Genomic DNA, 60,948 nt, shown 5'->3' with positions numbered 1-60,948 from the left:
AATGATTGCTGTCCTGCAGAGTTTTGGACTCGCATTGGGCCTGTGTCCCAGTTGTGTTATTATTCTGGGAAAATCTTCTCTTTGGGTTGAGAAACCTCACCCAGTGCCTGTACCATCACTGTAACTTGAAAGAAAAGAACTCCCTTTTACATTCAGAGACTCATAGGCAGAAGGGATTGCAGCCTTGTCTTGGATGAGACTTGAACTTATTACAGGGATTACAGGCAGGTGCTAGCATGCCCGGCTAATTTTTGTAATCCCAGCTTCCTCTGAGGCTGAGGGAGGAGAATTGTTTGGACCTGGGAGACACAGGTTGCAGTGAGCCAAGACTGTGCCACTGGACACCAGCCTGGGCAAAGAAGCGAGACTCTGAACCAAGAAAAAAAAGAAAATATATAAAATGAAGTCCCTATAAAATTAAAACATACTTTTCATCTGAATATATGTATATACATATGTATAATATAGTTAATATTTTTCAAGTAAACTCTCTTTTGTTTTGTTAATTTTTTTCCTGAAATACAGGCAGTTTTAATTTTTAGTTGGCTAAATCAACCTTCAGGATGTCTGCTTATGAGGTCATTCTTAGGAAAAGCTTTGTCAACATAAAATGTACCTGTAAACTAAGCATTTGTGTTTTTGCTATCTAGAAAAGCAAATGTTTTTCCACTCCATTATGAGATTCCTAAAACTGTCATCGCAATAGTGAAAGACAGCAGGTGTCATACAAAAATGTTAAAACTTTGGTATTTTCATTCGGTCTATGTAAAATTGATAAACACAGAAAGAGATCACATTTTGAGAAAAATGTGCCTTTCCATTCAAGAACACAGAACCCACCTCCCACTTCCAAGTAAAGAACCTACCTACACAGGTGGAAACAGATAGGCTGAGATGGTGCAGCAGTTGTTTTTTAAAGTAAAAACCTGTGTATTCTAGAGTTGTAACAGTCAAGTCAGAAGTATTAATAAGATGCACGTAATTATTGGCATATAGTGAAAAATATCACCACGAACAATCAGGTAGACCAGCAACTATTTGGACTGAGTAACATAAAGAAGAGCATATAGTAGGATTCATCTTTTCGTGTAATGTACAGTGTTGGTGACTTATAATCTGATGTTTTTGGTAATGTAAGCTTTTATTAGCTAAAGGGTTTTGTATGAGTTTTATCCATTTTTTGTTTTTCCTTTCTTGAGACGGAGTCTCACTCCGTTGGCAGCCTGGAGTGCGGTGGTGTGATCTTGGCTCACTGCAACCTCCACCTCCCAGGTTCAAGCGATTCTCCTGCCTCAGTCTCCCACGTAGCTGGGACTACAGATGTGTACCACCGCGGCAAGCTGATTTGTCTATTTTTAGTAGAGATGGGGTTTCACCGTGTTGGCCAGGGTGGTCTCAATCTCTTGATCTCTTGTTCTGGTCTCCCTGCCTTCCCAAGGTGCTGGGATTACAGGTATATGCCACTGCACTTGGCCAGTTGTATTAATTTTTAAAGTGTTAACTTTTAGTTTATGACTACTAATATTGTCATTATGACTGTTGTTGTTATTTTCAGCCTGCAGATAACTCTTATCTGACCCTCAGGTGATGTGAATATATCAGACTAGGAAAGCAACGGTGAAATCTTTGCAACTCTCCCATCTTAAACATCAGGTGAGAGTTCATAGTTTGGTTCCGGTAGTTTGAAATAGCAATGAGTTAGTCTACCTATTAGTCAGAAAGCTGGTGATCTCTGAAATAAGAGCAGAGCTGAGTAACAAGGGGATGTTACATGTTGTTGGTCCACGTCTTGGAAATGGGAAAACGTCCACTTGCCTTGCCTTCATGGAACTGAAAAACAATAAAAGCATGGTTTCGTCTTGTCTGTTAGTTGGAGAGGACCAAGGAGATCCAGCATCCTAGCCCGGATCTGATGGCCCAGAGTGTGAGGAGGTAGAGAAAGATTCGTAGTTGTTCCAGCCAGGTTTTGATACCTGGTAGTGTTCTGCCCTTGGTGTGACTGATGGGCTCAGTTATAGGAGACAATTTGGTAATCTATTTTAATGAGATTTTATACATATATATTCAATATAAAAATATATACAAACATGTATATTATATTAATATATATCACATATTTATGTATTAATATAACATTTACATATGAATTAATGAATATTAATATAGTAATACATATTTATATATAATAGATAATATGTAATACATGATGTAATATATATAATATACAATGTAATATATAACAAGCAATATATAACATATATTTCCATATGAATATATATTTACATATAATATGTAATGTTATATATATATTATATAAAATATATATTATATTGTATATATTATATATTATGTTATATATTACGTTAATATTGTATATGTTAATAATATATATTTTGTCTTGTCTGTTAGTTGGAGTTGATATATATTATATATAGTATACAGTATAGAATATATAATATATATATTATATTATATATTTAAAATATTAATATTTAATATTGATGTATATTCATATTTAATATCTAATTAATCTTTTTTATATATATATATTCAAAGCACCTGAGATGAGATTTTCTGTTCAGTTGAGAAATATGTAATTTTGTGAATTATTAATTTTTTTCTCCTGTTTAATGGATAATACCACCCCACTTTTATTCGCTGAGGTTTTCAAGACAGAGAAAATGGTGGAATTTTTATTGAAAAAGCCCAGACACATGCCGTTGATAGGCTGAGATGGTACAGCAGTTCTTTTTTAAAGTAAAAACCTGTGCATTCTAGAGTTGTAACAGTCAAGTCAGATGTATTAATAAGATGTACGTAATTATTGGCATAGAGTGAAAAATATCACCACGAACAATCAGGTAGACCAGCAAGTATTTGGACTGAGTAACATAAAGAAGAGCATAGAGTAGGATATATTTTTTCGTGTAATATAGAGTGTTTGTTGTTGTAATCTGATGTTTTTGGTACTGTAAGCTTTTATTAGCTAAAGGGTTTTGTATGAGTTTTATCAATTTTTTGTTTTTCCTTTCTTGAGACAGTCTCACTCCGTTGGCAGCCTGGAGTGCGGTGGTGTGATCTCGGCTCACTGCAACCTCCACCTCCCAGGTTCAAGCGATTCTCCTGCCTCAGTCTCTCATGTAGCTGGGACTACAGGTGTGTATCACCGCGGCCAGCTAATTTGTCTATTTTTAGTAGAGATGGGATTTCACCGTGTTGGCCAGGGTGGTCTCAATCTCTTGATCTCTTGTTCTGGTCTCCCTGCCTTCCCAAGGTGCTGGGATTACAGGTAAAAGCCACTGCACTTGGCCAGTTGTATTAATTTTTAAAGCGTTAACTTTTAGTTTATGACTACTAATATTGTCATTATGACTGTTGTTGTTGTTGTTTTCAGCCTGCAGATAACTCTTATCTGACCCCCAGGTGATTTGAATATATCAGACTAGGAAAGCAAAGGTGAAATCTTCCTCTAAATCATTGTCTACTTTAGATAAGCGACCTCAGCACAGTTTCTGGGCCATCAAAGAACTCTCAGTTAGCATCTTGTATTATGTCATACCCCAGTGGGGCAAGAGGATTCCTTGTGGTCCCTTCCTTTTAGCCTTGGTGATCATTTACAAAGATGAACACTTGAGCACCCTAGATGCTTTTCGACCCAAACTAGCCAGTCCATGCAAATGGCTATTCCGCCTACACTGACAGGCATATGTTAAAACAGTCAAGTGTGTCAAACTAGCTGTTTAAAAAAGTCTTTATTAAAGTTCTTGAGTGGAGTGATTTGTTATTTTGGAAGAGCCCTCAAGCTTGCTGTGCGCTATGACTCGCCACGTGTTGTCAACTTCCTTCTTAAGCAAAATGTTAACAACTCTACTCAAGACATGTCTGGATGAGAGGCCGAAGATTACACTCCTGTGCGTTGACAAAGTAAGTGTTTATGTTAAAAGACCAGTTAATACTAAATTGAAGTTGAAAATAATTGCAACTATTCCATCTTAAACATCAGGTGAGATATCATAGTTTGGTTCAGGTACTTTGAAATAGCAATGAGTTAGTCTACCTGTTAGCCAGAAAGCTGGTGATCTCTGACATGAGAGCAGAACTGAGTAACAAGGGGACGTTACATGTTGTTGGTCCATGTCTTGGAAATGGGAAAATGTGAACTTGCCTTGCCTTCATGGAACTGAAAAACAATTAAAGTAGGGTGCATACCATCACATGCCGGGCTAATGTCTTGATGGTTACTTTTATAGAGACAGAGTCTCATTCAGTTGCCCGGGCTGGTCTCAAACTCCTAGGGTGAAGGAATAAAATTGGGGGGTATGGCCCATTAAAACGAAGAAAAAAATTAATAATTCACAAAATTACATATTTCTCAACTGAATCGAAAATTTTATCTAAGGAACTTTGAATCCATATATAACAATATATATTATAGATTATGTATTAAATATTAATATTTGTCTGTTAGTCTTGTCTGTTAGTTGGAGAGGACCAAGCAGATCCAGCATCCTAGCCCGGATCTGATGGCCCAGAGTGTGAGGAGGTAGAGAAGAAGTCGTAGATGTTCGAGCCAGGTTTTGATACCTGTTAGTGTTCTGCCCTTGGTGTGATTGATGGGCTCAGTGATAGGAGACAACTTGGTAATGTATTTTAATGAGATTTTATACATATATATTTCATATGTAAATTAATATATACAAATATGTACATTATGTTAATATATATAATATGTATTAATATATTATTTACATATTAATTAATAAATAATATAGTAATACATATAATAGATAATATGTAATACTATATAATGTATGAAGTAAACAGTAATGTAATATAAAAAATATATTCATATTTTAATATATATTAGCATATTATATGTAATATATTGTAATTATATCTAATTATAGATTGTATAAAGTATATGTAATGTTATATATTATATATCATTGTTATATAATATATATTAATATTGTATACGTTAATATACATTATTTTGTCAGTTGGAGTTGTTATATATTATATAGTGTACAGCACATAATATATAATATGTAATTGTGTATTATATTTAAAATATATTATTTAATGTTAATATATTTATATTTTATAATCTTTAATATATATATTCAAAGAACTTCAGATGAGATTTTCTGTTCAGTTGAGAAATATGTAATTTTGTGAATTATTAATTTTTATCTACTGTTTAATGGACAATACCACCCCACTTTTATTCGCTGTGATTTGCAAGACAGAGAAAATGGTGGAATTTTTACTGAAAAAGCCAACACAAACGCCGTTGATAGGCTGAGATGGTAGAGCAGTTTTTTTCAAATAAAAACCTGTGTATTCTAGAGTTCTAACAGTCAAGTCAGAGGTACTAATAAGACGCACGTAATTATTGCCATATAGTGAAAAATATCACCACGAACAGTCAGGTAGAGCAGCAACTATTTGGACTGAGTAACGTAAAGCACAGCACACAGTAAAGTTCACATTTTCGTGTATTATAGAGTGTTTGTTCTTATAATCTGATGTTTTGGTACTGTAAGCTTTTCTTAGCTAAAAGGTTTTGTATGAGTTTTATCAATTTTTTTTTTCCCTTTCTTGAGTCGGAGTCTCACTGGGTTGCCAGTCTGGAGTGCAGTGGTGTGATCTCGGCTCACTGCAACCTCCACCTCCCAGGTTCAAGTGATTCTCCTGCCTCAGTCTCCCACATAGCTGGGACTACAGATGTGTACCACCGCGGCAAGCTGATTTGTCTACTTTTAGTAGAGATGGGATTTCACCGTGTTGGCCAGGGTGGTCTCTAACTCTTGATCTCGCGATCTGGTCTCCTTGATTTCTTAATGTCTATTGTTAACATATAATGACATATAATTATTATATTTTAATCATATATAAATATTATATATTATATATTAATATATTACATAATATATACTAATATTAAAATATTGTATATATTAATACTACACATTATATTGTCTTGTCAGTTGGAGTTATATAATATGAAAGTATAGAGAATAAAATATAAAAAATATATTTACATATTATATATTTAATATCAATTAGTATGTAATATTAATATTAATATTTAATACATAATTAATCTATAATAGTTATATATGGATTCAAAGTTTCTTAGATAAGATTTTCGGTTCAGATGAGAAATATGTAATTTTGTGAATTATTAATTTTTTTCTTCGTTTTAATGGGCCATACCTCCCCAATTTTATTCCTTCACCTTAGGAGTTTGAGACCAGCCCGGGCAATTGAATGAGACTCTGTCTCTACAAAAGTAACCATCAAGACATTAGCCCAGCATGTGATGGTATGCACCTTGTAGTTCCAGCTGTTCAGGAAGTTGAGGTGGGAATATTGCTTGAGGTCAGGATCTTGAGGCGGTAGTGAGCCATAACCATGCCACTGCATTCTAGCTCTGGGTTGACAGAGTGAGACCCAGTTTCATAAAAAGAGATTCATAAGACACTTTTGATGCGACTCATTATAATTTGTAAAGTGGAAACTCATTCTTGATATTACCTTAGCAGCGTGTCCCCGAGAAAGTGTCGGAGCCTTTACCTCGACCTTCCCGTGAAAAAGGTAATAGGGTAGTCAACGGAAAAGGAGAAGGTGAGAACCGTATTTTATTGAAAAAGTCATTGGACAGAATACCTCTTTTTAAATAGGAGTACCAAGATAGTCTAATAGCTAAATAAAATGTCCTGTTAACTGTATAATAAGTAAAGGAGAAGTCAAATGGTGATAAGTTGTGTCTCTAACTAAGGGTCCGCAGTTGATGCTATTGCGAGTACCACTAAAGGAGCTGAGTTATGAGTTCCATTTTAAGATACTCTAAGACCTGAGGCAAGTCAATAAAGAGGGGAGAGGAAATGAATAAAACAGAAAGAAGGCATGAGGAGGGCGGAGGAGTGTACATGGAATCAATAAAAAAAAAAAAATGTGGGTGTATGTAATGGAGGATAGTAAAGTCAAACTGTTCGGTAGAAGAAGGAAGAACAGGGTGTTAGAAATAGGAAGGGAGATAAAGGGAGCTTCCAATAGGAAAACGTGTCAGAGAATGAGAGTGACATGTTCCTCCTCTTGCTGTCATCCTCACTCCTGGGGAGGCATTAAGGATTGAGGTACTTTACCACATTTACCACAGATGAGTATCACCAAAAATGGTCAGCCACGTGTGGCTAGAACTTAGTTTTGTAGAAAACGTTGTAACCTCACAGGATAGTATCATATAGGTCGAATTAACATAATTGAAAGGAATAGTGTTGGGTGATGGATGGAGAAGAAATCAATTAGAAAAGGTCCTGCCTGATGACAAGTTCATGAGGAACACTATGGCTTATAATGTACTATTAAATTCAGGGATACAATAGGGAAGAAACTGAGGCTAAACCAAAAAGGGCAACTAGGGTAAAAAAATACGGAAGCACATCGGTAGAGAACAGGCCATTCAAATTTTCATGAATCAGTTGAACTTCTGGAAAATACACACTCTGATCGATTCTGCATTTCTCATGAGTACTCAGGTGCTGTTGGTGGTGCTGGTCCTTAGACACAGCTCTGAAGAGCAAGGGAATAGCCTTCCTTTAGAGAAATGTGGAAAAACAACCATTGGACCGCAATTTACAAAACAACAGAATCAAGGGCAAGCATGAATTTCCTTTTATTTCTGAGCATAATTCAAGCCACAGGGAAAGAGTATGAGATGAAAAAACAGAAATTATGGGTAGACACCACTGCTGAATACAGACGAAAAAAGTGGTTACAATTATCCATAGAAAAAGCAGTTCGGAAGGGAAGCATCGGGACAACAGATCTGAAGATTCCTTTTTCAAAGGAAGAGCGATTGTAGAAGGAGAATGAGGGAGGAAAGAAAGACATTCGCTGCAGTCTTGGGAGTTAAAGCGAAGTCAACCTGAGACAACTGATTTCCAGTTGCTTCAGCATATGCCCAGTCTCACAAAAGAGGTTACTGCTGTGGAGAGTACTGGAGGCAGGAGGGATGCTAGAATTGGGGTAAACCACTGCAGCCCATTTCACTTCATAAGTGTCAGGCCTCAGACAGAGAAGTCTCATTGACATGAGTGAAAAAGATGTGATTAAGTTGCGTAAAGATGCTTCGGCCAATGTGTTTGAGACAGCCAGCTCTTTGATATGATAGGTGTTTTATAAAAATCCTGTGCAGTGTCAGATGATATACCAACCTTAGCTAAATTTAGAAGCGACCACATTATAAAATTCATTCTGATTTATTATGCTTTGCATTTAGTAAATACACTGGGAAGTAACATTTCTTGTTGCATTAATTAAATACCACTAATTATGATTAATGTTTATTCTAATAAGGTCCCAGGTGAGCTCCCAAAGGAATGCCTTGTAACAAAGCGTCAGTCTTATGCTTTAAAAGACAAAACAAAACAAGAACAAAAACAGGATCTAAAGCATACACACAGGTGTGCACAAGTTTTTTTCTTACTAAGGTAGAGTCTGGCTTTGTTTCCCAAGCTGCTCTCAAACTTCTGGGATCCTCGAGTGATCCTCCTGCCTCAGCCTCCTGAGTAGTTTGGATTACAGGCATGCATCACTGGGCCTTCTTATGCTTTTAATATTCTGTACCTTTATTATTGATTTAAAATGCATTTTGCCTGTTTCTTTAATAGATGTTGGAAGTTCTGATGAATCTGCAGTCAGGTAGGATTGTACAGATTTAAAAAATTATGTTAACCAAGGAAATATAGGTGGAAGGAACTAACATCTGTTGAGTGTTGTATTCGGGGTAGACATCCTATTGCACTTATCGTCTCATAAAGCCATCACGACATCTGTCTTCCTATCAACTACTGTTTGTTTAAAAAACGAGTATGGGTTGGACCAGTGGATTAATTGGCTCATGATCCTCTAGTTAACAAAGTAGCTGACCCACTTTGATTGTCAGCCTGCCTGCCTTCCAAATCCCTTCTCTTGTTCCTCAGCATAGGTTGATAGACATCCATGCAGCACTTGGAACATGGTATACATCTGAAGCAGCTTAATTAAATTCATTAATTTAATTAACATCTAAATTAACGAGAGTTTAAATACCTTCAACACCCATTTAAGGTTATCGTTAGAAGGTGGTCAGTCCAGAGTCTGTCATCATAAATTTGACAATTTCAGTGGGAACCGGGATCTTCTTTTTGCCATCAGAAGTTTTAGGGCTGATCTTACTTAGCTTTGGCCACGAGACTGTAAGTTTTACAAAAGCAAGTTTAGGCAAGTCTTAGAAAGTATTTGATTTCTCAGTTTTGCTTTCATTTAGGCTAGTATTTCTGCTTACTTCCATCATACTTTTGGGAGTCTTGTTTATTTTTCCATGAATTTTCTATAATCGTGTCTTGAGGTTTTTAAAACGTTCTTCTCTGTTTTTTTGTTTTTTTTTTTGTCTTTGTTATTTCTTTAATTCTATTCGTTTTTCAAATTCTGCTGGCTATGTATTCCCAGAATCAGAAGCACATAGAATTACAGAAATTTAAGGAATCTTAGAATGAATTAAAACACGTTCTAGTATTGTCACGTCTGTTGAACATTCTGGTCAAGGGATCGTTTAGATAGAAAACTTGAGTCGGCCGGGCGCGGTGGCTCAAGCCTGTAATCCCAGCACTTTGGGAGGCCGAGGCGGGTGGATCACGAGGTCAGGAGATCAAGACCATCCTGGCTAACATGGTGAAACCCCGTCTCTACTAAAAATACAAAAAACTAGCCGGGCGTGGTGGCGGGCGCCTGTAGTCCCAGCTACTCGGAGGCTGAGGCAGGAGAATGGCGTGAACCTGGGAGGCGGAGCTTGCAGTGAGCCGAGATCGTGCCACTGCACTCCAGCCTGGGTGTCACAGCGCGAGACTCCGTCTCAAAAAAAAAAAAAAAAAAAAAAAAAAGAAAACTTGAGTCTCAGAAAGATTAGGATTCAAGAAGACATAGGAATTGGAAGAAATGAGATTTGTACTCATGTTAAATCCCAGTATTCTTCCTACTTTTTATATCCTATTGGCCTGAGTTTTGGTAATACAAACGGGAGTGAGTCTCGTGCACCCAGTGTCTAGAATGAGTGTGGAATTGACTAGTGAAGCCAATGAAAGCGGGTAAGAATGGAATGGGCAGGGCAAGGCCAAGTTTGAAGAGAAACAATGATCGATCGATAAATTCCAAAGATGACCGACACACAGAATGTTGGGAATTATCTACAAAGGCGCCTTAAAATAGAAGGTTCAAGGGAGCTCTAAAAACTTTGCTGCCTTTTTTTTTTTAATTTATCAAGGACTGACAGATTTTTACTGAAAGATGTTAAAACATTTTGAGACACTGAAGGAGTGGCTACAGCAGAGAGAAATCTTCGTGGCACCATCTACTTCCATCCTGACTTACAGAAGGTGGTTTAGAGCCCCTGGAATACTAAGGGGCTGGAGATTGATGAACTCTACATAGCTCTGTGGCCCAGGACAGGTGGTCTCCTCACCTCTGCCTCTTTTCCTAATTCGCTGATGTTCCTTCCCTTGTTCATGTAGGCTGGGTCAGGGGCATGATTGGATGGCAAGTCAGTCATGGAGTTCAGCTGGGTAGCTGGTAGTGCGTCTGTGCTGGGGGCAGGTGATGGAGAGTCCAGTTAGCTTGTTTTTCAGGAGCAGGGATATAGACGGCTCGTATACTTGGTCATTTGAGGCCATCCTTTCAGGAATCGGTGCTTTCGGAGACTGAAGATTTGAAGGTTGGAGACTTCTGTGGAGCCTTGCAGAAGTGGAATCTGGAAGTTGGAGCCCATAGGAAGAAAGATATTGAGATGGTACTTAGGGAAATAGAGGCACAACTACCAGGACTCTATTTTTCCAGCATTCTCTTTCCTTGGGTATATGAGTGCCTACGAACATTTTTGAGGGCTTGCTAGTTTATGTGGACCTGAATAAAGTAAGGGCTTATAGAGTGAAGATAATGGGATTTTATAATTGTTAACGTTTTAATCTTTCTGGCAGGAGTATTCTCAATAAGAACGTACACCTCTGCTCTTTGACTTTTGGACATTTAGCTTTCCTACATTTCAGCTATTGCAGGGGTTTCCCTGTACTGATTTAGGGAAAAGGAAACCAACAGGACCTTTCAGAGTGGTTTCCCTGCTGAGGAATCAAGACTGCCATTTTGAGGCGAAGCAGATTCGTCTTTTAACCATAGATAGATCATGGGCAAGGGACAGTGGATCTCTCTACCTTGTTTTAGGTCATCAGTTTTTTTCCAGATTAGGTAACACAATTGATGTCATCCGTTAAGTGAATTTTAAGCTCAGCTTCAGGTCGGATAATTTGTGAGGGTCAATTATTGTCAGGCTCTGCCAGTATATTGACCGTCACTACTGGCGATAGAGCTCAAGGTCAGTTTTCATTGAATATGTTACAGATTTAGACAGGTGGAGGCAGCGATAGGTAACCAGAATCTTTTACAGCAGGGGACATATTTTAATTATATCAAGAATCATTATTTAATACCTAGATCACTGGCCTTTCCCCAGATTGTTTTCCTTTTCTGAGGGGGAAGCTGGATAGAAACCAGCAGATAAAAACTGTAGAGAAATCAACTTGTTCATTTTCATTGTACATGTTTGCTTTCAAGCCTGTTCCACGAACTGTGTGTGGATTCATTGCCTACATCACATCGGATGAAAAAGACTTGAGTGTAGCTACGAAGTTAAAGTGATCTCTTGTAAAATTAATTTTCTCACTCTGCATCTAGTTTTGCATAGTATTTACTTTTAAAAGGGAGCAGTGGTGTACTGTTTATCATAGTTTGACGGTGGTAATGGAAACTCAGTCAGAGAAAAACACACATATGGCTAGTTGATTCAAATAATTATTTGTTTACCATTGGTAACGAAGAAAGACTCAAAAGTACCGTGACAGGATGTGAGCTGAGAAAAATGAACTGGAAAGTTAAGTCGTGACAGGAAAATCCCATTAGGAAATGCTTTCTCCAATGGAGGAACATGAAATTTGGTTAAGGTTTATTTGGATAAATACTAACACTTTGACTTTTCAATCATTTGAGGGTAACTATCATATTTATGCTCGTATAAATCTTCAGGGGATCAAATTATTTGCGCTAATCATGGAATCCCCCGGTACCTTTTAGTTGCAAAAACGTTTAACACATTGCCTATGACCTTTTTTTTTTTTTTTTTTCCTTCCTGGAAACTTATAATTTTGGTATCATACAGTTTTTAGGAGAGATTGTTTCTCTAGTTATGTTATTGGTTCTGTTGTGAGACGAATATTACAAGTTGTAGAACAATGGCTGAGTGTGGTGGTGTAGATCTGTGTGATCCCTGCTACTTGGGAGTTTGAGGCAAGAAGATTGCTTGGGCCCAGGAGTTTGAGAGAAGCCTGGGCAACATAACAAGACTGTACCTGACTTAAAAATATAAATCATAGAAATGTGGAAATTTAAATTTTTGCTCTCAAAATTTGTACCGCAAAGGGATTTTTTTTGGTGTGTTTTGTAAGTTGTCCATGAAGAGTTTCCATGAAACACTTCATCTGTTGCTGCAAATAAACAGTTCTCGAAGCAGAGACTCTTAATACCAATATGGTAATACTTCAACGTCATAATTTTGTCATTGTAGTTTATCTAAACTATTGACTTGGCCGGGCCCCGTGGCTCAAGCCTATAATCCCAGCGCCGTGGGAGGCAGAGGTGGGGGATGACCTGAGGTCAGGAGTTTGAGATCAGCCTGGCCAGCATGGTGAAACCTTGCCTCTAAAAGAAGATACAAAAATTAGCCGGGCAGGCTGGTGCATGCTTGTATTCCCAGCTGCTCAGGAGGCCAAGGCGGGAGAATCGCTTCAACTCGGGACGCAGAAGCTGCAGTGAGCCAAGATCACACCGTTGCACTCCAGCCAGGGTGACAGTGCAAGACTACATCTTAAAACATAAAATGACCACTCAAAGTCCATCTATCACATTCTGCAATTTTGGGTTTTGGAAGTTTTTAGGTTTCCTTGTTTAAAAAATCATTGAAAGCGCCTGCATACCATGGGCCACTGGAGGTCAGCAAACATATTTGTGTGTATCCTGGAGTACCTAGAACACAGTCTTCCGCGTAAGCAGGATTTTAACGGCTGTTTTTTGAGAGGGGGATTCACTCTGTAACGCAGGCTGGAGTGCGGTGGCGAGACCTTGGCTCACTTCTATCTCCATTTCCTGGGCTCAGGTGATCCTCACACTTCAAGCCATCAAAGTCGTTTTGACCGTTGACCTGTGTCACCATGCTGGGCTGGTTTCTGTAGTTTCTGCAGAGACGGGGTTTTGCCTTGTTGCCCTTGCTTGTTGCCCAGGCTGGTCTTGAACTTGGCTCAAGTGTTCTGTCGGCCTCAGCCTCTCAAAGTGCTGGGGTTTACAGGCGTGAGACATTCAGCCTTCATCGTTGCTTCATCTGAATAAATAGACAAATGAATTTTTCTCTCATGGAATGTGTCAAGTCATATACCTCATGTATCTAACGATTCAATATTTAAAATATTGCTTACATTTGTATTACATTTTAAAATTTAAGGATGTGTAAGTTTTGAGGTGTTATGTTGAGAAATTATGCCATCCATAAAAAGGAAATAAATTAGAAATAGGTCATCAGCAGCAAAGAGGATTGCAACGTATTCCCTAGTATCATTCAGCTAGAATCATAACGTTATGATTGCAGATGAACATTTCTTATACTTTTTATTAGCTCCAACACACGACACGTTCTATGAAATATACCTTTTCAAGCCATACATTACTCTTTAGAATTCTGGTGACCAATTATTTTTCTAGGTGGAAAGTTGAAAGTTCCAGGTTTCTCTCTCTCTTATAATAGTGTTCTTTCAGGTAGTGGTAGAGTACCATGTTTAAGTAACTGAATGTCTTATAGTAATAAACTCTGTCACAGCACTACTTACAACATCTAATTGTAGCATAAATATTAAGTAGCATCATTAGGGACAGGAAAGACCAAAATGCTCTGTTAGGGATCTATTTCTCCACGTCCTTGATTGTACTTCATGGGGTTTCCTTTCTTTCTTCGCTTAACCTCGCATTTCGTTCAATGGTTCTTTTTCCACATTTCTCTAAAGGAAGGCTATTCCCTTGCTCTTCAGAGCTGTGTCTAAGGACCAGCACCACCACCATCACCTGAGTACTCATGAGAAATGCAGAATCGATCAGAGTGTGCATTTTCCAGAAGCTCCTCAACTCATTCAGGAAAATTTGAATGCCCTGTTCTACACCGATGTGCTTCCGTATTTGATTACCCTAGTTGCCCTTTTTGGTTTAGCCTCAGTTTCTTCCCTATTGTATCCCTGAATTTAATAGTACATTATAAGCCATGGTGTTCCTCATGAACTTGTCATCAGGCAGGACCTTCTCTAATTTGTTTCTTCTCCATCAGTCACCCAACACTATTCCTTTCAATTATGTTAATTTGACCTATATGATACTATCCCGTGAGGTTACAACGTTTTCTACAAAACCAAGTTCTAGCCATACGTGGCTGACCGTTTTTGGTGATACTCATCTACGGTAGATAAAACACAGGTCTGTGTGGTAAAGTACCTCAATCCTTAATGCCTCCCCAGGAGTGAGGATGACAGCAAGAGGAGGAACATGTCACTCTCGTTCTCTGACACATTTTGCTATTGGAAGCTCCCTTTATCTTCCTTCCTATTTCTGACACCCTGTTCTTCCTTCTTCTACAGAACAGTTTGACTTTACTACCCTCCATTACATACACCCACATTTTTTTTTTTATTATTCCATGTACACTCCGCCCTCCTCATGCCTTCTTTCTGTTTTATTCATTTCCTCTCCCCTCTTTATTGACTTGCCTCAGGTCTTAGAGTATCTTAAAATGGAACTCATAACTCAGCTCCTTTAGTGGTACTCGCAATAGCATCAACTGCAGACCGTTAGTTAGAAACACAACTTATCACCATTTGACTTCTCCTTTACTTATTATACAGTTAACAGGACATTTTATTTAGCTATTAGACTATCTTGGTACTCCTATTTGAAAAGAGGTGTTCCGTCCAATGACTTTTTCAATAAAATACGGTTCTCACCTTCTCCTTTTCCGTTGACTATTCTGTTCCCTTTTTCACGGGAAGGTCGAGGTAAAGGCTCCGACACTTTCTCGGGGACACGCTGCTAAGGTAATATCAAGAATGAGTTTCCACTTTACAAATTATAATGAGTCGCATCAAGAGTGTCTTATGAATCTCTTTTTATGAAACTGGTCTCACTCTGTCAACCCAGAGCTAGAATGCAGTGGCATGGTTATGGCTCACTACCGCCTCAAGATCCTGACCTCAAGCAATATTCTCACCTCAACTTCCTGAACAGCCGGAACTACAAGGTGCATACCATCAACATGCCGGGCTAACGTCTTGATGGTTACTTTTGTAGAGACAGAGTCTCATTCAATTGCCCGGGCTGGTCTCAACCTCCTGGGCTGAAGGAAACCTTCCCCTTCTGCCTCCCAAAGTGTTGAGATAACCCGTGTGAAACACCACAGCCAGCACTCATCAATTCCTTTCAATAAACCTCAATGTTGCCCAGGCATGGTGGCTCACACCTGTAATCACAGCCCTTTGCCAGGCCAAGGTGGGTGGATTGCTTGACTTCGGGAATTTGAGACCAGCCTGGGCAGCATAATGAGAACATGTCTCTGCACAGAAATACAGGAAGGAGTCAGGCACGCTGGTGTGTGCCTGTATCCCAGCTGCTCGGGAGGCTGATGGGGGAGGATCACTTGAGCTTTGGAGGTGGAGACTGTAGTGAGCCGAGATCATGCCATTGTACTCCAGCATGGGCAACAGAGCAAGACCCTGACTCCACAAAACTTTCCATTTACAACGTGAGAACGGAGGGAAATACAAAAAACAAGCCTAATCGGTCAACGAAATGCGAGCTTAAGCCAAGAAAGAAAGGAAACCCCATGAAGTACAATCAAGGATGTGGAGAAATAGATCCCTAACAGAGCATTTTGGTCTTTCCTGTCCCTAATGATACCACTTAATATTTACGCTACAATTAGATGTTGTAAGTAGTGCTGTGATAGAGTTTATTACTCTAAGACATTCCATTACTTAAACATGGTCATCTACCACTACCTGAAAGAACACTATTATAAGAGAGAGAGAAAAACCTGGAACTTTCAACTTTCCACCTAGAAAAACATTAGTTTATTTATTGGTCACCAGAATTCTAAAGAGTAATGTATGGCTTGAAAAGGTATATTTCATAGAACGTGAGTTGGAGCTAATAAAAAGTATAAGAAACGTTCACCTGCAATCACAACGTCATGATTCCAGCTGAATGATACTAGGGAATATGTTGCAATCCTCTTTGCTGCTGATGACCTATTTCTAATTTATTTCCTTTTTATGGATGGCATAATTTCTCAACATAACACCTCAAAACTTACACATCCTTAAATATTAAAATGTAATACAAAGGTAAGCAATATTTTAAATATTGAATCGTTAAGATACATGAGGCATATGACTTGGCACATTCCATGAGATAAAACTTCATTTGTCTATTTATTCAGATGAAACAACGATGAAGGCTGAGTGTCTCACGCCTGTAACCCCAGCACTTTGAGAGGCTGAGGCAGACAGAACACTTGCACCCAACAGTTCAAGACCAGCCTGGGCAACAAGGCAAAACCCCGTCTCTGCAGAAACTACAAAAATCAGCCCAGCATGGTGACACAGGTCTACGGTGGTCCCAACGACTTGGATGGCTGAGGTGTGAGGATCACCTGAGCCCAGGAAATGGAGATGGGAGTGAGCCAAGGTCTCGCCACCGCACTCCAGCCTGCGTTACAGAGTGAATCCCCCTCTCAAAAAACAGCCGTTAAAATGCTGCTTACGCGGAAGACTGTGTTCTAGGTACTCCAGGATACGCACAAATATGTTCGCTGACCTCCAGTGGCCCATGGTATGCAGGAGCTTCCAATGATTTTTTAAACAAGGAAACCTAAAAACTTCCAAAACCCAAAATTGCAGAATGTGATAGATGGACTTTGAGTGGTCATTTTATTTTTTAAGATGTGGTCTTGCACTGTCACCCTGGCTGGAGTGCAACGGTGTGATCTTGGCTCACTGCAACTTCTGCGTCCCGGGTTCAAGCGATTCTCCGGCCTCGGCCTCCTGAGCAGCTGGGAATACAAGCATGCGCCATCATGCCTGGCTAATTTTTCTGTTTCTTCTTCTTTTAGAGGCAAGGTTTCACCATGCTGACCAGGCTGATCTCGAACTCCTGACCTCAGGTCATCCCCCACCTCTGCCTCCCACGGCGCTGGGATTATAGGCTTGAGCCACGGGGCCCGGCCAAGTCAATAGTTTAGATAAACTACAATGACAAAATTATGACGTTGAAGTCTTACCATATCGGTATTAAGAGTCTCTGCTTCGAGAACTGTTTATTTGCAGCAAACTATGAAGTGTTTCACGGAAACTCTTCATGGACAACTTATAAAACACACAAAAAAATCCCTTTGCGGTACAAATTTTGAGAGCAAAAATTTAAATTTCCACAATTTGTATTTTTAAGTCAGATACAGTCTTGTTATGTTGTCCAGGCTTCTCTCAAACGCCTGGGCCCAAGCAATCTTCTTGCCTCAAACTCCCAAGTAGCAGGGATCACAGGTCTACACCATCACACTCAGCGATTTTTCTACAACTTGTAATATTCCTCTCACGAAAGAACCAATAACATAAGTAGAGAAACAATCCCTCCTAAAAACTATATGATACCAAAATTGTAAGTTTCCAGGAAAGAAAAAAAAAAAGTCATAGGCAATGTGTTAAACGTTTTTGCAACTAAAAGGTACCGGGGGATTCCATGATTACTGCAAGTAATTTGATCCCCTGAAGATTTATACGAACATAAATATGATAGTTACCCTCGAATGATTGAAAAGTCAAAGTGTTAGTATTTATCCAAATAAACCTTAACCAAATTTCATGTTTCCTCTATTGAGGAAAGCATTTCCTAATGGGATTTTCCTGTCACGACTTATTTTCCAGTTCATTTTTCTCAGCTCACATCCTGTCACGGTACTTATCAATCTTTGTTCGTTACCAATGTTAAACAAATAACAAACAGCTAGTTTCACACACTTTACCGTTTAACATATGCCTGTCAGTGTAGGCGTAGTAACTATTTGCGTGGACTAGCTAGCTTGGGTCTATAAGCATCTAGGGTGCTCAAGCGTTCATCTTTGAAATGATCACCAAGGCCAAAAGGAAGGGACCACAAGGAATCCTCTTGTCCCACTGGGGTATGACATAATACAAGATGCTAAGTTAGAGTCCTTTGATGGCCCAGAAACTGTGCTGAGGTCGCTTATCTAAAGTAGAGAAAGATTTAGATGAAGATTACACCATTGCTTTTCTAGTCTGTTATACTATAATTCAAATCAGCTGGGGGTCAGATAAGAGAAATCTGCAAGCTGAGAATGACAACAACAACAACAATCATAATGACAGTATTAGTAGTCATAAACTAAAAGCCCACACTTTAAAAATTAATAAAACTGGCCAACTGCAGTGGCTTATGCCTGTAGTCCCAGCACCTTGGGAAGGCAAGGAGACCAGATCACGAGCTCAAGAAATTGAGACCTCCCTGGCCAACACGTTGAAATCCCATCTCTACTAAAAATATACAAATAAGCTCGCCGTGGTGGTACACACCTGTAGTCCCAGCTACGTGGGAGGTTGAGGCAGGAGAATCGCTCGAACCTGGGACGTGGAGGATGCAGTGAGCCGAGATCACACCAACGCACTCCAGGCTGGCAACAGAGTGAGACTCCGTCTCAAGAAAGGAAAAACAAACAATTTATAAAACTCATACAAAACCCTTTACCTAATAAAAGCTTACAGTACCAAAAACATAAGATTATAAGTTAGAAACATTCTATATTGCAGAAAAAGATGAATCCTACTACATGCTCTTCTTTATGTTACTCAGTCCAAATACTTTCTGGTCTACCTGATCGTTCGTGGTGATATTTTTCACTATATGCCAATAATTACGTGCATCTTATAAAGACTTCTGACTTGACTGTTACAACTCGAGAATACGTAGGTTTTGACTTGAAAAAAGAAATGCTGTACCATCTCAGCCTATCAACGGCATGTGTATTAGCTTCTTCAATAAAAATTCCACCATTTTCTCTTTCTTGCAAGTCACAGCGAATAAAAGTGGGGTGGTATTGTCCATTAAAAAGTAGAAAAAAAGTAATAATTCACAAAATTACATATTGCTCAACTGAACAGAAAATCTTATGTGAGGTGCTTTGAATTCATATACATAAATGTATATTATAGATTAATTATATACTAAAAATGTTAATATTAAATATATATTAAATATAAAAAATAACATATACTGTATACTATATATAACAATTCCAATTAACAGACAAGACAAAATAATGCATATTAACATATACAGTATTAATATATAAAATTATATTTCATACTATAACATTTGTTATAACTATAAGAATTATATTACATATAATTATATGTAATATTTATTGTATATTACATTATTTTCTATTATACATATACTACAGAGTAATACATTACATTAATATTTGCTAATACATAAATAATACATTAATACCTAAATATGATATATTAATATTCATATTTGTATATATTTATATATTAAATATATAAGTATAAAATCTGATTAAAATAGATTACCAAATTGTTTCCTATCACTGAGCTCATCAATCACACCAAAGGCAGAAAACTAACAGGTATCAAAACCTGGCTTGAACAACTACGATTTCTTCTCTAACTCCTCAAACTCTGGGCCAGCAGATCCGTGCTAGGATGCTGGATCTCCATGGTCCTCTCCAACTAACAGACAAGACAAAACCCTGCTTTTCTTGTTTTTCAGTTCCATGAAGGCAAGGCAAGTTCACATTTTCACATTTCCAAGACATGGACCAACAACATGTAACATCCCCTTGTTACTCAGTTCTGCTCTCATTTCAGGGATCACCAGCTTTCTGGCTAAAAGGTAGACTAACTCTCATTGCTATTTCAAACTACCAGAACCAAACTATGAACTCTCACCTGATGTATAAGATGGAGTAGTTGCAATTATTTTCAACTTCAATTTAGTATTAACTGGTCTTTTAACATAAACACTTACTTTGTCAACCCACAAGAGGGAAGTCTTCGGCCTCTCATCCACACATGTCTTGAGTAGAGCTCTTAACATTTTGCTTAAGAAGGATGTTGACAATACCTGGCGGGTCATAGTGCACAGCAAGCATGAGGGCTGTTCTACAATAACAAAGAAATCGCCCCACTCAAGAACTGTAATAAAGACTGTTTAAACAGCTAGTTTGACACACCTTACCATTTTCACATATGCCTGTCAGTGTAGGTGTAATAACTATTTGCACGGACTAGCTAGCTTGGGTCTATAAGCATCTAGGGTGCTCAGGTGTTCATCCTTGTAAATGATCACCAAGGCTAAAAGGAAGAGACCACAAGGAATCCTCTTGTCCCACTGGGGTATGACATAATACAAGATGCTAACTGAGAGTCCTTTGATGGCCCAGAAACTGTGCTGAGGTCGCTTATCTAAAGTTGGCAAAGATTTAAATGAAGATTTCGCCATTGTTTTCCTAGTCTGATATATAATTCAAATCAGCTGGGGGTCAGATAAGAGTCATCTGCAGGCTGAAAACAACAACAACAACAATCATAATGACAATATTAGTAGTCATAAACTAAAAGCCCACACTTTAAAAATTAATAAAACTGGCCAACTGCAGTGGCTTACGCCTATATCTCAGCACCTTGGGAAGCCAAGGAGACCAGATCATGTGGTCAAGAGATTGCGACCACCCTGGCCAACACGGTGAAATCCCATCACTGCTAAAAATACACAAATAAGCTGGCCGTGGTGGTACACACCTGTAGTCCCAGCTACGTGGGAGGCTGAGGCAGGAGAATCGCTTGAACCTGGCAGGTGGAGGTTGCAGTGAGCCGAGATCACACCACCGCACTCCAGGCTGGCAACGGAGTGAGACTCCGTCTCAAGAAAGGAAAAAAAAAAAAAAAAAAATTTATAAAACTCATACAAAACCCTTAGCTTTTAGCTAATAAAAGCTTACAGTACCAAAAACATCAGATTATAAGTAATAAACACTCTATATTACACGAAAAGATGAATCCTACCATACGTTCTTCTTTGTTAGTCCAAATACTTGCTGGTCTACCTGATTGTTCGTGGTGATATTTTTCACTATATGCCAATAATTACGTGCAGCTTATTAGTACTTCTGACTTGACTCTTACAACTCTAGAATAAACAGCTTTTCGCTTTAAAAAAGAACTGCTGTACCATCTCGGCCTATCAACGGCATGTGTATTTGCTTTTTCAATAAAAATTCCACCATTTTCTCTTTCTTGCAAATCACAGCGAATAAAAGTGGGGTGGTATTGTCCTATAAAACAGCAGAAAAAAATTAATAATTCACAAAATTACGTATTTCTCCACTGAGCCGAGGATCTTACCTAAGATGTTTTGAACTTAAAAATACAATAGAGAAAGGAAGTCAATGGAAAGCAGGCCCTTCCTTCTCACTCCTCCATGCTTTCTGACGTGCTGGTCGCTGCCTTGCAAACAACCCTCGTCTGTCTCCCCGGATTAACTGTGCTCATTGCCAAAACTCACTTTAAACATTTACCAGACCCAAGAATCCTTGCTTCGATCACAGCACTTAGCATGGTACATTGTAATCATTTCATTGTTTCCCTCTGAAACCAAGAGCTTCTTGAGGGCAAGGGCTGTATCTTTTGTCTCTATGGCCCCAAAACCCTAAGACATAGTAGCAAGTACTTTAAGTTTTTTACATAAATTAATGATCTGAATTATTCTCTCTAAAGCAGTGTTTCTTAAACTGTATTCCAAAGAATATTTGCTTTACCAGAAGTATTATACCCCAAGAGAAAGACCCCATGACCATCTGCATTTGAGGAATATTACCAAACTGTATTTTATGTCCAATAATCAGGAAATCTCTTGAATTTTACCTGATCCTCATTTGATAATACTATTTGTGGCAAACATTAACGTTTGAGGAATGAAGAGTTTCAGAGAAACAGTTGCCAGCGCTTCCCAATATAGGTGGAGGTTTCCTCTGGGTAGTACATACTTGCTTGATTTGGTTCTATCAATCGTGTCAGGATCCCAGCTGCCGATGTCGGGCACTGCTGCTCCAAACGGGTGATTATAGAAATGACCTCTGAAGTAAGACTGGCTTCAAATGCACTTATTTTCCTTATTATTAAAGAGTCCATGGGTTATTTTTTCCTAATACAAGAGAGTAGATTTTTATCTTTACTGCTAGAAAGCTCAGTTTGCTCTGTGTAAGAGAGCTAGGTTTAAAAAACTTAAAAACCAGTATTTTAAAAAACCAAAGCTCACTAAGAAATACTACTCTCAATATTGTAATTGAGATTACCATGATAGGTAATCCCAGGACCCTAATGCAGCTCTATCTTTTAAATCCATTTTTATTGGCTTCCAAACTTACATGGCTATTTAAAATTACTTTTTGTTTTAGGTAAAATATAAATCAGAAATAAAAACATAATGGCTTATCAATAAAAGCTCTCATGCTGATCCATGCGGATTATTTCTAGCATGATAAAAGCCAGTAAGTCACCTGCAATTTTAAGGAAGGGTGCTGAGGAGAAAGATGTAATGTCTGCAATATTCATAAATTTTCCAACTATAACCAGGAATAACCTAAAAAGGCTTCTAGGCATTTTGATGGGCAGATGATTACTTGTGGGGTATATGTGAAGAAAAGAGTTTTAAAAACTTCTAAATTCTAAAATTCAACTCCATAACGGAGGGATTTATAGGCCCTCTAGACTACATGTTATAAGCAAATACATGCTGACTTTAAAAACTTGAAATCTTTATCAACATATACTACAACATAAAAGTTGTAAACTCAAATACTTATAAGGACAAAGGAAGGTTACCTGAGTAAGGGAAGTACTGAGGTGGGCACAGTAGCAAACTGGAGAATGCATGCCTTCCATAAAGGGGCGACCTCTGCACAGCAGACCAAACAGTGATAGAAACTCAGGGGACACCAGGTTTGATTTTTTTTAGGATAAGCCTGAAGTCCAGATTTCCACACGAGTCTTCTAAATTGCACATGTCGATTCAACTTATAGAGGCAAACAAATCCATGTACCACATTAGGATATAGCCCTCGTGTTTTTATATTTGCTATAAATGTGTTACTAAATGGTTGTGTATAATCCAAGTATTGGCATGTCAAATATTTTCTTTCTCTAGTGTCATATGTTTTACCAAAAACTCAGACTCTCGTATACAGTAAAAATGGCTAAAAAGACTCATAATAATACTTGCTTCAAGCATTTTCCCAACATTTATTCATTTAAAATGTATTTGTATATAATTTTCCCAGATCGTTAACCAAATAGGTCATTGGTTCACAGGACGGCTAAAACTAAACTATTGTAAGAATCCCTATCTGTATTCTTAATAGCTTCATGGATTTCAGTGTTTAAAACTGACATTTTGGTTATGCTAAAGCTCTATAAAGTTAACAAATATACTGAGATAGTTCATAATACACCTTCAACCAAAAAGAAATAGTTTAGGATTTGCTACTATTCTAATTGAGAAAGTCCAACTTGTAATGAGCATCTGCTGAGACACAATCACCTGCATGGTGACAAAAGGACACCAAATCCTGAAAGGGTCAGCCTCTACCTATTGAAAGATTACCCATAAGCAAATTTCTAAGGACTCTCTGAATGGTAGTGAATGACTAATGGTGGGAAGGAAAAGGTGTTATTCTGTATGCTGAGAGATGTTGCCAATACTATTTCCTTTCACTTCCCAGTCACAGGTGTAGAGAAAGAGAAGTCTTGAAAAGCAGATTGAAAAGGAGAACTTTGAAGGAAGTAGCACCTATCAAATGCCAACTCTTCTAACATTTTTGAGATACAGAAATTTGTATATTGCACTTACCTATTCTGGGTTTCTTAATCAGGAGTATATCCGAAACTTGAGGGTTTTGCTATTGTTTGTTTGTTTTGGCTGTTGTTGTTAAGAGACAGATGTCCCACTATGTTGCTCGAGCTGGACTCAAAATCATTTGTAGCATTTTAAAAATTATCTTACTGATAACATAAAATAATGGGGCATCACACAATCCACGTCTCTTACTCGTGTCGGGGTGAGTTTCTGCCTCTTGAGACCCAGCTGCAGTCGCTCCACGCACCAAGCCAATCCCTGGGCCAACTGCTTGTACCTGTGACGGATTTGGGGGCAGCGGCTGTGAGAGGGCGCTGGGACACAACACAACGCCCGGCCCCACTCCATCCCCCTCCCAGCCTTAACTCCGCGGACCCGTGGATCACACGTGCCCGTGGATTCGCACCGGGGGATTCCACCCTTCCCGACTGACACCCGCCCTTGCCTGAGCCTCAGCGCTTACGGGAACTTCCTCTGGGGCGGGCTTCTCTGAGGCCTTCTCGCCTCCATTTGCCACCGAGGCCCTGTTCCGGGTTTTCTTCCTCTTCTTTTGTGCCTTCATCGCCTAACGGGTGCGCTCTGGGGTCGGCGTTACTGCGCAGGGGTTGCCCTGGGCAGAGACAGACAGTGGAAGGATTCCCGGCGCTGGAAACCGGGCCGGGAAGCCGGCGTCTGCGGGAGGCGCAGAGTACCGGGGCCTGGGGCCCACGCTGCCTCCCCGGCATGAGGTCCTAGGGCCTGGAGGAAGGGGGGCAGCACAAGGGTGCCGGAGGGCCGCCGCAGTGCAAGGCCCCGCCACCCGCGCGTCTTCTCCACACCGCTCGCCGCCATGCGTCGCAGTCGCCTCCGGAACTACGCGGGGCTCCGAGTCCGACGCCGAATTCCGTCCTCCGGAAACGCGTCTGCGACTCTAGGTTCCGCAGGGCCGCAGGCGGGGCGGGGCGCGGGGGCCGCGAGGGGAAGGGGCGAGGCTGGGGCGGGGTCAAGCTGGGGCGGGGCGGGGAGAGGCAGGGCAAAACCCAGATACACTGTATCAAAATCTAAACTTCAAAGCCTTAAAGGTGATTCACACGCACGTTAACAATTGTTAGGTGGCAGTGATTCTATATTTGAAAGGGAAATGGATATATGGCTGTATTGATTTGTCAGAAAGGCAAAGACTGTATGTTTCAATGCATATACATCTTACAGAAAATGAACACAACAATAAAGTGGGTGTGGGGAAGGAGCTGAACCAGAAATTAAACAGAAATGAGACAGAATTAGTAGATGTTGAGGCTGAGCATCAGCCTATTACACTATTTTGGACATTGTGTGTAAGAATTTAAAACATGCTCCAATAAAACACTAGTATAAAAAAGAAAAGCCATCTAGAACACTAGCTCTTAGGCTTGTGCTTACATTTGGGGAGAAGGAAGAGGAAATAGTTGGTGGACAAAAACAAAGGTATTTCCATTCTATAGTTACACTAATGTATTAGCTTTGTTATAATTTTTTGAGCATTACATTAATACTTTATTGTGGATGTACGTCTGTATGCATGCTATACATCAATAAAAATTTAAATCTTACATACTTAATCCTAACTTAATAGTTCAGAATACTAGCAACGTTATTATGTTTGAATAGTTTCTTGAAACAGTCTTACTCTGTCGCCAGGCTGGAGTGCAGTGGCGCGAGTTGGGCTCACTGCCACCTCCGCCTCCCGGGTTCAGGCGATTCTCCTGCCTCAGGCCCCACCAGTAGCTGGGACTGCAGGTGCCCCCCACCACGCCCAGCTAATTTTTTGTATTTTTAGTAGAGACGGGGTTTCTTTTTTTTTTTTTTTTTTTTTTTTAAGACGGAGTCTCGCTCTGTCGCCCAGGCTGGAGTGCAGTGGCGCCATCTCGGCTCACTGCAAGCTCCGCCTCCCGGGTTCACGCCATTCTCCTGCCTCAGCCTCCCGAGTAGCTGGGACTACAGGCGCCCACAACCGCGCCCGGCTAATTTTTTTGTGTTTTTAGTAGAGACGGGGTTTCACCGTGGTCTCGATCTCCTGATCTTGTGATCCGCCCGCCTCGGCCTCCCAAAGTGCTGGGATTGCAGGCGCGCCCGGCCAGAGACGGGGTTTCACCATGTAAGCCAGGATGGTCTCCGTCTCCTGTCCTCGATCCACCCGCCTTGGCCTCCCAAAGTGTTGCGATTACAGGCGTGACAGTCCTCCATTTTTTACCTCAGTTGAGTAAGCAGCATGGTTTTAGTTTTGGGGAATGCAATTTCGTACAGCAAAGTCATTCCTCCATAATAATATAAGAGTGTGTGTGTGTGTGTGTGTATAAAATATATATTAAATATACATTTAATATACATTAACATATAAACATATTAAATATATATAAATTGTGTATTAAATAATAAATATTTATTAATATTAAATAATAAATATATCAATTACATATTGCATATTATATATTATATAGTATACATTATATTATATATTACTACATATTAATATATAGTAATAATATAGTAATACATAAATATATAACATATTAATATATATTTTTATATAGATATATATTTTAAATATACATATATATATATAATCTCCTTAAAATAGATTACCTAATTGTCTCCTATCACTGAGCACATCAATCACACCAAAGGGAGAAAACTAACAGGTATCAAAACCTGGCTTGAACAACTACGATTTCTTCTCTAACTCCTCAAACTCTGGGCCAGCAGATCCGTGCTAGGATGCTGGATCTCCATGGTCCTCTCCAACTAACAGACAAGACAAAACCCTGCTTTTCTTGTTTTTCAGTTCCATGAAGGCAAGGCAAGTTCACATTTTCACATTTCCAAGACATGGACCAACAACATGTAACATCCCCTTGTTACTCAGTTCTGCTCTCATTTCAGGGATCACCAGCTTTCTGGCTAAAAGGTAGACTAACTCTCATTGCTATTTCAAACTACCAGAACCAAACTATGAACTCTCACCTGATGTATAAGATGGAGTAGTTGCAATTATTTCCAACTTCAATTTAGTATTAACTGGTCTTTTAACATAAACACTTACTTTGTCAACCCACAAGAGAGAAGTCTTCGGCCTCTCATCCACACATGTCTTGAGTAGAGCTCTTAACATTTTGCTTAAGAAGGATGTTGACAATACCTGGCGGGTCATAGTGCACAGCAAGCATGAGGGCTGTTCTACAATAACAAAGAAATCGCCCCACTCCAGAACTGTAATAAAGACTGTTTAAACAGCTGGTTTGACACACCTTACCATTTTCACATATGCCTGTCAGTGTAGGCGTAATAACTATTTGTACGAACTAGCTAGCTTGGGTCTATAAGCATCTAGGGTGCTCAGGTGTTCCTCCTTGTAAATGATCACCAAGGCTAAAAGGAAGGGACCACAAGGAATCCTCTTGTCCCACTGGGGTATGACATGATACAAGATGCTAACTGAGAGTCCTTTGATGGCCCAGAAACTGTGCTGAGGTCGCTTATCTAAAGTTGGCAAAGATTTAGATGAAGATTTCGCCATTGTTTTCCTAGTCTGATATATAATTCAAATCAGCTGGGGGTCAGATAAGAGTCATCTGCAGGCTGAAAACAACAACAACAACAATCATAATGACAATATTAGTAGTCATAAACTAAAAGCCCACACTTTAAAAATTAATAAAACTGGCCAACTGCAGTGGCTTACGCCTATAATCTCAGCACCTTGGGAAGCCAAGGAGACCAGATCATGTTGTCAAGAGATTGCGACCACCCTGGCCAACACGGTGAAATCCCATCACTGCTAAAAATACACAAATAAGCTGGCCGCGGTGGTACACACCTGTAGTCCCAGCTACGTGGGAGGCTGAGGCAGGAGAATCGCTTGAACCTGGCAGATGGAGGTTGCAGTGAGCCGAGATCACACCACCGCACTCCAGGTTGGCAACGGAGTGAGACTCCGTCTCAAGAAAGGAAAAAAAAAAAAAAAATTATAAAACTCATACAAAACCCTTTAGCTAATAAAAGCTTACAGTACCAAAAACATCAGATTATGAGTAACAAACATTCTATATTACACGAAAAGATGAATCCTACCATATGCTCTTCTTTATGTTACTCAGTCCAAATACTTGCTGGTCTACCTGATTGTTCGTGGTGATATTTTTCACTATATGCCAATAATTACGTGCAGCTTATTAGTACTTCTGACTTGACTCTTACAACTCTAAAATAAACAGCTTTTCGCTTTAAAAAAGAACTGCTGTACCATCTCGGCCTATCAACGGCATGTGTATTTGCTTTTTCAATAAAAATTCCACCATTTTCTCTTTCTTGCAAATCACAGCGAATAAAAGTGGGGTGGTATTGTCCTATAAAACAGCAGAAAAAAATTAGTAATTCACAAAATTACATATTTCTCCACTGAGCCGAGGATCTTACCTAAGATGTTTTGAACTTAAAAATACAATAGAGAAAGGAAGTCAATGGAAAGCAGGCCCTTCCTTCTCACTCCTCCATGCTTTCTGACGTGCTGGTCGCTGCCTTGCAAACAACCCTCGTCTGTCTCCCCGGATTAACTGTGCTCATTGCCAAAACTCACTTTAAACATTTACCAGACCCAAGAATCCTTGCTTCGATCACAGCACTTAGCATGGTACATTGTAATCATTTCATTGTTTCCCTCTGAAACCAAGAGCTTCTTGAGGGCAAGGGCTGTATCTTTTGTCTCTATGGCCCCAAAACCCTAAGACATAGTAGCAAGTACTTTAAGTTTTTTACATAAATTAATGATCTGAATTATTCTCTCTAAAGCAGTGTTTCTTAAACTGTATTCCAAAGAATATTTGCTTTACCAGAAGTATTATACCCCAAGAGAAAGACCCCATGACCATCTGCATTTGAGGAATATTACCAAACTGTATTTTATGTCCAATAATCAGGAAATCTCTTGAATTTTACCTGATCCCCATTTTGTGCCATACTATTTGTGGCAAACATTAACGTTTGAGGAATGAAGAGTTTCAGAGAAACAGTTGCCAGCGCTTCCCAATATAGGTGGAGGTTTCCTCTGGGTAGTACATACTTGCTTGATTCGGTTCTATCAATCGTGTCAGGATCCCAGCTGCCGATGTCGGGCACTGCTGCTCCAAACGGGTGATTATAGAAATGACCTCTGAAGTAAGAGAGACTGGCTTCAAATGCACTTATTTTCCTTATTATTAAAGAGTCCATGGGTTATTTTTTCCTAATACAAGAGAGTAGATTTTTATCTTTACTGCTAGAAAGCTCAGTTTGCTCTGTGTAAGAGAGCTAGGTTTAAAAAACTTAAAAACCAGTATTTTAAAAAACCAAAGCTCACTAAGAAATACTACTCTCAATATTGTAATTGAGATTACCATGATAGGTAATCCCAGGACCCTAATGCAGCTCTACCTTTTAAATCCATTTTTATTGGCTTCCAAACTTACATGGCTATTTAAAATTACTTTTTGTTTTAGGTAAAATATAAATCAGAAATAAAAACATAATGGCTTATCAATAAAAGCTCTCATGCTGATCCATGCAGATTATTTCTAGCATGATAAAAGCCAGTAAGTTACCTGCAATTTTAAGGAAGGGTGCTGAGGAGAAAGATGTAATGTCTGCAATATTCATAAATTTTCCAACTATAACCAGGAATAACCTAAAAAGGCTTCTAGGCATTTTGATGGGCAGATGATTACTTGTGGTATATGTGAAGAAAAGAGTTTTAAAAACTTCTAAATTCTAAAATTCAACTCAATAACGGAGGGATTTATAGGCCCTCTAGACTACATGTTATAAGCAAATACATGCTGACTTTAAAAACTTGAAATCTTTATCAACATATACTACAACATAAAAGTTGTAAACTCAAATACTTATAAGGACAAAGGAAGGTTACCTGAGTAAGGGAAGTACTGAGGTGGGCACAGTAGCAAACTGGAGAATGCATGCCTTCCATAAAGGGGCGACCTCTGCACAGCAGACCAAACAGTGATAGAAACTCAGGGGACACCAGGTTTGATTTTTTTTAGGATAAGCCTGAAGTCCAGATTTCCACACGAGTCTTCTAAATTGCACATGTCGATTCAACTTATAGAGGCAAACAAATCCGTGTACCACATTAGGATATAGCCCTCGTGTTTTTATATTTGCTATAAATGTGTTACTAAATGGTTGTGTATAATCCAAGTATTGGCATGTCAAATATTTTCTTTCTCTAGTGTCATATGTTTTACCAAAAACTCAGGCTCTCGTATACAGTAAAAATGGCTAAAAAGACTCATAATAATACTTGCTTCAAGCATTTTCCCAACATTTATTCATTTAAAATGTATTTGTATATAATTTTCCCAGATCATTAACCAAATAGGTCATTGGTTCACAGGACGGCCAAAACTAAATTATTGTAAGAATCCCTTTTTTTCCTTTCTTGAGACGAAGTTTCACTCCGTTTCCAGCCTGGAGTGCGGTGGTGTGATGTCGACTCACTGCAACCACCACCCCCGAGGTTCATGTGATTCTCCTGCCTCAGCCTCCCACGTAGCTGGGACTAGAAGTGTGTACCACCGTGGCTAGCTAATTTGTCTATTTTTGGTAGTGATGGGATTTCACCGTGTTGGCCAGGGTGGCCTCAATCTCTTGACCTCATGATCTGGTCTCCTTGGCTTCCCAAGGTGCTGGGAGTACAGGCATAAGCCACTGCACTTGGCCAGTTTTGTTGATTTTTAAAGTGTGGGCTTTTAGTTTATGACTACTAATATTGTCATTATGATTGTTTTTCTGTTGTTGTTGTTTTCAGCCTGCAGGTAACTCTTATCTGACCCCCGGCTGATTTGAATTATAATATATCAGACTAGGAAAGCAATGGTGAAATCTTCATCTAAATCTTTGCCTACTTTAGATAAGCGACCTCAGCACAGTTTCTGGGCCATCAAAGAACTCTCAGTTAGTATTTTGTATTATGCCATAACCCCAGTGGGACAAGAGGATTCCTAGTGGTCCCTTCCTTTTAGCCTCAGCGATCATTTACAGAGATGAACACCTGAGCACCCTAGATGTTTATAGACCCAAGCCAGCTAGTCCATGCAAATGGTTATTACACCTACACTGACAGGCATATGTGAAAACGGTCAAGTGTGTCAAACTAGCTGTTTAAAGAGTCTTTATTAAAGTTCTTGAGTGGGGGTGATTTCTTTGTTATTGTAGAACAGCCCTCATGCTTGCTGTGCACTATGACCCGCCAGGTATTGTCAACATCCTTCTTAAGCGAAATGTTAGCAGCTCTACTCAAGACATGTGTGGATGAGAGGCCGAAGATTACACTCTTGTGGGTTGACAAAGTAAGTGTTTATGTTAAAAGACCAGTTAATACTAAATTGAAGTTTAAAATAATTGCAACTATTCCATCTTATACATTAGGTGGGAGTTCATAGTTTGGTTCTGGTAGTTTGAAATAGCAATGAGTCGGTCTACCTCATAGCCAGAAATCTGGTGAGCTCTGGAATGAGAGCAGAGCTGAGTAACAAGGGGAGGTTACATGTTGTTGATCCATGTCTTGGAAATGTGAAAATGTGAACTTGCCTTGCCTTCATGGAACTGAAAAACAAAAAAAGCAGGGTTTTGTCTTGTCTGTTAGTTGGAGAGGGCCATGGAGATCGGGCATCCTAGCACAGATCTGCTGGCCCAGAGTTTGAGGAGGTGGAAAAGTAGTCGTAGTTGTTCAAGCCAGGTTTTGATACCTGTTAGTGTTCTGCCCTTAGTGTGATTGATGTGCTCAGTGATAGGAAACAATTAGGTAATCTATTTTAATGAGATTTTACATATATACACAAAATATTTACATTTATATATAAAATTATATACTTTATGTTAATATATGCATTGTAAAGTATATTAATATGTTATTTATATATTAATATATAAATGTATATTTATGTATAATATATAATATATAATATAATACATAATATATAATAATATACACTAATATATATTATTATATACTTGATATATAGTTAATATTAAACATTAATTGATATTTAATATATGTATATATTTAATATCTATTATATACACACACACATATATATATTATTACGGAGGAAGGAGAGAAGTGGGGGAGATGCTATAGGTGATGAGGAATCCTGCGAATAGACTGCCGGTTGTGAGGCGTTTGATTGGGTTTAGTAGCATGGGAATGTTTTCGTTGACATTAGTTAGGGTTGAGAAGCGGGGTTCTCCTGCTAGGCTGAGGAGGCTGGATCCAGCTCTGTAGGCGCTTGTTAGGGAGGTGGCAAATGAGAGTGATAGGGCTCAGGCGTTGGTATACGACGTGTTTGCGGTTTCGAAAAGAAGGTCTTTGGAGTAGAAGCCTGTAAGGAAAGGCATACCTGTGAGTGCCTGACTACCGATGGTTAGGGAAGTTGAGGTAAGGGGTATTATTTTAAATAATCCTCCTATTTTTCAAATGTCTTGTTCATTATTAAGGCTGTGGATGATAGATCCAGAGCATATAAATAATATGGCTTTAAAGAAGGCGTGGGTGCAGATATGTAGGAATGCTAGGTGTGGTTGGTTAATGCCGATAGTGACTATTATCAGGCCTAATTGGCTTGAGGTAGAGAAGGCTACAATCTTTTGGATATCGTTTTGTGTTAGGGCACAGATTGCTGTGAACAGGGTGGTAATGGCCCCCAAGCATAGTGCGAAGCTTTGAATCAGTATGTTATTTTCCATCAGGGGATGGAAGCGGATAAGCAGGAATACTCCGGCTACGACTATGGTGCTGGAGTGGAGTAGGGCTGAAACTGGGGTTTGGGCCTTCTATAGCGGAGGGAAGTCAGGGGGTGGAGGCCAAGTTGAGCTGTTTTTCCTGTTGCTGCCAGAAGGAGGCCTATTAGTGGGAGAAAGTTTGAATTGGAATCTAGGATAAGTATTTGTTGGAAGTCTCGTGAGTTATAGTGTAGGAGGAACCATGTTAGGGTTAGAGTAAAGCCGATATGGCCAATACGGTTGTATGAGATTGCTTGGATTGCTGTTGTGTTAACATCTGTTCGGGCGTGCTATCAACTGATTAGTAGCAATGATAGCATCCCTACGCCCTCTCATCCAATAAAAAGTTGGAAGAGGTTGTTGGCGGTGACTAAGATTAATATAGTGGTGAGAAAGATAAGTAGGCATTTGAAAAATTGGTTGATATTTGGACCTGAGCTTATATCTCATAGTGAGAATTCTATGATAGATCAAGTGATAAATAGTGCAATTGGAGTAAATATCATGGAGAAGTAGTCTAGCTTGAACCTTAGTGACAGCTCTGGTGTTTGGATTGTTGTTCAATGTCAGCTTGAGATAATTGCCTCTTGGTCTAGGAAAATAAATAGGGTTATGCAGAGGAGGCTAGTGATAAAGGTGAATAGAATTATTGTTTTTACATCATCTGGATATAGGTGTATTTTGTTAGGGTTGATAAAGGTCATGGTGATTGGGGAAATTAAAGAGGTTAGGGTTATTATGGTGATGGAGATATTACATGGTTGTTACTTTTATTTGGAGTTGCACCAACGTATTCGTTTCCTAAGACCAATGGATAACTGTTATCCCTTAAAAGTTGGGAAAGCCATGTTCTCAAGCATGACGGCGCGGATTAGCAGTCCTTGCAAACTTTCTCGGTAAAAAAGAAGTAGTAGGCCTCTATGGTTAGATTCACAGTCTAATGTTTTGGTTAAACTATATTTACGAGGGGTAAAGCCTAGGATAACTTTGGGGTTGAGGGATAGGAGGACAATGGGAGAGAGGTATATAAATATTAGTGTGTTTTCTCGTGTAAAAGAGGGTTTTATGTTAATAATTATGGTGTGTAAGTATTCCTCGTTGTGTTGTGGTAAATATGTAGAGTGAAGGGCTGTAATTAGTATATTGAGGCCTGTAACTACAATGGTGATACATGATCAAAAAATGAGGTGATTACTACAAGGAGCTGTCCTATCAGGTTGATAGTGGGGGGGGTAAGGCAAGATTGGTAAGATTTGCTGCAGATCATCACAAGGCTGTTTGTTAACGGGAGTAGGGTTTGAAGTCCTCGGGAGAGTATCATAATGCGGCTGTGTGTGTTCGCTCATAGTTAGAGTTTGCTAGGCAAAATAGTATGGAGGGAGTGAGCCCATGGGCGATTATAAGGGTAATTGCGCCGGTGAAGCTTCAGGGGGTTTGGATGAGGGAGGCTATCTATGATTACTAGGGCTATGTGGCTTACGGAGGAATATGCGATGAGCGATTTTAGATCTGTTTGTCGTAGGCGGATTGCGCTTGTTATAATCATACCTCATAGGGATAGTATGAGGAAGGGGTAAGCTCTATATTGTGTTAAAGGATTAAGGAGAGAGGTAAGTCGGATTATGCCGTAGCCGCCTAGTTTTAGAAGTACTGCGCCAAGAAACATTGATCCGGCAATGCGGGCTTCAATATGAGCTTTGGGAAGTCATAGGTGCAGGCCATAGAGGGGTATTTTCACTATAAATGCGTGCTAGTCATATGAGACTATGGGATCATGTGGTCGTTAGTTTTTGGGCTGTGAGTGTTAGTAGTATTATATTTAGTGAGCCTAGAGTATTGTAGGTATAGAGTAGTATAATGAGCAGGGGGAGGGAGCCGGTTAGTGTGTAGAATAGAAAGTAGGTGCTTGCGTTGAGGAGGTCTGCTTGGTTACCCCTATCAGGTAATAATGATTAGGGTTGGGATGAGAGTAGTTTCGAACAGGATATAGAATATAATTAGTTCTGTGGCTATGAATGTTAGAATTAGGGAGATTTGTAGGAAGATCATTATAGAGAGGTAGAGTTTTTTTCCGTGGCAGGGGTGGGGGGTGTTCATTGTGTAGGTGGTATTGGCTTGTTATTACTATGAGAGGTCAGAGTCAGGCTGTTAATATCAGGAGGGGTGTTGTTAGCAGATCAGAAGATGGTTGAAGAGACTGTTGTTAATTTGGTTGAAAAATATTAGGGGAATGAGGCTAATAATTAGGCTGTGCATGGTTATGTTGACTCAGATTATGTTGTTTCCGGAGAATCACGCTGTTGGTGGTAGTATGAGTGTAGGAATGATTATTTTTTACATTGGAGTAAGTTTAGGTTGTGGATGTGATCTAGGCCATATGTGTTAGAGATTGAGAGAATTAGTAAGGCAGGGCCTACTGCGGCTTCACAAGCAGCGAACATTAATAGAGCAATGGGTATGATGTCGGCTAAGGAGAAATGTATGTTTAAAGTTGTGAGGGTGCTTATGATAAAAAGTGATATTATTATTCCTTCTAGGCATAGCAAGCATGATGATATTAAATGTGAACAGTAGGTTAATACGCCTAGGAGTGAGATAGTAAATGCTAGTATAATATTTATGTAGATGGAGGGCATTTGGTGAGTATGATTATCATCTAATGAGTCGAAATCATTTGTTTTATTTAAACTACTTACCAATTCAGTTCAATCTAATCCTTTTTGGGTTCATTCATAGGCTAGACTAAGAATAAGATGATAATTAGTATAAATGGAGGATTTAGTTATTAGTGAAAGACTGGTTGTTTGAAGGGCTCATGGAAGGGGCAGTAGTAGGGCAATTTCTAAGTCAAATAGTAGAAAGGTAATGGCAACTAAGAAACATTTTTATGGAGAAAGAAATATGGGCGGAGCTTAGTGGGGGTCAAAGCCACACTCGAAAGGATTGGATTTTTCTATATAGGTATTGAGTTCAGACAGTCAGAATGTAATGGTTATTACTAGTAGGGCTAGTAGGGTGTTAATTGTTAAGGCTAGTACTAGGTTGATTATTCTTTTTCGAATGCTATTGAAACTAGTTGATTGGAAGTCAACTGCACTGGTTTTTACTGAAAGAATAGGATCCTCATCAGTAGACAGAACTATATAGGAATAATCAGACTACATCCACGAAGTGTCAATACCAAGCGGCGGCTTCAAAGCCAAAATGGTGGTTGGATGTAAAGTGATGCAGTAGTTGGCGGATGAGGCAGATAGTGAGGAAAGTTGGTCCAATAATGACGTGGGGGTCTGTGGAAGCCTGTGGCAACAAAGAATGTTGAACCGTAGACACCATCAGAAATAGTAAAAGATGTTTCGTGGGACTCTAAGGTTTATAGGAGGGTGAAGTAAATACCTAGTAGAGTTGTAATGAGAAGTGCTTGGATTATTTGTTTTCGGTTATTTTCTATTAGACTATGGTGGGCTCAAGTGATTGTGACTCCTGATGCAAGTAGTACAGATGTATTTAAAAGTGGAACTCCTAAGGGGCTTAAGGGGATAATGCCTGTTGGTGGTCAGTGGCCTCCCAATTGTGGGGTAGGGGCGAGGCTAGAATGGTAAAGTGCTCAGAAGAAACCGGTGAAGAAGAAGACTTCTGAAATAATAAATAGTACGATTCCGTAGCGGAGGCCTTTTTGGACGGGTGTTGTACTTGGTAAAAGTACTTGGTAAGTACTTTCTCGAACAATGTCGCGCCATCATTAACTAATATTATTAGTTAGCAGGCCTCACTAGTAATAATAATAATAATAATAGGGTGTTGGACTAAAAGTGAAATCAGATAACTAAGCCCGATATTATTAGGAGGGCTGAGAGGGCTCCTGTCAGTGGTCAGGGACTAGGTTTAACTATGTGGTAGGCATGGGATTGGTGGGTCATTAAGTGTTGTCGTGTAGGTAGAGGCTAACTAAGAGTGTGAAGACATAGGCTTGAATTAGAGCAACGGCAATTTCCAGAATGCTTAAGAGTACTAGAAGTGTGAAGATAATTGAGGTGGTTGGGGCCTAATAGTTATAAGGCTAATGCAGTACTTCCAGTTAGGTGCATGAGTAAATGACTTGCCGTGATGTTGGTGGTTAAGTGTACCACTAAGGCCAGTGGTTGACTAAATAAATAAAGCTTCTAGGTATTCTTATGGCCAGATGATTATTTGTGGTATATTTGAAGAAAAGAGGTTTAAAAACTTCTAAATGCTAAAATTCAGCTCCATAACGGAGGGAGTTATATGCCCTCTAGACTACAGTTTTTATGAACAAAATACACGCTGACTTAAAAAACTTGAAATCTTTATCAACATTATACTACAACATAAGATTTGTAAACTCAACTACTTACAAGGACAAAGGAAGGGTACCTGAGTGAGGGAAGTACTGAGGTTTGCACAGTAGCAGACTGGAGAATGCATGCCTGCTACAAAGAGGCGACCTCTGCACAGTAGGCCAAACAGTGATAGGAGACACCAGATTTGAAATTTTTTTAGGATTAAGCCTGAAGTCCAGATTTCTACACGAGTCTTCTAAATTGTACATGGCGATTCAACTTATAGAGGCAAACAAATCCGTGTACCACATTAGATATAGCCCTTGTGATTTTATATTTGGTATAAATATGTTACTAAATGGTTGCATATAAGCCAAGTGTTGGCATGTCAAATATTTTGTTTCTCTAGTGTCACATGTTTTAACCAAAAATTCAGGCTCTCATATACAGTAAAAATGGCCAAAAAGACTCATAGCAATACTTGCTTCAAGCATTTTTCCAACATTCATTCATTTAAAATATATTTGTATATGATTTTCCCAGATCGTTAACCAAATAGATCATTATTTCACAGGACTGCTATAAACTAAATATTGTAAGAATCCCTATCTGTATTCTTATTACGTTCATGGATTTCAGTGTTTAAAACTGACGTTTTGGTTAATGCTAAAAAAAAAAAAAAAACTCTATGAAGTTAACAAACATACTGAGATAGTTCATAAATACAACCTCAACCAAAAAGAAATAGTTTCGGATTTGCTACTATTCTGAGAAAGTCCAACTTGTAATGAACATCTGTTGATATATAATCACCTACATGGCGACAAATGGACACCAAATCCTGAAAGGGTCAGCCTCTATCTATTGAAAGATTACCCCATAAGCAAATTTCTAAGGACTCTCTGAATGGTAGTGAATAACTAATGGTTGGAAGGAAAAGGTGTTATTCTGTAAGCTCGGAGGATTGCCAATACTATTTCCGTTCACTTCCCAGTCACAGATGTAGAGCAAGACAGATAAGTCTTGGAAAGTAGATTGAAAAGCAGTACTTTGAAGGAAGTAGAAGCTATCAAATTCCAACTCTTCTAGAGATTTCTAACAGTTTTTGAGATACAGAAATTTCTATATTGCACTTATCTATTCTGGGTTTCTTAGGCGTTTATCCGAACCTTGAGGGTTTGTTTGTTTTGCCTGTTGCTGTTAGAGACAAGATTCTCACTATGTTATTCAAGCTGGACTCAAACTCTTAGGCTCAAGCTGGGACTACAGAACATGCCACTGTGCCCAGCTTCAAGGACATGTTTTTAAACAGTTCAGGCCTTATTAGGTCTATTACATCAAACTCCTCAGGGAAAGCCAACAATTGTAGATGTTTAACAAAATGTTCTCTGGTCACTGACGTGCACAGTGTTGAGAATTAGTGCAGCAATCACTTCCCTCTCTTCTCTAAGCCACATGGCAAATTCCCTTTATTAGTTGGTTTTTGTGACCCATATGAGAAAAGAGTAAGGATTGTGTCATTTGTAAAAGCTTCAGTTAATTTTCCTGGGTTTTGGGTAGAACAGGAACTAGTAAACTCAAAAAATCTCACTTGGTTTTTGCTATTAATAGGTTCCTTAACTCCCACCTTCCCACCAAGACGTAGATTTCTCTGCCAGGAGTCTTTAGACTCAGTGTTTCAGAAAATTATCATCAGCAGCAATATGTACTGTAAGTTATTTAGTTTTTGAGTTTTTTAAGATGAAGCCTATTTCCAGGGCATAGTTTCTTTCCTGTTTGTTTTACACTGAGTAAGAAAAAGAAAAGAAAATTAAAAGAAGACTGCGTAGAAAAAATTTGAAAAGGTTTACCCTTGAACAACTTCACAAATATTATCCGAAGTGCATTTTATAAAACCCTTTCATGCTTCTTTAAATATATCAATTTTTTTTAAAAAATCTTATTTCAAAATAATTTGCATTTGCATTCAGGGAATGGTTGAGCTTCCAAATTAAAAAAAAAAACTGAACGTTACCTATGTCAGTGTTAAACAAGTATTTTGGAAAAATAGATCTATACGTTGTCAGTTGCTTCAATATTTGCACAATAAGAGAGTAGTTTTTTCTGCTGTCACCTATACACAGCATGATGGAGAGCAGTGTTACCATAAATATCCTTAAGGTTTAGATTGGCACGACGTTCCAGCAGAATAACGGCAAAAGGCTCTTTCTGGCAGTGGACAGCCTGTCCGCTTTAGACGAAGAAATAGATTGTAAATTTTTTAAGAATTCAATATACATTATTCCCATTGTTCCAGTAACTAGTTATATTTAAATGAGATCAATTTATTTCAGTTCTATGTAAGTATATGAAAACCCAGTCATGCTGAAAGAGTTGGCTCTAAATAGCCCCGTATCAAAGGCATTCTGTTTTCTTTGTCACAAATATCAATCTAGCATTTTCTGTTACCCAGGAGAGTGACCTCTTTCACATGGCCACTGACACAGTGCAAAGAGGACATTTAAGGAAAAGGAAACTGTGGCGCTATATCTCAAAACTTATTCATGTAATTGTAAAAACTGAATTAGTGTTTTTTTTCCGCTGCCTTCATGCAAATAATATTTTTAGAAGATAGTACAAAACTTACTAGTTCTTATTGCTACTGCCTTAAATGAAGACAGCAGACTATTGGAATAGAAATAGCTCAGTCTCTGGATTCAGCTCAACTAAGGCTTGAGTCATACTTCAAACCCTGTCACCAAATATTGCTTAACTTTTCTGTACCTCGACTTCCTCATTAATAAAAATGACCATAGTAGCGATCTCACAGGACAGCATTGTTGTGCCTAAATGAGAAACTAGGCAAAATATTTACAATAGTTTCTCCAACAACTCAATAATTGTAAGATTTTTTTATTTTTTGGGATGAAGTAACCATTTGGTTCAGGCTGGAGGGCAGTGGTGTAACTATACCTAAGTGTAGCCTGAACTCCTGGGCTCAAGTGATCCTCCAATCCCAGCCTCCTGAGTAGCTAGGACTACAGATATGCACCAGCATGCCCAGCTATTAGTTTAAAAATTTCTGTAGTGTAAAAGTCTCACTTTGTTGCACAGGCTGATCTCAAAGTCTTGGCGTCAAGCAATCTTTGCACCTAAGCCTCCCTAAGTTTTGGGATTACAGGTGTGAGCCACAGCACCCAGACAGAGTATAATTCTTAGTGTTACTACTAAACAAGAACATTTTATTTAAAACGGTACAATTATACCTACTTTGCAGGCTTTCTTAAAGAGTAGGCCACATTTTCACACTTCTGACGTTGGAATGACACTTATAATTCATGATTTATTGTAACTATCATTTGTAGCATTTTTAAAAATTATTTTATTGATTCATAAAATAATGGGCATCACACAATCCATGAGAGCTTACTTGAAGTAGAATATGGCAACTCAGACGGTCTAGGGCAATTCTAGTCATAGGACTGTATTTTAAATGCATTTTAGTTCTTAAAGGTACTATGGGGAAAAAAAACACTGAGATAACAATAATGCATTTTTTTAACAATTCTTTGATTTTTTCAAACAACTTGAAACCAAACGAAACTCATGATTCACTTGAATATGTCTGACTCATTTTATTCAACACTTATACTTAGAGAATATATGCAAATAAGTAATTTCCGAAGATCAACATTAGTGTTTAAGACTGATAAAGCTTTTGAAAGGGCAGTTAAAGGTTATCTTCTACAATTTTCTAACTTCAGAAATGCTTTTTTTTAACAAGGTGGGTGGTAAAGTTTCAAGGAGATGAAGTTCCCAAATATTCCTACTTCAAATCTCTCAGCTTGTGAAGGCAGGGCAGGTAATTATGATTTTTTTTTTTTTTTTTTTTTTTTTTTTAGAGAGAAGAGTGCTGAAAAAAAAATAGGATGTCTGCTGCATAACAGGTGATTAGGTTATGTTTGAAAAATAAAAGGAAAGAAAAAATGGCTACAGTTGGGAGTTCAATTAAAAAAAAAAACACCTATAAAGGCAATGTTTTTGCAATAGTAATTGTTTGTGTAACGTTTATTTTTAAAGAATACAAGTAAAATGAAATGTTTAGTCTACCATTGTTCACATAAATGGAATAAGTATACAAGGAAAACATGTACATAACAGAATATACATTACAAAATCTGGAATCAGACGAAAAAACCTTCCTGTGTTACGTCTGAAGAGGATAAAATTTCAAAGCAGATAATAATACATAAAATAATAGAAAATAGAAATTGAGAAATTGTTTTCATCAGTGCATGTTTCACATTCCTCTCTTCCCAAGGATTTATAATAAAACTTTTACCAGAAGTTTTCTATGTGATCACTTCAGCAATCACAGATAAGGAAAAGAAAGAAAACTTAAAATCAAATGGTCAGAAATTGCAAATTTTATGTTCTGTACATATTTTTTGCTGAAACAAAAACCATTATAATTTTGTGTGTATGTATAATTGAACCGATTTTTTTCTCACTAGTTATAACAAAAACTACATCTTTTAATATGACATACTTTGCATCTATTGCCCCTTTCAGTGGTCACCTATTATTCCATCAATGCAGGAAACATAAATTTATAGTATCCATTCTATGTGTTCGTTTTAAAATAATTACTGTGAAAAAATAAAGTGAATATACTTTATTACTTTATCTATATTACTTTTCAATCTAATGTTATGTAATTTATATGACTTACATAATATAGCTGTTCTATATGGTATACCTAAGCTGTAATATATCATATGATATGTAATAAACAATATAGGCCAGGCACGGTGGTGCCCACCTGTGATCCCAGCACTTTGGGACGACAAAGAAGGCAGATCACTTGAGGTCAGCAGTTTGATGAGACCAGCCTGGCCAACGTGGTGAAACCCCTCTCTACGAAAAATGCAAAAATGGAGACGGGCATGCTGGCAACTTCCTGTAATCCCAGCTACTTGTGAGACTGAGGGAGGGGAATTGTTGAACCTGGGAGATGGAATTTGCAGGGATCCAAGACTGTGTCACTGGACACCAACCTTGTTGATAAAGAAGCGAGATTCTGGCTCATAAAAGGAATATAACGAATTCCCTAAAAAAAGACACTGTCTTTTAATCTGAATAGATATATAAATATAGTTACTAGTTTTCAAGTAATCTTTTTTATTTTGTTTGTTTTCCTGGAAAAAAACTTGTTTTAATTTTAATTGGCTAAATCAGCTTTCACATGTCTGCTTATGTGGTCATTCTTAGGATGGCCTAAGTCAACATAAAGTGTAACTGGAAAATAAGCATTTGTATTTTCTTCTGGTATATTACTCACTTGCATCTGTAAAAATTACAATCTGTAGTCCATCAGGAACGCATGTGTGGAAAATAAAATTTCATTACCCCTTTTTCAAATGGCATGCATGTTTTTCATTAATAATTCATGCTTTCCTTCTCATCAATCCTTCTAACATAATTTCAACGTTTCTGGGTTTCCTACTAATGTTCCATCCGTTTGTGTTGTAAGCAATTAATTTGTAGACATCAATAGCACATCTTGCTAGATAGAGGAGCAAGCGATTTTTTCAGTGCAGTATGAGAGTTTTTAAAAAATGTCATCACAATAGTGAAAGAGAGCAGGTGTCATACAAAAAAAGTTAAAAACCTTGATATTTTCATTTGGTCTATGGAAAACATTGATAAACACAGAAAGAGCTCACATTTTTGAGAAAATGTGCCTTCCCATTCAAAAAACACAGAACCCCCCAACGTCCTACTTACACAGGTGGATACGGATGTAAAACGGACAGTTTTTCTCTGAGAAGTTTAAATAACTCAGGCTATTTTTTTTTTTTTTTTTTTTTTTTTTTTTTGAGACGGAGTCTTGCTCTGTCACCCAGGCTGGAGTGCAGTGGCCGGATCTCAGCTCAGGCTATTTTTGATAGGGGAATGAGTTTTCACACTAGGCACCTCCTACAATGTATATAAACCTTGAATCTCACTTGACATATTTGCACTGGCACCATGTGCCAGTTTGGGGCCCAGGTTTAAAAGGCCTAGATGCTTCTGTTATCTTATTCAGAATTCTTCCATGACTATGAGAACAAGCCCATTTTAGCTTTCCGGAGGATAAAAATAGCATGCTGAGAAAAGCTAAAGAGCCTCAGTCTACAGAAAGCTCATCCCAGAAGCATGGCCACCTAATTCAGAAACAACTGACCACTTACACCTACAGGCGCCAAACTCAGCCCAGAAGAATGTTTCCGCTGAACACAGTCTAAAAACTTCCAACTCCAATCCTGAGCTAGCATGATTTGGGATTGTTTGGTATCCAGTTACAAACAATATACACACGCATTTTATAGAGGCCTGGAAATCCCAGCGGTATGGCAGCTGAGGCACACGAATCTACAGAGGTCAAATGTTTGAGACCAGCTTCGCCAACATACTGAAAAAACCCTTCTATTGCCAATACAAATGTTAGCCAGGCGTTCACTTACAGACAGTGAATTCTCCCTAGAGGTAAAAAATAGGTTAGACACGCAACCACCAAGGCGCCGGATCTCTAAAGCAGAGCAGAACCCAAAAATCTCACCGGACTGCCCACCCACGTCTTACAGGAGACAGCAACCAACTGGCAATCTGCCCCACTGATTGGAGGAGAGGTCAGAAAAAAACAACCAAATGGAACCCACGTTAATCCAATCTTCCATGAGCAGGGTCAACAAATCAACACCATGGCCATGTGTTCTGTTCCCGAAGTTGCATGCTTACACTTGTTATCCAATTTTTATCAAAAATAGATAATTAGGGCAATAATGTTATAACAGCATTTAAGCACTAAAAAACCATTGAAGGGGGTTTCCTTTCCAAAGTGAAAAACCAGTGCACGCTTATGCAGCTTCTCCACGAATCTTTGTTAGCAACAGCAGTTAATCTATCCTTCTTTCTACAATACCTTGAACACTCCAATTTCTTGTGTATTTTCCTGAATGTAACTCTCTCTTTTGAATGACAGAATATTTCACCAGAAAACAAATGGGTCTTGGGCCTGATGTCTCACACCTTCACAACAGCTCAAATCCTTGGAACAGAGAGGACAGATCTACCCATTGCCCTCTGCCAAGAGAGGCAGGAAAGGCTCTGTAACTCAAAAATAAACCCCTACACACCCCAAGGGAGAAACTGTCCCAGGTTGGGAAGATGCTAAAAAGAACTGAACTTTAACCCTTCAATCAGTTGTGTCCAAGTGGCTTTGGTCTCTCCACAAAAAGCGACACTTGCAGAGCCTTCAGATCTTGTTTAATCATGGCTCCAGCTACCAGGCTGCATCTGGCTCATTAAGCAGCTTCAGGACACCTGAGTGGGTTTGCCTGTGGCTGGCTGGGAAAGCCTGTTTTTATTCCTTATCTGGGCACACGCCTATCCTGCTGATTGGCCATTTTTAACAGACAGCTGACTTGTCACCTACATTCATCTAAAAGAAAAAAAATTCTTTTGATAGAGGAGATTGAAAACCACACTTTATGTTACCAGAGACGGGAATATTGGGGAGGTAGTGACCCTTATGGCAAAGTTCCTTCAGATGGAAATTTGAAATATGCTGGGCGGTGACAAAAGTTAGAAACCTTAGCTTCAGGATCTCCTCGGAGTGCACGCCCACTCTGGAGGCGCTTGAGGAGACCATTAGCTCGCCACACAAACGAGCACATCCTGGGCTGGCTGAGACTGGAGAATCCACCTCTGCTTGTCAAGAGTTTGGAGCAGAGACACAGGCAAGAACTAGGATGGCAGGCACGGGCTAGTGCGAATTCTGGCGGCATGGTTGCCGGTCCCACTCAAGCAGCAGGCTGCTCGCACTGAAAGCCCAGGAAATGATGAGCTTAGCTGAAGGGCCACTAAATGCGGAGGTTGCCCCGGTTATACCAAGAAAGCTGGCCAACTTTCGCCACACTCTAGTTCTCACCATGCCATAGCTGGCACATGGCAGGAAACCACTCAGGACATGCCGCCTCATGTCTGAGCTCCTCTCAATGTGGTACACAAAATTTTTATATTTATTAACAGAAAGTTTTATTCTGAGAGATATCCAAAAATGATAATACAGTTTCTAATAACGTTTCTCTCTAGTTTTTATTTAAAGATATTTCTTTTCTCACCATTGGCCTGTTTACCAATAATATCCTTTCATGCAATCAACAGAGGATACAAACTGGTTTTAATGCAAATAAACATGTAACACTGTGAGCATAATGAAAGCATCAGAGAGAAATTTTTTTCCTCGAAAAGGTTCTCACTAGACTGCCTTTTTCAAGCCCTCTAAACTATACCATGGTAGAATTTACAAAAGCAGGATTTCAACACAGCTAAGAGAAAACAGTGATTTAAACCTGTGAATGGAATGCACAAATCACAAAGTAATTTATTGACAACTTCTCAGTTTCAGCTGAGGCTATATCTCAGTCCACCAAAGGCTTCAGTTGTCTCCAAAATATGGCTTTGTATACTTTCCATACTTCTCAATGAAATGAGCCTTTGAAATCAGTAAGTGGAATACACAAAGCACTTTCTCAGAAAACTGATTTCCGATTTTTCATCTGACAGTATTTCCTTTTTCTCTGTAGGCCTGAGAGCGCCCCAAAGAATTCCTTCCTGTACCCTAACACTGTTTCCCAACTGCCCCATGCAAAGAGAAGTTTACATCTGTGAGATGAATACACAACTAATGAATACACAACTAACCCTAACCCTAACCCTGACCCTGACCCTAACCCTAACCCCTAACCCTAACCCTGACCCTGACCCTGACCCTAACCCTAACCCTAACCCCTAACCCTGACCCTAACCCTGACCCTGACCCTGACCCTAACCCCTAACCCTGACCCTGACCCTGACCCTAACCCTAACCCTAACCCTAAACCCTGGCCCTGACCCTAACCCTAGACCCTGACCCTGACCCTGACCCTGGCCCTGGCCCTGACCCCTGACCCCTGACCCCTGGCCCTGACCCTGACCCTAATCCTGAGAGCCAGCAGACCCCAGGATAAATACACATGTGGCTTCCTGGGGCATGGTTGTGTCTTTGCACAGCAGGACTCAACATGTTTGACCATGCTTCACATTCTCCCATCTGCAGATCGTGTGTCTCTGTTTGCCAGTTTTTGTGTCTCTGTGTAATTTTCATAAAAAATTAATTTTAGTGAAAACATGAGTGAATTGAAATATATTCATAAACAGTAAAATTCACGGTAAGTAAATCAAATAGAGTAATAAAATAAATCGTAGTAATGATGGCAGCATCGAGGATGCTGTTTCTGAGAAGTGCCGACGTGCGGGAGATCACAACAGGAGGCCCCATCCGGGAGGGCTCCAGGCCCCATGGGCTCTGGCTAAATCAAGCCCACCAGGACCAGGGAAAAGAGCTGAGGGCAGAGCAGGGCTGCTGGGGGACAAGGTGTGCTGACTCATGTCCACCCTCATCTTCCACCACAGCTCCTGAGATCTGGACCTAGAAATACAGGCTGTCTGCCTTCCTCTGTTTGAGAAGCCTTTGTTCTTGTTACTACTGATGCTAAAAGGCAGAGACAGGAAACCCGCTAAGGACCAAGCAGATCAGCATGTGAGAGGCCCGGGCTCTCTGTGCTTCCCCAGGGTGCAGGCAGAAGAGCACAGTGAAGCCAGTGGCAGAAGAGGTGGTCACTGAGCCCACTCAATCCTGTCCTTATGGCTCCTAGGGGTCCCTTGTCTGCTGGTTTATTTGGTCAACGGTGACAGAGTCTGCCTCTGGAGAGTTCAGTGAAGAATATTATTTGGAGGATGTGGGCAGCTCACAGAATTGCAGGACAAGCTGGCCATTGAGGTTGAGACAGACTGGAGTGCAGGGGCCTGGAGAGCACAGCTCAGGGTCACTCCCTGGAGGCTCCCACCTCCTCTCATGCAAGTTCTTAGAGAGAGTATCTGACGAGTCTGGCTCAGGTAATGAGTGCAGCCTTTGAACCTTCTTAACTGGGAGGAACAGGGAGCAGGGATGTCCTCCTTGAAAAAGCATGTGGTGTGACCCAGAGAAGGAAGGAGGCTGGGCAGGCAGAAACACAGATTCTTGCAGAAATGCCAAGGGTGTCTTTTTCACAGAGACTGGAAAGTGTGTCCCTCCAGGACAGCCTTGGTGCTTCTCAGAAGGCCCTGATTTTGTATTACATCATTTGTCCTGGACCACAGAAGGGCCGTTCAGCAACTCTGCATCTGTCTGCCTGCCTGTTTATCCGAGGAGAGCTATGGGAATACACACATGGGAGTTCTTCCAAACCTGGGGAGAGAGGCTTGGTGAACAGAGGGAAGAACGTGCAGCCAAGGTTTTAACCACAGATGTTTTACAGGTAATCACTCTCTCGACACATTTCAAAAATAAGTTCCACACATCTCTGCCCGAAAGCGAAAAGACTGACCCCCAGTCAGTGTTTTATTTTCCCTGACGACTGCAGGGCGTGAACTTACTGAACAAAAAGGTAATTAGGCTCTTGGACCCAGGCAAGTAGCTCCATGGCACCTGCCCTCATTTGTTGAGCATTTTGGTTTCTCAGATCTGCTGCTCAGTTTCCAGTCTCTTCCTCCCTGCCAATGCCACCAACGTGCCTCTCCTTCCAGCACCAACTGCCTTCCACCTTCCATTCTCTAGTCTTTAGCCACGATCTGCCTGGACTTTTCGGAATGGACTGCAAAGGAGAATAAACTGGCTGAGTCTGAGGGTGACTCATGTGCAAAGCTGCAAGCTTTGCTGTACCCGTCTTGGCAGCTTTGGGCTCCATAGAGTTCCTTCTCATTTGGGGATCTGACGAGGTGGGCTCGCTGCCTGTCTGCACTGGTGGCATCTGGTAGCACCTTGTCACGTGCACATAGGTAAGCACCATGGCTGCACCTGACGCTTAGCCAAACGGGGAGCCTGCATTTCTGTGTGTCACGAGATACGTAACCTCCAGAGGTTAATGAACGTGAGGGAAAGATAATATCTGGGCCTGTCCACATATTGCGTCTGAGTCAGTGAAAGAAAAGAATGTGGGGTCTGTTTGCTGAGACTGGACACCTCCATAATCTCATGCTCCATGAAAGGCAGGCAGGAGGTCTCGCTTTCTACCTCTGGGACATGCAGAATAAGACTAGCCCACACAACTGACCCTTTATTTGGGAAAGAGAAATGAAATCAGATGCAGCAATTTAATATCCACTAAGATGATATCTTAATCACAAACACTCTTCTGTTTTTCAGAAATGTGAATGTTATTTATACTAGGTTAAAAAACCCGAATATCCAACAGCATGACACCGACTAAAGAAACACTCTGGAACCTTGCAGACCACTCATTGGCACGGGAACAATGGGAACGTGCCTATGCAAAGATGTGCGTGGAAATTAGAAGAATGCAACACTGTAGGACGGACGTGACTAAAACACACAGGACCACGTCTGCCTCTGCACCCCATGATGGACTGTTGTGGAACAAGTTAGAACACACAAGACTCTGTCTGCCTCTACTCCCCGTGATGGACCGTGCGGAACAAGCCCAGGGGATTCTGGTGAGGGCAGCAGTGGCGTCACTTAGGGACCAGGCTCCCGTGGGAATCCCCATCTCCTTCCAACCTAGATGCACTTCATGGGAAAGGTGAGCAGGTGAAGGTCATGTAGGAGACGGAAGAACTCACTCCCCAAGCCCGTAGGCCTTTGTCCTCCACCCATGGACAGAAGCATCTTGTTAGATGAGGGCTGCCCACAGCCAGGGCTGCAGGAGAACCTGCCACGGAGCGAGTGTCAGTAAAGAACCGCTGACTGTCACCGTCCCTACTTGGGGGCCGCTGAGAGATCTGACACGTCTCACTGCCCTTCGTAAAGTAATTATTGGAAAAGTCAGTCCTCCAACAAGGCATAGGTTGGTTAGTTACAGGATTTGACGTTTGTATTTTAAAAGGCAGCATTGAAGAGTGTCTTTATAAAGGATGTACAAAACCTGTCACACTCTGCCACACAGATGGACTCATGTGCAATGTAGCCATTTAATGAAACACTGGCATTTACCAGATGCAAACTTACTAGAGACGACAATTAGAAATGATGTGCTGGATGCGCAGGTTTACTTATATGAATATAACCATCTATCTGGATGCATCAAAAGATACACAACATGAGATGCCGATCTATTTCTACTAGTTCATGATCAGGAGGTCAGGACAGGGAAGGAAGAGGAAACACTTTGACTCATGGTCCTTTATTCTTAGATGCCGTCATCCTGCATATGCAAGGGACATGCATGGCTGAAATAATGGAAACAAAGTGGATAAAAGTGAAAGTAACTTAAACTGAGTCACCCAGGAATGCCCAATTCAGGTGCTGCAGAGAAGGGCATGCGACCGGGTGTCTTCAGGACAGGTGCACATCTAGGAGCGGAGTGGGCGTTCTTCAGCAGGGAGGAGCAAGGCCTGGGTCCGGGAACACTGGGGCTGCTGTCCCAGAGGCCGGCAGTGGAGCCCTGAACCCCCAAGACTTCACTGAGACTCCCCTCAGCCACCTAAACTGGGATAAACCAATGTAGCCAGACTCCTCGAACACCGTACAGGGTCTCCAGGTCCTCAAGGGCCCCTGACGAGCCACAGTCCCCTCAGGTCCTGGTGAAAGAGCTGGTGCTGCCTCCTGCCTTTCCCTGCATGGGATCCCACAGCTCATCCCCCACAGCCTCAGATTCCCTCTGCAGAACCTGCCCACAGATGTCTTCTGAGGCTGGCGACACTGGGAGGCCTGTGGCCCGGACCCAGGAGGAACCGGCTGAAAGGCTGCGTGAAGCCATCGCTGATGCCTCCCCAGAGTGAAAATGCCCACTTCTGTTCTGCCGCCGAGAACAACGGTCAAGCCAGCTTGAGTTTCTGGTTGGAACTTTCCCTTCCTCCCCATGTTTGTCGCTGTTTTAATGGACATTGCCTGGCTATTAAATCTCCTGATGAACTCACTTTGAAAATTATCTATTGCACTGGGCACCCTTTCAGGAATCACTGACTGTTAATTTCCTCAGTCTGAGTGATAATCTATGAGTCAAGCAAGGACAGATCTGAGGCCAGAGGCTGCTCCTCTTGGGAAATCCCTGAGGATGATGCTCCGGGGAGGCCTCCAGCCTTGGGAGTCCCCTGGAACTGAGCCAGCCCAGCTGGTGCCAGACACTGACTGGGGACCTGCGGGCCTCAGGGCAGACTGCTCTGTCCCTGCACCTGGCCTGCCAGGTATCCCTGTGCGGTCATACCAAGCCCTGTGCTCAGAAGGGCCCCGGAATAGTGTAACGTTCTGCTGCTGCCACCTGGAAGATCATGATGTTGAGCAAACTTTCCACTCGGCCCCACACATTACGTGGCCTGCCCAGCTGTCAGGCTGGGGCTATGGTGCTGGCGTCTCTCACCCAGTGAAGGTTGCTGCAGTCCTGGCTGACTTGTTTTGACTATTTTGTGAGGCCCACACCTGAGCTAAACACTCACGTGCCACCCACACTGACTCCCCCCACTCTACAGCACAAACCTGCCCCTTCAGCTGGGGGAGGGTCTCCATGTCATCAGGTTTTGGGAGAGAAGATCAAGGGAGCCTGGGTTCTAGTTCTTCAGTCATCCAGAGTGAGGGTCCCTCTGTCCATTCTCCTGCAGGCAGGGTGGACACTGTGACTGGAGGAAGGTTCCTGATCCACTGCTTTGGGGGGAATCTCTGATTTAGACTCCACAGGGAACCCAACAGAGATCCAAAGCCAGTACTGATTCAGAGAAAGAACATTTCTGCTAAGCTTAGTGCCTCAGGGAGGACAGATAATTACCTAAAGTTGACAGAACAATCAATTTTCGGGTCTGAAGTTTACAAACAAAATCCCTCTCCTTTGAAGGCAGATTAGCGTGGAAACACCTTCTGCATTGCCTGCGTCAATGGTCTGTCTCTTCAATCAATCTCTCTATTCTTTAAAACAGAATTAGGATAATTTGCATAATTGTTTCTTGTCTCAGAGAAATCTTACGGGGAGGCTGTCTTCAGATAACCAGCAGCCTGGGCTCCAGGCTGGGTTGTTTCGCAGGCAGCCTTGCAGCGAGGCTCCAGGCTCTAGAGCCAAAGGCCTTAGGTCAGAGGCTCCACCTGGGGCTCCTGGGCCCTCCCTGCCAGGGCCACAGTGGGAGCCACATCCATGAAAGCCTCTGGTTTAGGGACCTCAGAATTCCCCCCTCTGATAAGTTAATGAAATGAGCCAAAGTTGGTAAAACTCTGTGAACAAACTGGCCTACAGTGGCTAAAACTGGAGGGAGAAAACTAATGTGATAACCCCCAAAACCAGCCACCCTGGGAAGTTTCAGGGGGCTGCTGCACTCCTGGCTCCTCCCCCGCCTCCTGCAGCTGCCCAGGTGAGCAAATGGAGCTTTGAGAGCTGGTGCTGAGACTCTGTGCCTGGAGACAGACACTGGACGGGAACCCTCAACTTTCCTGTCCTTTTTGCCAGAGTTGGAAACATGCTGGGGAACAGCGGGCAAGCAGAGGATTGTCTGTCTCAGACGCAGGAGCCCCGAGGAGGGCCAGGTGGGGAGATCTCAGCCTGGGCCACCCCCAGGGAGGCTCTCAGCAGGGGCTCGGGGGTGGAGTAGAGACCAGGGATTCCATGACTCCCCACTGCTCCCCATTCCCTAAGGTGCAGCAAAACATCTCAGCTTCTGTGAGGAGAGTCTGGACATCCCAGCCTCCCCTACAGCAGACAGAACACCTGAGGCCCTGGGAAACCACGTGCCCGCTGGAAGTGGGGAGCAAAAAGACAGAAGGGAACCATCTGGAAACAAAACCAGTCCAGAACCACACTCACCACTGCTTCAGAAAACACGGGAAACCGTGAGTGTGAGTTTCATAAAGCACAGTCAGCAAGCCACGAGGAGGGACAGTTTCTGAGGGACAGGGAGACGGCAGACCCAAGGAGGCAGCAGGAGAACAAGGATTCCCTCCATGATTTCACACGGCTGATGCTCCCGACCTGGTTTCCCTTCGCCGGGCTCCTCCTGTGTTCCACACTGGACACCATCCTGCCAAGCCATGCCCTCCGCCGGCCTTCAGTGAGGTGGGACTCTCCACACTCCGGTCTTTTTCTCCACCCCTCTTGCTACTGTCCATTGGCAAAGATCTCCGATGGCTGCACCATGCGTTCTGACCAGAGAGAGAGACTGCAGCCACCTCTGCAAAGCTTAGGACTTCAAGGGAAGTGACTCCTCCATGGGTGACTGACTCCACCTTGCCTGTAGCCTCACAGGTGGGCTGTCGTGCTCATGCCTGGGCAGAGGCTAAGCTAATCTGGGGAGAAAATTTAGTTTATAGTTTAACTTGGAAGCAAGAACAATGATAGCCCCTCCCTAACACTAAAGCGCTCCTTGCTTGGGCCCCAGATGCCTGCACTGGGAATGGTGGGGCCAGTGTCCTGTCCATCTCATGCCCAGGCACAAGGAAGTGGGGCATGAAGCTGGTCCTCGCCACCAAAGCCAGGGAGACTCAATGGTCCTGAGGCTAAGCTTGGAGAAGTCAGCACATGGAAGAAGTGGAAGCACTTCCCTCAGGCTTCCCTTGGATGCAGTCCTCTCTCCCTGAGGGCATTCCAGGTAAACTGTTGTAAAGGAACAGACACGGAGACCAGAGCCTCATGTGGCGGGATGGGTGCTGGGGCGGGGGGTCCCCAGCCTGAGCAAGGGAGGCCAGACGGATTCCGGGGTCTGCTCTGCTGGGGAGAGGCGGCCCCTCAGCCCCTTGCTTGAACTCCTTTTGACGAGGTCAGCTGCCTCCAAGAACAGGCTTTGGCAGCCTGAAAAAGCATCCAGCACAGCCCTCAGACCACCCTCAGCCTTTCCCCAGACCCTGGGCTGCAGTAGCTGAGATAAATGCAGAATATCGTTCATTAAACCTACAGAGCGAACTGTCTGAGGCGGTTGCAAGAAGAGGATTTCACAGGGTGCTGATTTGGGGAGGTAAGGGACTTACCTGAGCTTTCAGTGGGAAAAATGAGTCTCATTGAATCTGAAATGGCACAATCAGAAGCCCTGAGGTCCGGTGCTGGCCAGCCCACGCCATGGACAACATAAGGACTATTGGAGAAGAGGAAGAGATGTGAACAGCATGCAGCTTCCTGCTCATTCCTCAGACAGCCTCCAAAGCAGGCTCTGCCATTCCTGTTCCCATTTCACAGCTGAGGAAGTGAAGTAAAGGGGCTGCGGTTCAAGCTGGGCTGTCCAGTGATGACGTGCAGCCACCAAGGACTTCATAAAAGTCACCCACTGTGGGAAGAGGGGCCACAGGGCGTCATCTGTAGCATCTGGAAGGACCACCAGTGGCCCCACAGTCCCACAGCCACTTCCCTGAGATCTTAGGCCTCAGATGCCTGCAAAATTCATTTCACACGCTGTCTCCTCCGTTATATTTCGATCCCCAAGGCATGCTACATGTGCTAGTTGCCATTTCTAGCCTCAGCCTACTTTATGTAGGCGCAGAGTAAACGTTGAATGAATCACTACACATGTTCACTGAGCTTTATTTAAGAACTCTGACTGGTTGAAGTATTTACTACTCACTCGAGGAACTTGAAACAAAAAGCAACTACATGACAGAGGTTCAGGCTGACAGCACCGTCTGCACCACGCTGGGCGAGCTCCCGTGTGCGGACACCGTCACTCCTCCGCTAGCTCACTCCTTCTTCCGTGCACTGGATTCTGTCAGCCGGGGTTCCCACGTGCCAGGCTCCGTGCAAGGTGCTGGGTACACAGAAGTGAATGCCGACAATGGTCATGATAACAGCACTTACCATGTGCGATGCTCTAAGACTAACACACTTCACATCTAGACACTCACAAACATGCAGCTGTGCTCATTCAATCCCATCACAGCCCCAAAGGCAGGCACCACATTACTCATCTGACTGATGGTGGCAACTTGCTCAAGGTCACACACTAGTCAATGTCTCATGAGCTGAGGTTTCCTTCCTCACAGGGCTCACACGTCTACAGGGAAAATAAACAAAAAACATGAGAAATAAAAACTGGATATGAAGAGGACGGGCAGTTGCAGAAAGGGAGGTGGGGGGTGACATGCAAACCAGGAACTGAGTCATGGAAATGACCCTACAGTCCTGTGGGAGAGTGCCCCTGAGCCCAGGCTGGAGGACAAGGAGCGGGAAGGAGTGAGGTGTGTCAAAGCAGGGAGAGGTCACCCCTGAGCCCAGGCTGGAGGACAAGGAGCAAGAAGGAGCGGGGTGTGTCAAAGCAGGGAGTGGTCAGTCCCTGAGCCCAGGCTGGAAGACAAGGAACGGGAAGGAGTGAGGGGTGTAGGGGTGTCAAAGCAGGGAGTGGTCAGTCCCTGAGCCCAGGCTGGAGGACAAGGAGCGGGGTGTGTCAAAGCAGGGAGTGGTCAGTCCCACAGACGTGATGAGGAGCAGGGATGGCAGCACTTGAGACAGGAGACCAGCAAGGGAAAGAACAGGCCACACAGGAAGGCCCACGTGTGACTGGTGTCTTCTACCAGGCTTCCTTGACCACCTCACAAGCCTCCCTGAGGCCAGGGCCACATCCAGAAACTTCACAGAGAACTTCACCCTTCACACTGCTGTTTTAACTTAACAAGCTGTGGTGTGAAAAGGAACTCAGCAAAGCATTCGTGTAATTTCATTAACTTTCTCTCATCTTCTCAGCTGGGCATCTGCAGTTAACAATGTGCGTTTGAGGAAAGAAAAATAAAAGGCATCAAAGGCCAAGTTAGAGACAGGGCAGGGACGGGAGCCCTAGGCCAGTGGATTGTGTTTCTCTGACGTGTGCTCCAGCTAATGTCGGCTGACTCCAGCCAGTCCCCAGGCCCCTATTCAGGGGCCACCTGGTTGAGGACCTCCAGGGAGTCCTGCTGTGAATGGAAACTCATCGGGATGGGGGCCTGCATCCCCTTTGCTGCCCGCTCCTCACACACCTGCTTTGGGTTGGGGGCATGACAGTCTCCTGCTGAGCCCCAGCGCTGCCCCATTTTGGGTGGGACAAGTTCCTTCCCGGCTTGGAGGAATAGTCCACACACCAAGGTGTTTGGCAGCTACGTATAAACAGAACTTTCAGTGAAAGGCTGGAACGCTCATCCTGTCCCACTCCATGTGTGACAATGTCTGGAGCCCTTTCCAGCAGCCTGGCCTCACCCGGGGCGGCAGCACCTCTGAGATGCTCAGAGGTGGGCAGGCAGGTGTCATCTCACAGGTGCAGACGTCGAGGCTCTGGGGACAGTGACCAGCCAGCCCACACACGACGGTGGAGGGAAGATCCCAGCCATTTGTGGCCCACCTAGTTTTCTACCTGCCTCTGTTTCCCTGCATCCCCCCTTCCTCTGCTCCTCTGCAGGGCATGGAGCCCCTTCCACGTGCACAAGAGGTGCTGAGCAGGGCCGTGGCTGAGAGAAGGCTGCCAGGCTGCTCCCTGTAGTGCAGTGGGCCTGGACTGCGGGGAGGACTGCAGCGTCTGCAGGTAGGGCACTTGCCACCAGCGCATCCTCTCCCCTCTGACCCTCCTCCCCCACATCTAGTTCTTCTCCTGCTGTCAGGGTCTACACGTTGGTAAGGTCTGCCCCTGGCTGGAAGCCCTTCCTCGACCCCTATCTTCCTAGAAGCATGACCCTAGAGGGTCACTCCTGAGGGTGGCATTCAAGAACTTCCCAGCACCACAGATGCTCAACCTGTTTCTTCTCAGCGTCAAACCACGATGCTGATATATCACCTCACCCCAGTTATGATGGCTTCATCAGAAAGATATAAAATAACCAAAGGCACTCTTTACACTGTTCATGGGAATGTAAACCAGTACAGCTACTGTGGAAAGCAGTGTGGAGGTTCCTCAAAAAACTACAAACAGAACTGAGGTAGGAGGTGGGACTGACTCCAGAGGTGGGGCTCGAGCACCGGACCAGACTGGGGACTAGCTAAAACAGGGCTGGGGCAGAAGCAGCTTGCATTCAGACATACCCCCAGTGCCGTGTGAGTTTACCATTGCCGTGGCAACACTGGGAGTTCCCACTCCTTTCCAGGGCAATGACTCAGTGACCCCAAAGTTACCATCCCTTCCTTAGAGATTTCTGCATAAACTGTCCTTAATCTGCAGGAAATTAAATGTGGGTTTAAATATGACTACAAAACTGCCCTGAGCTGCTCTCCTCTTCCTACAGGGCAGAGAGGGTAGCTCTGCTCTGCGGAGGCAGTCTCAGAACTGTAACACTGCCTTTTCAATAAAGCTGTTTTCGGCCGGGCACAGTGCCTCACGCCTGCAATCCCAGCACTTTGGGAGGCTGAAGTGGGTGGATCACAAAGTCAGGAGTTCGAAACCATCCTGGCCAACATGCTGAAACCCTGTCTCCACTAAAAATACAAAAATCAGCTGGGCGTGGTGGTGTGTGCCTGAAATCCCAGCTACTTGGGAGGCTGGGGCAGGAGAATTGCTTCAATCCAGAAGGCAGAGATTGCAGTGAGCCAAGATCGCTCCACTGCACTCCAGCCTGGGTGACAGAGCAAGACTCTGTCTCTAAATAAATAAATAAATAAAGCTGTTTTCTTCCTCCTTTGGCTTGCCCTTGAATTCTTTCCTGGGCAAAGGCAAGAACCTTTGCGGACTAAGCTCCACTTTGGGGCTCACCTGCCCCACCTCAGAACTACTATAAGATCCAGCAATCCCACTCCTAGGCATTTATCCAAAGGAAAGGAATCAGTATATCAAACCGGTATCTGCAGCCCCATGTCTATTCACAATAGTCAAGATATGGAATCAACGTAGGTGTCCAACGTTGGTGTCAAACGAAATGATCGCGTTTGAGATGATGAATGTGTTTGTCACCCTGTTCTAATCCTCGATTCATTCTGTGTATTGCAGCACCCCTGTGAACTCCACGAATATGTGCCATTATGTGTCAATGAAAAAAGTGATTGAGAACCCTGATGAGCATTATCTGCTGACATTTACCACGTTACAAATGAAAATGGAGAACAATTTAAAATCCTAAGTGTGTTAGCCTCTAGAGGGACAGGACTAATGGGACAGATATATACGTGGAAGGGAGTTTATGAAGGAGTGTTGACTCACAGGATCACAACGTGAAGTCCCACAGTAGGCTGCAAGCTGAGGAACAAGGACGCCAGTCTGAGTCCCAAAACCTCAGAAGCAGGGAAGCCGACAGTGCAGCCCTCAGGCTGTGGCCGAAGGCCCAAGAGCCCCCAGCAAACCACTGGTGTAAATCCAAGAGTCCAAAAGCTGAAGAACTCAGAGTCTGATATCCAGGGGAAGGAGCATCCAGCATGGGAGAAAGATGAAGGCCGGAACACTCAGCCAGTCTAGTCCTTCTAAGGAAGGAGACCGCTACTACTCCTGCTGCCCTCCTCCCCCCACCTTGCCTAGTTCACAAGACAGGAGGAAAGAGAGAGAGAAACAAAAGTAAGATAAATAGCCAGACAACCTTGGCACCACCACCCGGCCCTAGGAGTTAAACAAAGTAATAATAATAACATCAACCCCTGGCCTAAACTACTTGTGTTATCTGTAAATTCCAGACACTGTATAAAAAAAGCATTGTAAAACTTTTTGTTAGCTGATGCATGTAGCCCCCAGTCACGTTTCCCACACTTGCTTGATTTATCACGACCCTTTCACGTGGACCCCTCAAAGTTGTAAGCCTTTAAAAAGGCCAAGTATTTCTTTCTCAGGGAGCTTGGCTCTTAAGACGCGAGTCTGCCGACGCTCCCGGCTGAATAAAAAACCTCTTCCTTCTTTAATCTGGTGTCTGAGGAGTTTTGTCTGTGGCTCGTCCTGCTACATTTCTTGGCTCCCTGACCCGGAATCGAGGTGATTAGCAGACGATCGAGGCAGCCCCTTAGGCAGCGTAGGCCTGCCCTGTAGAGCATCCCTTCGGGGGACTCTGGCCAGCTTGAGCAATGCAGATCCTGAGAGCGCTCCCGGGTAGGCATTTGCCCCAGTGGAATGCCTCCTCAGAGCAGTGCACAGCAGGCCCCCGTGGAGGATCAACACAGTGGCTGAACACTGGGAAGGAACTGGCACTTTAAGTCTGGACATCTGAAACTTGGTAAGACTAGTCTTTGGAACTTGCCCACTCCATTTGAGTGGAAGCGTGGCCCGATCACCCACCGCGTGCCTGTACCGGCACTTTGGTTTTTGTTTCTGACTTGAATTAATTGCTTGATACTTTGGTTTTTGTTTTTGACTTGACTTGAATTGTTTGATACTTTGGTTTTGGTTTTGACCTGGCTTGGATTTCTGGATACTCTGATTTTGGTTTTGAATCTGGTTTGGTATAAACTGAAAGGGTGTGTGTGCGCCCTTTCTACCCGTTATACTCCCATCCTGCCGGTTCCCAAGCCAGGGACCAAGGACTACAGGCCAGTACAGGATTTGCGCTTGGTTAATCAAGCTACAGTGACTTTACATCCAACAGTACCTAACCCGTACACATTGTTGGGGTTGCTGCCAGCTGAGGACACCTGGTTCACCTGCTTGGACCTGAAAGACACTTTCTTTAGCATCAGATTAGCCTCTGAGAGCCAGAAGCTGTTTGCCTTTCAGTGGGAAGATCCGGAGTCAGGTGTCACTACTCAGTACACTTGGACCTGGCTTCCCCAAGGGTTCAAGAACTCCCCCACCATCTTCGGGGAGGCATTGGCTCGAGACCTCCAGAAGTTTCCCACCAGAGACCTAGGCTGCGTGTTGCTCCAGTACGTTGATGACCTTCTGCTGGGATACCCCACGGCAGTCGGGTGCGCCAAAGGAACAGATGCCCTACTCCGGCACCTGGAGGACTGTGAGTATAAACTGTCCAAGAAAAAAGCTAAGATCTGCTGACAGCAGGTATGTCACCTGGGATTTACTATCCGACAGGGGGAGCGCAGCCTGGGATCAGAAAGAAAGCAGGTCATTTACAATCTACCGGAGCCTAAGAGCAGAAGGCAGGTGAGAAAATTCTTAGGAGCTGTGGGATTTTGCAGACTATGGATCCCAAACTTTGCAATATTAGCCAAGCCTTTGTATGAGGTCACAAAGGGGCGGACTGGGAACTTTTGAATGGGGATCCCAACAACAGCAAGCCTTTCATAAATTAAAGGAAAAACTTCTGTCAGCCCCAGCCTTGGGGCTACCCGATCTGACAAAGCCTTTTACATTGTATGTGTCAGAGAGAGAAAAGGTGGCAGTTGGAGTTTTAACCCAAACTGTGGGGCCCTGGCCGAGGCCGGTGGCCTACCTCTCTAAACAACTAGACAGGGTTCCTAAAGGATGGCCCCCATGTTTGAGGGCCTTGGCAGCAACTGCCCTGCTAGTACAAGAAGCAGATAAGCTGACTCTTGGGCAAAACTTGAACACAAAGGCCCCCCATGCTGTGGTGACTTTAATGAATACTAAAGGACATCATTGGTTAATGAATGCTAGACTCACCAAGTACCAAAGTTTGCTCTGTGAAAATCCCCGTATAACTATTGAAGTTTGTAACACCCTGAACCCACCACCTTGCTCCCAGTATCAGAGAGCCCTGTCAAGCATAATTGTGTAGAAGTGTTGGACTCAGTTTACTCTGGCAGACCTGACCTCCAGGACCAGCCTTGGGCATCAGTAAACTGGGAAAGAGCAAAAAGAAAAAGAAAGACTAAGAGTAAATGTAAAAAAAAAGAGAAATTAGTCATGTGAGAAGACGTGGACGTGGATGTAAATGTAAAAGAAGTCAAGTTAGGCAAGGATTCAAGAGCTGGACAAGGCTAGAGAGATTAATGTACAAGATGCAAAAAGAAAGGACACTAGAAGAGTAAATGTTCAAAAAGGCAATAAAGGAAATGGCCAAGGCCGCAAGACAAAGAGGCCATTGGTCAAGGGCTGCCGCACCTTGAAGGAACCAAATACTGCTCTGATCAGACTGACAGGAGCTGAAAAATGTAAAGACTGGGGCAGACTAAGTACCTTCTCATTAGGCTCCCAGGAGCCCATGGTCACATTAGAAGTCAAAAGCAGCAAGATTCTGCCATATCTGGATTCCAATTTCTCACTGAAGGCTAAGCCACTAAATAGAGTTACGGGGGGGGGGGGGAGAAAAACCCCTCCTCTAAGCAACTTAAACAGTAAAAAGAGCCATACCTTGTGAAAACTTGCTTATAGACTTTATAGAACTACCCTATGCTGGAGACTATTGTACATGCTAGTGTTTGTTTGCTCGTTTAAGATAAAAATCAGGTTTTTGCCTATGGTCCTCCTCCGAGTCAGGTGCACCCCCACCAAACAAACTAGGTATTTGCCCTATAAAATTTTGTTTGGTCGGCCACCCCCAAATCATAGGTCAAATTAAAGGTGACCTCCAGAAACTAAAGAAATTAACCTTAAGAAAGCAAATGCAGGTTTAAAAAATAGCCATACAAAGTGTTCATAATTAAATAAATAGAAATGCCTATAAGCCTGACACCCCTTTAAATCTAGTGACTGTGTTTAAAGTAAAATCTAATTTTTCTAAGACCCATATAGGATGGGCTCTATACTGTAACCTTGTCCACTCCCACTGCTGTTAAAGTTGCAGGTGTTGTGTCTTGGATCCACCACAGTCAGGTAACACTGGCAGCTCAGGACAAGTGGACCAGCCAGCAGGACACAGATCATCCAACCCGACTGATCCTGAGACGAGACCAAGCTGCTGCTGAGGACAACAGCCCTGCTCTAGTCACAC

The 60,948-nt window shown here is 41.9% G+C and overlaps 1 long non-coding RNA gene across 12 annotated transcripts; it reads right to left on the bottom strand.

The window, feature by feature from the left end:
• Positions 1 to 2,558: 2,558 nt before the first annotated feature.
• LOC105483440 (uncharacterized) lies at positions 2,559 to 24,994 on the bottom strand. Of its 12 annotated transcripts, none has more exons than XR_011622666.1 (10): positions 24,590 to 24,991; positions 24,121 to 24,403; positions 21,279 to 23,287; positions 21,015 to 21,135; positions 20,242 to 20,375; positions 18,765 to 18,885; positions 15,126 to 15,207; positions 13,065 to 13,465; positions 10,508 to 10,792; positions 2,559 to 4,180 (listed from the first exon to the last, which is right to left on the bottom strand). It is a non-coding gene; the product is annotated as an uncharacterized lncRNA (long non-coding RNA). The 12 variants fall into 12 exon arrangements; XR_011622664.1 differs by lacking the exon at positions 2,559 to 4,180 and adding an exon at positions 7,658 to 8,699; XR_011622661.1 differs by lacking the exon at positions 2,559 to 4,180 and having other exon boundaries at positions 9,935 to 10,792; positions 21,279 to 21,547; positions 22,259 to 23,287; positions 24,590 to 24,994.
• Between the last annotated feature and the right edge of the window lie 35,954 nt (positions 24,995 to 60,948).

This window comes from Macaca nemestrina, chromosome 4 (assembly GCF_043159975.1).
Source record: "Macaca nemestrina isolate mMacNem1 chromosome 4, mMacNem.hap1, whole genome shotgun sequence".
Taxonomy (NCBI): domain Eukaryota; kingdom Metazoa; phylum Chordata; class Mammalia; order Primates; family Cercopithecidae; genus Macaca; species Macaca nemestrina.
The sequence above is the reverse complement of the archived record's forward strand: the minus strand, read 5'-3'. Positions and strand labels throughout refer to the sequence as shown.